Source organism: Chiloscyllium plagiosum, unplaced genomic scaffold (genome assembly GCF_037043375.1).
Source record: "Chiloscyllium plagiosum isolate Xiang-an unplaced genomic scaffold, Cpla_swu_hap1 HiC_scaffold_22, whole genome shotgun sequence".
NCBI lineage: Eukaryota > Metazoa > Chordata > Chondrichthyes > Orectolobiformes > Hemiscylliidae > Chiloscyllium > Chiloscyllium plagiosum.
The window spans coordinates 16,527,420-16,599,508 of record NW_028270160.1 but is presented as its reverse complement, the minus strand read 5'-3'; the positions used below and the strand labels follow the sequence as shown (position 1 = coordinate 16,599,508).

Below are 72,089 nucleotides of genomic sequence, written 5' to 3'. Positions count from 1 at the left end.
CGTGAGTATCAGGTACGAATCACACTCAGTGTAACACACTCTCCAATGAAGCAGCAAGTTCTGGGGTGAAGTACTCAGTGCAGATAATTGAATTTAAAATCTGTACCTGCACTCCCAGTACACTACTGAATGAGTACTACAGTGCCAGCAATATTGTGTCTCATAGGAAATGTTAAAACAAGATCCTGTCTGCTCCCTCAGGTGGGTGTAAAGTATCCCATTGTCCTTATTTGGATGAGGAGCAGTAAGAATTCTCACCAATGTTCTGGCCAATGCCCATTTCTCAGCCACCATCACCAATGCTCATGGTTTGTGGATGTTAGCTCTGTATGAATGGACTGCAATGTTTCCTCCTTTACACCAATTACTACACTTTCAGCCTACTACTTTGGTTATAAAGCACTTTGGGAAGTTCTGAGGTGGTGAAAGAAGCTGTAGAAATTAAGTCTTTTAGTTGTTTTAATACACTTAGAGTTCTGTTCCCTGCTGAGGACAGAATGTTAGATATTGTGGTGTAGAACAGAACAGAATCCTTCACAGGTATCCTACCAGAACTCTCTACTCTAATCACATTCCCCTTCATTCTTCAATATATTTTGTCTATTTTAAGCCCATGAAAATTTATGTAATATTGCTCTGACATCATCCAATGGACCAACAGTATTTGGTGTCCTTATGTAAGGAAGAATGTAATTGCATTGGAAGCAGTTCAGCGTTTACCTGGAATAGCGAGTTGTCTTATGAGGAACGGATGGACAGGCTAGACTTGTAGTCAAGATTAGAGTGGTGCTGGAAAAGCACAGCAGGTCAGACAGCATCCGAGGAGCAGGAAAATCAATGATTCAGGCAAAAGCCCTTCATTAGGTTTCATTCCTGATGAAGGGCTTTTGCCCGAAATGTCGATTTTCCTGCACCCTGGATGCTGCCTGACCTGCTGTGCTTTTCCAGCACCATTCTAATCTTGACTCTGATCTCCAGCATTGGCAGCACTCACTTTCGCCAGGCTAGACTTGTATCCACTTGAATTTAGTAGAATAACAGATGACTTCATTAAAACATATAAGATCTTGAAGGTGTTGATGGGATGGATGTGGCCAGAATGCATCCTTTTGTGATAGAGTGTCCCAGTTTAAAAATCAGCCTTCTGAACTGTTTTCCTCAAAAGATAGTGGAGGCAGTCTCTGAACATTTTAATTCAGATGTAGGTAGATTCTTGATTATGGTTATCGAGGATAGGCAGGAATGTGCAGTAATCAGATCAGCCATAATTTTATTGAATGGTGGAGTAGGCTCAAGGGGGCAAATGGGCCTATTCCTGTTCCTCATTCATGTCTGCATATAATCTATTTTGGGGAATTAGGAAAATGCATGTGGCTTACTAGAATGTAACAGTTATCAAGTTTAAGATCTGAGGAAATGCATTCAGATGTTGGTGTCTTTGGAGTTCATAAGGGTATCCCTGCATGAAGGAGGCCAATCAACTCACCAAGACCTCCTAACTCCTTAAACTGCACCAACCTACTCATTAAAGAGTCAGCCAGCTCTAAGTCAATGGAATACTTGCTGTTCTTCATGCGCTCTCCCAATCAATGTTCCAGAGTAAGAAACGTTAAATCATAATCCATTTTTCTAATGACCCCCCCAATGTTCCACCCACTTCTTTCAAAATGAGCATAACTTGGTTCAATAAATCAGAAAGAGTGGAAATGATGACTCCGTTAGTGATCAATGAATGTAACTGGAATAGTCATGGTTGAAGCAATGTCATACTATAAGTCAATATGAGTCCAAAAGATACCAGTGACATTGTGAAACGAAAATCTGAAGATTTTCTTTAACTGAAGATAAAAAATCATCCAAATTCTTCCAGAATATGAACCTAGCTCTCTCTCAATGTTACACTTTTAAATAAAACTAAACCATTCTCCTTCTCCTAACCTTTCCCAGTAACTTGTTTCATCTTTTGGGGTCTGCCCTAAACCCTACCTTCAAGACCATGACTCTCACGTCCTTATTTCTGGAAGTTTCAGGCTACATTCATGAATCTCATTAATCTCATCAGGTTCCCTTAAGACTTTCCCTTCTGAGGCTGACAACTCCACAGGGAGAAGGGCAGAGAAATGAATGATGACAAGAGGCTACTCTCATTGTGACTTAAAAGATAAAATAGTTGATTGGAGTTCTCCAGATAACGAAAAGATTTCGGTCCATTTTGTACTGAACTGGAACAGAGATTGATATGTTTCTGCACTGAGTTATGGGGTAAACTTGACACCAGCAGAGGGACTGGGGTTTCATCAGGAACACGTTGACACCCAATGCTGTAAACATCAATTTACATTTTCACAAAGGATATAGATAGATTCCTTAAGAAGAGTTATACTGGACCTGAAATATTAACTCTGTTTCTCTCTCCACAGATGCTGTTATACCTCCTGTGTTTCTTCAGCATACTTTGTGTTTGCTGTAAGTAGATTCCGCTTTGCAGAAGAGTAGATTCCAACAGTCTACATACAATAGTTGAAGATCGGCAGGACAAATTCTGTAGATGCAACTATTACACCGGAGGAGAGGAGGAATATATTGAAACTGATTGTGGAAGTGCTGGTCTGAGTATTCTCATTCATCGACAAGTTGAAGAACAACGCTGTGAAGTGATAGCCAGAGCAACTAGACTGTTGGGAAATCTTTGGACGGAAATTGATGCTAATTTGGCCAGGGTCTACATTACAATCTTGTGTCCAGATTTATTTCCTTGCTCAAAGTGTGGTATTAAGTTTGTGGAAAGGGTGCAGCAAAGGATGACCAGGCTAATTCCTAATTTAGTCACTAGGATATGTTCAATGGCATCAGACTGTACAGTTTAGGCAAGTGCATTTATAGGGGTTATCTGACTGAAGTGAAGGGAATAGATTATGTTTATATAGACAATTTGTTCCTGTTGTGAATGGTTAGGGTCTGGAATGCATTTCCTGGAGTGTGGTGGAGTCAGGTTCAATTGACGCTTTCTGAAGGGAATTCAATGGTTCTCAGAAAAGGAACAATTTGCAGGATTAGGGGAGAAGGCATGAGAATGTCACTGGGTGAATACTCATTCAGAGAGTTGGCATAGACATGATGGACCAAATGGCCTCCTTCTGTGCTGCACCAATTTGGTGAAATAGGTTCAAAAAGAACTGAGGTCACAATCTTTTACATCATGTCATAATTGGGTTTGATATCAGCAGGTGATTCTTCTCTCATTGAATCATAAATCTGGGGAACAGGCTGCTGACTCTTGATTCACTGAATCCCGTGAAGCAGACTAGGACCTTGTCTACATTTTTAACTTCATGGTTGAATTCTTGCTCCCAGTCATCATAATACTCTCACTCTCAATTCTGTAGTGACTTTGAAATACTGAGTGAAGCTAAGAGAATGCTAGGAAATCAAGACATTGGACAAATGAAATAATTTGACTGTAGCTGAAGCTTTCTGGAATTTACAATTCAAATTGTGTTTCCCTGTCCCCACCCAATATCAGACCATAAGAGATAGGAGCAGAAGTAGGCCCGTTGAGTCCACTTTCAATGAGATCATAGCTGATCTGATAATCCTCAACTCCACTTTCCTGCCTTTTCTCCATGTGCCTTAATTCCCTTAATGATTAAAAATCTGTCTGCCTCAATCCAGAAGATCCTTAACAACCCAAACTCTACGGGCCCCTGCAGTAAACATTCACTGCTTTCTGAGAGACATTCCTCCCCTTGTCTTAAATGGACAACTCCTTATTCTGGAATTACATCCTCTGATCCTAAACTACTTTTGTTCACTCATGGGACATGGGGCATCGCTAACTGGCAAGGAGTTATTATCTATCCATAGCTGCCCTTGAGAAGGTGGTGGTGAGGTGCCCTCTTGAACAGCTGCAGTCCATGTGCAGTAGTTAGATCCACGATGCCATAAAGGAGGGAGTTCCAGGACTTTGATCCAGCTGTGAAGGAATGGTGATACATTTCTGAGCCAAGATGGTGAGTGACTTGGAGACTCCCTCACAAGGGGAAATGAGCTTTCTGCATCTACCTTGTCAAGTCACCTAAGAATCTCATATTTTTCAATAAGGTCATCTCTGAGTCTTCTAAACTCCAATGAGTACAAACCCAACCTACTCAATCTCTCTTTGTAAGGCAGTCCCTCCGTACTTGGAATCAACCTAGTCAACTTTTTCTGGCCTCCTTCCAATGCCAGTACATCTTCCTTTAGGTATGGAGACCCAAACTATTTACAGTATTCAACTTTGGTTTAACTAATGCTTTATGTAGTTTTAGCAAAATCTTCATATTTTATGCTTCATTCACTTTGAGATCAAGGCCAATAGTCCATTTACCTTTCCAATTACCTGCTGGACTTGTGTAGTAGCTTTTTTTCTTTGTGATTCATGCATGAGGACCCCTGAATCCCTCCAGGCTGTAGCTTTCTGCAGTCTTTCTCCATTTGGATAATAGTCAGCTCCTCTCTTCTTCCTGCCGGAGTGCATTACCTCATATTGTCCCACATTAGATTCCATCTGTGAAGTTTTTACCCATTCACTTACCCTGTCTATATCCCTCTGTAGGGTCTTTGCGTGATCCTTGCCACTTGCATCTCTCTCATTCCTTACACCTGGAGTTTGGAATTCTTGTCTCCCTCTATAACCTGTCTCTATTTGTGCGTGTGTCTGTCTCTCTCTCAGTATGGCACTCTGTACATGTGCATTTCACTCCCCATCTCCCTCTGTGTCCTTCTCCTTATCTTTGTGTGAGTCACTTGTCCGCCTCCCCGTTCCTTGACTCCCTCCGAAAGACGGAGATGGGACACACTCAGATATGTTTGATGAGGGCTTCGTATGAAAACACTGGGTTGAGTAAAATGCGGATGTCCCTTTGTGCGGTTTCCGCTCTCCCACATTTTTAACACAGCCGGTTCCAGCGGTTTAGTTTGTTCCATTTTAATATAGGAACAGTTTTTAAAAAAATCCCGCGCTCACAAACAACTAACCAGATCTGAAGAGAGACGGCGCTGTTGAAAATGGAACAAACCTGGCTTTTATAATATACTCTTTTTTTTTTGCAAAGCGCGCTACATAATCCCCGAAATTTAAACTCCGTCTGAATTATCAACGAGGATTTGATTAATATGCAAATTTAAGGCAAACAGCGCCATATAATTCTTTCAGTAGAAGGTAATTAATCACTCGTTAAGGCAAATTAATACATACATCAATTCTGTCAGAAACATGCTCGGTTCAATCGCCCGTAAAATTGAAGTTTGAAGAATTAAAGGCTGTTCAGGAACATTATGAGTAAAACTTTCAAATTGATCCTATTTAGTAATCAATCTCCGGCTTCCCCTAGGTTAATATAGACTAATTTTTTATATCAAATCACACACTTTAATGACACGCAGTCGATAAAAAGTTAACAAAAATGATAACGAAGGCTAGGCCCAACTGATCTCCTCCCGTGATCGTAAAGAGTTCGCCGTCTCTGAGCAGAGAGTCCGGGGGGGGGGGGGGGGGGGTTTGGGGAGAGGCAGACCCCAACTCCGGGATCCAGTTCATGGTCGATCCTAATCCGGGTGTAGATTTCAGGGACGTTGGGAATTGGCACATGGGAGGTGCATTCTGGAATATCTCCTTGACTTGGTTTTTCGGTTGAGCAGGTAGACCAGCTGCAGGTAGACCAGATAAGGAAGCACTAATCTGAATTCCACTGGACTCTGCTCCTGGACTGATCCGGTTCAAATCGGATTGCTAGGCAATTTGCTAATTTCAATAGTATTCATCTGAAAACGTACTTCTAGTCTCTAACACCAATCTAAAATCACTCCGGGATCCTGTCTAAACCAGAGATGGGAAAGGAACTAACTTTCACCCTTAAGAAATTGGATAGTATTTTTTGTTTAAATTTTAAACAAAGCAATGCTCAAAGTATTCGACATCGCCACATTTACAAAATAAATATTGTGCAATTTAGTCACTCCAGGATTACTCCAACATACCTCCTCTCTAAACCAGTGTCGAGTCACTCTGGGATCACTTCAACATGCCTCGTCTCTAAACCAGTGTAGAGTCACTACGGGATTACACCAACATGCCTCCTATCTAAACCAGTGTAGAGTCACTCCAGGATTACTCCAACATGCCTCCTCTCTAAACCAGTGTAGAGTCACTCCGGGATTACTCCAACATGCCTCCTGTCTAAACTAGTGTAGAGTCACTCCAGGATTACTCCAACATGCCTCCTCTCTAAACCAGTGTAGAGTCACTCCAGGATTACTCCAACATGCCTCCTCTCTAAACCAGTGTAGAGTCACTCCGGGAGTACACCAACATGCCTCCTGTCTAAACCAGTGTAGAGTCACTCCAGGATTACTCCAACATGCCTCCTCTCTAAACCAGTGTACAGTCACTCCAGGATTACACCAACATGCCTCCTGTCTAAACCAGTGTAGAGTCACTCCAGGATTACACCAACATGCCTCCTGTCTAAACCAGTGTAGAGTCACTCCAGGATTATACCAACATGCCTCCTGTCTAAACCAGTGTAGAGTCACTCCGGGATCACTCCAACATACCTCCTGTCTAAACCAGTGTAGAGTCACTCCAGGATTACACCAACATGCCTCCTGTCTAAACCAGTGTAGAGTCACTCCAGGATTACACAACATGCCTCCTGTCTAAAACAGTGCAGAGACACTCCGGGAGCACTCCAAGAGCTCCTCCTCTTGCTGTCTCCATTCTGGCTGGTGCAGAGATCCCTGGCTCTCATGAACTCTCACCTGGCTGTCCTGATCCCGATCCTGACTCCAGCTCTCTGCACGGAGTCCTCCAGGTAGGTATCCGAGCTCTCTAAGCCGCTTCCTCCACAATCGACAAGTTGTGGTGAGTGAGCGGATCCAGGCTCCGGATTGACCTCCTTCCAGTATCATGTGTCCCTGGTGTTATGTGGGTTTGGGATCTGCATTTACATGGCGCCGTGAGGGATGGGGAGGTGGATTGGGGTATGTGAGTGGCTGGGCTATGTGGGTGGGTTGGGGTATGTGGGTGGGCTGGGGTCTGTGGGTGGGTTGGGGTATGTGGGTGGGCTAGGATCTGTGGGTGGGTTGGGGTCTGTGGATGGATCGGGGTCTCTGGGTGGGTTGGGATGTGTGGGTGGATTAGGGTATGCGAGTGGGTTGGGATGTGTGGGTGGGTTGGGGTATATGGGTGAGTTTGGATGTGTGGATGGCTTGGAGTATGTGAGTGAGTGGGGTCTGTTGATGGGCTGAGATGTGTGGATGGGTTGGAATGTTTGGATGGGTTAGGGTGTGTGGGTGGGTTGGGATGTGTGGGTGGGTTGGGATGTGTGGGTGGGTTAGGGTGTGTGGGTGGGTTGGAATGTGTGGATGGGTTGGGATGTGTGGGTGGGTTAGTGTGTGTGGGTGGGTTGCAATGTGTGGATGGGTTGGAATGTGTGGATGGGTTGGAATGTGTGGATGAGTTGGAATGTGTGGATGGGTTAGGGTGTGTGGGTGGGTTAGGGTGTGTGGGTGGGTTGGGATGTGTGGGTGGGTTGGGATGTGTGGATGGGTTGGGATGTGTGGGTGGGTTAGGGTGTGTGGGTGGGTTGGGATGCGTGGGTGGGTTAGTGTGTGTGGGTGGGTTGTAATGTGTGGATGGGTGGGATGTGTGGGTGTTGGGATGTGTGGGTGGGTTAGGGTGTGTGGGTGGGTTGGGATGTGTGGGTGGGTTGGGATGTGTGGGTGGGTTAGGGTGTGTGGGTAGGTTGGGATGTGTGGATGGGTTAGGGTGTGTGGGTGGATTAGGGTGTGTGGGTGAGTTGGGATGTGTGGATGAGTTGGGATGTGTGGATGGGTTGGGAGGTGTGGGTGGTTGGGATGTGTGGGTGGGTTAGGATGTGTGGGTGGATTAGGGTGTGTGGGTGAGTTGGGATGTGTGGATGAGTTGGGATGTGTGGGTGGGTTGGGATGTGTGGGTGAGATGGGGTGTGTGGGTGGGTTGGGATGTGTGGATGGTTTGGGATGTGTGGATGGGTGGGGGTATGTGAGTGGGTCGGGGTCTGTGGGTGGGTTGAAGGTTGCTGATGGTGAGGAAGGCTCGCTCAGGTACAGACTGACAATGGATACAATTGATTAAAGCTTGGTGTATTGAATGGCACCAGTACAGTAGGAGAGAGTAAAGGAGCACAAGGAGCCAGAGATGGGACCATCACTCCTGGGAGGGGTCAGGAAAAGGCCATGGTTTCTCCTCATGTACAGTGGAGCGGACCGGTGAATGAAGCCAGTCACCCAGTAAAGGGTGTGCAGGTGTCTCTGCCCTCCTCCCAATGGGGATACGGTCTCCACGTTTACTCTGTTCCTTTCAGTAATGTACCACGTTTTGTCAGCAAGAAATAGTCCAGACACAGAGAAGATACACAGTGAGGATAGAGTGAAACAGTTATGATTGAGCATACCAGGAAGAGGGTACACAGTGAGGATAGAGTATAGCAGACAAAGGATACACGGTGAGGATAGACTATAGCAGACAGAGGATACACGGTGAGGATAGAGTACAGCAGACAGAGAGTACACGGTGAGGATAAAGTATAGCAGGCAGAGGGTACACGGTGAGGCTGGAGTACAGCAGACAGAGAATACACGGTGAGGATAGAGTAGAGCAGACAGAATACGCGGTGAGGATAGAGTATAGCAGACAGGGGGTACACAGTGAGGATAGAGTATAGCAGACAGGCGTACAACGATGAGGATAGAGTATAGCAGACAGAGGGTACACGGTGAAGATAGAGTACAGCAGACAGAGAGTACATGGTGAGGATAGAGTATAACAGACAGAGGGTACACGGTGAGGATAGAGTACAGCAGACAGAGAGTACATGGTGAGGATAGAGTATAACAGACAGAGGGTACACGGTGAGGATAGCATATAGCAGACAGGGTACACAGTGAGGATAGCGTATAGCACACAGAGGGTACACGGTGAGGATAGAGTATAGTAGAAAGGGAGTACACGGTGAGGACAGAGTATAGCAGACAGAGGGTACATGGTGAGTATAGAGTATAGCAGACAGAGGATACACGGTGAGGATAGAGTATAGCAGACAGAGGATACACGTTGAGGATAGAGCAGAGCAGATAGAGGATACACAGTGAGTATAGAGTATAGCAGGCAGAGGGTACACGGTGAGGGTAGGGTATAGCAGACAGATTGTACATGGTGAGGATAGAGTATTGCAGACAGAGGATACAAGGTGAGGATAGAGTATAACAGACAGAGGGTACACACGGTGAGGATAGAGTATAGCAGGCAGAGGGTACACGGTGAGGATAGAGTATAGCAGACAGAGTGTACACGGTGAGGATAGAGTATTGCAGACAGAGTGTACACGGTGAGGATAGAGTATTGCAGACAGAGGATACACGGTGAGGATAGAGTATAACAGACAGAGGGTACACTCGGTGAGGATAGAGTATAGCAGGCAGAGGGTACAAGGTGAGGATAGAGTATAGCAGACAGAGGGTACACGGTAAGCGGTTACAGTATAGCAGACAGGGGGTTCATGGTGAGGATACAGTATAACAGACAGAGGGTACACACGGTGAGGATAGCAGGCAGAGCGTACACGGTGAAGATAGAATATAGCAGGCATAGGGTACACAATGAGGATAGAGTATAGCAGACAGGGGGTGCACGGTGAGGATAGAGTATAGCAGACAGAAGGTACACAGTGAGGATAGAGTATAGCAGACAGAGGGTATACGGTGAGGGTAGAGTATAGCAGGCAGAGGGTATACGGTGAGGATAGAATATAGCAGACAGGGGGTACACAGTGAGGATTGAGTATAGCAGACAGAGGGTATACGGTGAGGGTAGAGTATAGCAGACAGGGGGTACGTGGTGAGGATAGAATGCACCAGAGAGAGGGTACACGGTGAGGATAGAGTATAGCAGACAGAGGGTACACGGTGAGGATAGAGAATAGTAGGCAAGGGGTACACAGTGAGGATAGAGTATAGCAGACAGAGGGTATGCGGTATGGATAGCGTATAGCAGAAAGAGGGTGCACAGTGAAGATAGAGTATAGCAGACAGAGGGTATGCGGTGTGGATAGCGTATAGCAGAAAGAGGGTACACAGTGAGGATAGAGTATAGCAGACAGAGGATACACGGTGAGGGTAGAGTATAGCAGGTGGGGGTACACAGTGAGGATTGAGTATAGCAGACAGGGGGTACGTGGTGAGGATAGAGTGCACCAGAGAAAGGGTACATAGTGAGGATAGAGTATAGCAGGCAGAGGGTACTGGATGAGGATAGAGTATAGCAGACAGAGGGTGCACGGTGAGGATAGAGTATAGCAGGCAGAGGGTACAGGGTGAGGATGGAGTATAGCAGACAGAGGGTACACAGTGAGGATAGAGTATAGCAGACAGTGGGTACACAGTGAAGATAGAGTATAGCAGACAGAGGGTACGCGGTGAGGATTGAGTATAGCAGACAGAGGGTACGCGGTGAGGATAGAGTGCACCAGAGAGTGGGTACACGGTGAGGATAGAGTATAGCAGGCAGAGGGTACTGGATGAGGATAGAGTATAGCAGGCAGAGGGTACGAGGTGAGGATGGAGTATAGTAGACAGAGGGTACACGGTGAGGATAGAGTATAGCAGACAGAGGGTACTCGGTGAGGATAGAGTATAGCAGACAGAGGGTATAAGGTGAGGATAGAGTATAGTAGACGGGATACACGGTGAGGGAAGAGTATAGCAGATAGAGGGTACACAGTGAGGATAGAGTATAGCAGGCAGAGGGTTCACGGTGATGATAGAGTATAGTAGGCAGGGGGTACACAGTGAGGATAGAGTATAGCAGACAGAGGGTATGCGGTGTGGATAGCGTATAGCGGAAAGAGGGTGCACAGTGAAGATAGAGTATAGCAGACAGAGGGTATGCGGTGTGGATAGCGTATAGCAGAAAGAGGGTACACAGTGAGGATAGAGTATAGCAGACAGAGGGTATGCGGTGTGGATTGAGTATAGCAGACAGGGGGTACGTGGTGAGGATTGAGTATAGCAGACAGGGGGTACGTGGTGAGGATAGAATGCACCAGAGAGTGGGTACACGGTAAGGATAGAGTATAGCAGACAGAGGGTACACGGTGAGGATAGAGAATAATAGGCAAGGGCTACACAGTGAGGATAGAGTATAGCAGACAGAGGGTATGCGGTATGGATAGCGTATAGCAGAAAGAGGGTGCACAGTGAAGATAGAGTATAGCAGACAGAGGGTATGCGGTGTGGATAGCGTATAGCAGAAAGAGGGTACACAGTGAGGATAGAGTATAGCAGACAGAGAGTATGCGGTGTGGATAGCGTATAGCAGAAAGAGGGTACACAGTGAGGATAGAGTATAGCAGAGAGAGGGTACTGGATGAGGATAGAGTATAGCAAACAGAGGGTACATGGTGAGGATAGAGTATAGCTGAGAGGGGTTACACGGTGAGGATAGAGTGAAGCAGGCAGAGGGTACTGGATGAGGATAGACTATAGCAGACAGAGGGTACACAGTGAGGATAGAGTATAGCAGACAGAGGGTACGCAGTGAGGATAGAGTATAGCAGGCAGAGGGTACTGGATGAGGATAGAGTATAGCAGACAAAGGGTACACAGTGAGGATCGCGTATAGCAGACAGAGGGTACACAGTGAGGATAGATTATAGCAGACAGAGGGTACATGGGGAGGATAGAGTATAGTAGACATGGGGTACACAGTGAGGATAGAGTATAGTAGACATGGGGTACACAGTGAGGATAGTGTATAGCAGGCAGAGGGTACACAGTGAGGACAGAGTATAGTAGACAGAGGGTACACGGTGAGGATAGAGTATAGCGGACAGAGGGTACACGGTGAGGATAGAGTGTAGTAGACAGGGGTTACACAGTGAGGATAGAGTATAGCAGACAGAGGGTACACAGTGAGGATAGTGTATAGCAGACAGCGGGTACACAGTGAGGATAGAGTATAGTAGACAGAGGGTACACAGTGAGGATAGAGTATAGTAGTCAGAGGGTACACGGTGAGGATAGACTATAGTAGACTGGGGTACACAGTGAAGATTGAGTATAGTAGACAGAGGGTACTCAGTGAGGATAGAGTATAGTAGACAGAGGGTACATGGTGAGGATAGAGTATAGTAGACAGGGGGTACACAGTGAGGATAGAGTATAGTAGACGGGGGGTACACGGTGAGGATAGAGTATAGCAGACAGGGGGTACACTGTGAGGATAGAGTATAGCAGACAGAGGGTACACAGTGAAGATAGAGTATAGCAGACGGGGGTACACAGTGAGGATTGAGTATAGCAGACAGAGGGTACACAGTGAGGATAGAGTATAGTAGACAGGGGGTACACAGTGAGGATAGAGTATCGTAGACAGGGGGTACACAGTGCGGATAGAGTATAGTAGACAGGGGGTAAACAGTGAGGATAGAGTATAGCAGACAGAGGGTCCACAGTGATGATAGAGTATAGTAGACAGAGGGTACACAGTGAGGATAGAGTATAGTAGACAGGGGGTACACAGTGAGGATAGATTATAGTAGACGGGGTACACAGTGAGGATAGAGTATAGTAGACAGGGGGTATATAGTGAGGATAGAGTATAGTAGACAGGGGGTACACAGTGAGGATAGATTATAGCAGACAGAGGGTACACAGTGAGGATAGAGTATAGCAGACGGGGTACATGATGAGGATAAAGTATAGTAGACAGAGGATACACAGTGAGGATAGAGTATAGTAGACAGGGGTACACAGTGAGGATAGAGTATAGTAGATGGGGTACACAGTGAGGATAGAGTATAGTAGACAGGGGGTACACAGTGAGGATAGATTATAGTAGACGGGGGTAACAGTGAGGATAGAGTACAGTAGACAGGGGGTACACAGTGAGGACAGATTATAGTAGACAGGGGGTACACAGTGAGGATAGAGTATAGTAGACAGGGGGTACACAGTGAGGATAGAGTACAGTAGACAGGGGGTAACAGTAAGGACAGAGTATAGTAGACAGGGGGTACACGGTGAGGATAGAGTATAGTAGACAGAGCATACACAGTGAGGATAGAGTATAGTAGACGGGGGCACAGAGTGATGATAGAGTATAGTAGACGGGGTACACAGTGAGGATAGAGTGTAGTAGACAGGGGGTAACAGTGAGGATAGAGTATAGTAGACAGGGGGTACACAGTGAGGATAGAGTGTAGGAGACAGGGGGTAACAGTGAGGATAGAGTATAGTAGACAGAGGGTACACAGTGAGCATAGACTATAGTAGACGGGGGTACACAGTGAGGATAGAGTATAGTAGACAGAGGATACACAGTGAGGATAGAGTATAGTAGACAGGGGGTACACAGTGAGGATAGAGTATAGTAGATGGGGTACACAGTGAGGATAGATTATAGTAGACAGGGGGTACACAGTGAGGATAGAGTATAGTAGATGGGGTACACAGTGAGGATAGATTATAGTAGACAGGGGGTAACAGTGAGGATAGAGTATAGTAGACGGGGTACACAGTGAGGATTGAGTGTAGTAGACGGGGGGTACACAGTGAGGATAGATTATAGTAGACAGGGGGTAACAGTGAGGATAGAGTATAGTAGAGAGGGGGTACACGGTGAGGATAGAGTGAAGCAGGCAGAGGGTACTGGATGAGGATAGACTATAGCAGACAGAGGGTACACAGTGAGGATAGAGTATAGCAGACAGAGGGTACACAGTGAGGATAGAGTATAGCAGGCAGAGGGTACTGGATGAGGATAGAGTATAGCAGACAAAGGGTACACAGTGAGGATCGCGTATAGCAGACAGAGGGTACACAGTGAGGATAGATTATAGCAGACAGAGGGTACATGGGGAAGATAGAGTATAGTAGACATGGGGTACACAGTGAGGATAGAGTATAGTAGACATGGGGTACACAGTGAGGATAGTGTATATCAGACAGAGGGTACACAGTGAGGACAGAGTATAGTAGACAGAGGGTACACGGTGAGGATAGAGTATAGCGGACAGAGGGTACACGGTGAGGATAGAGTGTAGTAGACAGGGGTTACACAGTGAGGATAGAGTATAGCAGACAGAGGGAACACAGTGAGGATAGTGTTTAGCAGACAGAGGGTACACAATGAGGATAGAGTATAGTAGTCAGGGGGTACACAGTGAGGATAGAGTATAGTAGACAGAGGGTACACAGTGAGCATAGACTATAGTAGACGGGGGTACACAGTGAGGATAGAGTATAGTAGACAGAGGGTACACAGTGAGGATAGAGTATAGTAGTCAGAGGGTACACGGTGAGGATAGACTATAGTAGACTGGGGTACACAGTGAAGATTGAGTATAGTAGACAGAGGGTACTCAGTGAGGATAGAGTATAGTAGACAGAGGGTACACGGTGAGGATAGAGTATAGTAGACAGGGGGTACACAGTGAGGATAGAGTATAGTAGACGGGGGGTACACGGTGAGGATAGAGTATAGCAGACAGGGGGTACACGGTGAGGATAGAGTATAGCAGACAGAGGGTACACAGTGAAGATAGAGTACAGCAGACGGGGGTACACAGTGAGGATTGAGTATAGCAGACAGAGGGTACACAGTGAGGATAGAGTATAGTAGACAGAGGGTACACAGTGAGGATAGAGTATCGTAGACAGGGGGTACACAGTGCGGATAGAGTATAGTAGACAGGGGGTAAACAGTGAGGATAGAGTATAGCAGACAGAGGGTCCACAGTGATGATAGAGTATAGTAGACAGAGGGTACACAGTGAGGATAGAGTATAGTAGACAGGGGGTACACAGTGAGGATAGATTATAGTAGACGGGGTACACAGTGAGGATAGAGTATAGTAGACAGGGGGTATATAGTGAGGATAGAGTATAGTAGACAGGGGGTACACTGTGAGGATACATTATAGCAGACAGAGGGTACACAGTGAGGATAGAGTATAGCAGACGGGGTACATGATGAGGATAAAGTATAGTAGACAGAGGATACACAGTGAGGATAGAGTATAGTAGACAGGGGGTACACAGTGAGGATAGAGTATAGTAGATGGGGTACACAGTGAGGATAGAGTATAGTAGACAGGGGGTACACAGTGAGGATAGATTATAGTAGACGGGGGTAACAGTGAGGATAGTGTACAGTAGACAGGGGGTACACAGTGAGGACAGATTATAGTAGACAGGGGGTACACAGTGAGGATAGAGTATAGTAGACAGGGGATACACAGTGAGGATAGAGTACAGTAGACAGGGAGTAACAGTAAGGATAGAGTATAGTAGACAGGGGGTGCGCAGTGAGGATAGAGTATCGTAGACAGAGGGTACACAATGAGGATAGAGTATAGCAGACAGAGGGTACACAGTGAGGATAGAGTATAGTAGACAGAGCATACACATGAGGATAGAGTATAGTAGACAGGGGGCACACAGTGATGATAGAGTATAGTAGACGGGGTACACAGTGAGGATAGAGTGTAGTAGACAGGGGGTAACAGTGAGGATAGAGTATAGTAGACAGGGGGTACACAGTGAGGATAGAGTATCGTAGACAGAGGGTACACAATGAGGATAGAGTATAGCAGACAGAGGGTACACAGTGAGGATAGAGTATAGTAGACAGAGGATACACAGTGAGGATAGAGTATAGTAGACAGAGGGTACACGGTGAGGATAGAGTATAGTAGACAGAGCGTACACATGAGGATAGAGTATAGTAGACAGGGGGCACACAGTGATGATAGAGTATAGTAGACGGGGTACACAGTGAGGATAGAGTGTAGTAGACGGGGGTAACAGTGAGGATAGAATATAGTAGACAGGGGGTACACAGTGAGGATAGAGTATAGTAGACAGAGGGTTCACAATGAGGATAGAGTATAGCCGACAGAGGGTTCACAGTGAGGATAGATTATAGTAGTCAGAGGATACACAGTGAGGATAGAGTATAGTAGACAGGGGGTACACAGTGATGATAGAGTATAGTAGACGGGGTACACAGTGAGGATAGAGTGTAGTAGACAGGGGGTAACAGTGAGGATAGAGTATAGTAGACAGGGGGTACACAGTGAGGATAGAGTATAGTAGACAGAGGGTACACAATGAGGATAGAGTATAGCAGACAGAGGGTACACAGTGAGGATAGAGTATAGTAGACAGAGGATACACAGTGAGGATAGAGTATAGTAGACAGGGGGTACACAGTGAGGATAGAGTATAGTAGATGGAGTACACAGTGAGGATAGATTATAGTAGACAGGGGGTAACAGTGAGGATAGAGTATAGTAGACAGGGGGTACACAGTGAGGATAGAGTATAGTAGACGGGGTACACAGTGAGGATAGAGTATAGTAGACAGGGGGTACACAGTGAGGATAGAGTATAGTAGATGGGGTACACAGTGCGGATTGAGTGTAGTAGACGGGGGGTACACAGTGAGGATATAGTTATAGCAGACAGCGGGTACACAGTGAGGATAGAGTGTACCACAGAGATGATACGCTGAGTGGATAATGTAGAGTGGAGAGAGGGTATACAATGACGATGGAGTCTAGGAGTGAAATGATGCACAGAGAGGATAAAATTTAATAGGGAGAGGTTATTCAGTGAGGGCAGTGGTAGATCAGAGAATGGATACTCAGTGAAGATGGAGTATATCAGAGAAAGAACACATTGAGGATTGAGTGTTGCAGAGAGAGGAGTGTAGGAAACAAAGTATTCCAGAGGGAAGTTGCACAGTGAGGACAAAATGTTTCAGCAAGAGGATACACAGAGGATAGAATTTCTCTAAACAAAGGTACATGGTGAAGTCAGAATATATCAGAGAGAGGGTAAACCATGGGGATAAAGGGAGTCAATGAGGAGTTCAGATGTTGGAGATCACAGCCGAGAGTGTGGTGCTGAAAAAATACAGCGGGTCAGGCAGCTTCCGAGGAGCAGGAGAATAGAGTCCTCATTCCTGATGAAGGGCTTATGACCGAAACGTCGATTCGCCTGCTCCCCGGATGCTGCCTGACTTGCTGTGCTTTTCCAGCACCACACCCTCGACCATGAGGATAACGTAAAGCGGAGGGTACGCCGTGAGGAGATATCTACAAAATACCGCTAAGGTAGTGGCACAGGCGAGGTGTATGTTATGTCAAAATGTGTTTGCTGTTCAAGTGAGCCCCAAGGATCTTCCCTACCTTAAAGTAGAAACCGATAGTAGAGTGGGGAGACAGTGAAAACACACTGTATTAGTGTATGTTATAGAGTATACCCCAGAACGAGGTCTACGAATACACCGTATTATCTGGAGGTATTTAAGACAGACCCCTGTCCTAGTTCACTGTGCTACCTTTCTGTATTATTCACATCCGTTTTATGCAAATTTTCTGATTTGTACAAATCTCTTGTTTCAGTGTTGCTTCCCGCAATGACTGACCCTGCAGTGAGCATTGTTGTTTCTTGTGTTCATTGGGATATCAGTCGGAGTAAAGGGCAACGCTTCTGTTCCTGTATACCTTCGATAGCGACTTTCAGTCATGACTGTAAATGTGATGTACCTGCCCAGAAAGGCTGAGACAATCTAATAGTCAGATAGAAGCGGGGAGCTGCCATCGAGTATTAATTAGGACCCTGGTGTTAATGATTAAGAATGGAAGTGTTGAAGGATTTTTTTTTGCAACTTCCAAGAGCTCTGTGAACATCAGCGATGGTTAATTAGGTTGTGGCGTGCACTCCATTTCCCCAATTCAGCAGGCGAACAGTATACAATTTATCGTGTTTCTCACCCAATGAGAATTGTGGGGTTTGAAATATGATCATTGGCCGTCAATTTTTAGAAAATGTAGGATACAATCAGGGAAGTGTAGACAAGCGCAGAGAACGGCTCGATTCGGTTTGTAATAAGAGCAGCCTTTACTTTCACAGGGAATAATGCATCAAACTTCAATTTTCCGGTCGATTGAATTAGTGATTTTTCTCCAGAAGTAAAATACACTTAAGTCTTCTGGATTAATTACCACGTTCTGGTCCCAAAGACTGTAGTATTAGTTATCGGTGCCGCGCCTGACACCAGCCTGACATGGAATGAAATAAGGAACTGGATTCGGAGAGGCAGTGCTGTCAGATTATATGCAGCTTTCTTCATCACTGCCTCTCCCATATCACTACAGCGCGTCGGCTTCCTGCTCCGGCCCGCTAGCATAACGGCGGCTGTGAATTACTTACAAATAATTACGCGAGCTGCTGAATTAAACCGCTAATATTTCTCTATCTGCACCGCCACAAATTGGGAGTTTCTCTATAGACCCCTTCATCCTTTTAGTCCCTGACCTGTAAAATTATGTTTATGTGCAGAGTATCCATCTAACTGGAATGTGTAGAGTTTAGATGAAACGTAGCAATTTTCACCGAATCTGGCAAGCCAGTTTATAAAGCAAGCATTGCACGGTTTCCGAATTTCTCTGTGTAACGAAGTTACTTATTTTGTAACGAAAATGCTTACGAAGAATGTGCTTCGATCCGAACATACGTACTAGCTTCCGTAAAAGGTTAAGGATAGCTTAGATACTAATGTAGGATATTGTGTATACAAAATCCATTTGTGTTAGTAAAATATACTGAAACTAAACTGAATGAAGATTTGTATGTGTCATAATTCTATAGTTTAAGTGTGAGGTTAACCCAGTAAATAACCTTTTACATACCATTGATGTAAAGTTTAAAAAGAAAACATTGTGAAACGTGCTACTGTATGTATTTGAAGTTTAGAAGTAAATATGTTAAGTGGGAGAGGTTGATCTGCTGGTTACAAGGCGGGGGAGTGAACGGACTGGGCGGGTTACCCTTCTAAACTGGTGTCCAGTTGACTGTTTCAGACATGCGTCGATTACCAACTGTTTACAAACGATGGTACCTCAGAATAAAGCTGCGATAACTATGCCATACTGACAGAAAGGGGCAGATTCAGCCCTCCCTCTTATTACATCTAAAACATGGATGTTACATTTTACAAACAGATATCAAATTTATCTTCATGTGGTTTTGATATTTAATTTGGGATATTTTTAAGTGATTTTAAAAAAACTTTTATCACATGGTGCTTTTAGATGGAAGTTGCTGGTCTGCCTGGAAACCTTATGTTTCCTGGAATACAGCGGAAATCTCTCTCCCATTTCAACAAACATTCAGAAATGATTGCTGTCTTCACATGACATTGACAGTCCTGATCTGGTCAATTTTGAAAATTGATTCCTTGCTGCCTCCTGTCCCTAGCGCTTTTCTCCCTCACACTCGCACACAGCCACCACGGAATCAAGCCATCCGCTTACCTTTCCTTGTGATCCTTTATTCCCCACTACAGCAAACTGCTCCCTTACTGTTACATCTCTATAGTTCGTAGGGAGAAAACGACCAGTGTTCGTTTTCTGTGCCCTACCTGAGATTATCAGTCACCTGCCCCGTCCTCAGTTCAGGTCGATAGGGGCTGGGGGTTATAATCTGTTGGGGTTCAGGTGTTAAAAGTGTGTAGTTAAGTGAGGAAAAAATGTTTCATTCTATGATCAAGGAGAAGTGTGCGGGTGAGGATTTGGGGGTCAGTAGAAGTACCGCACGAAGTTGCCGCTCAATCTACACATTCGTCAGTAATTTTAGGTAAAATATCTGAACCTGTAGGATAAATCCGGGACGATTGTGTTCATTCCATTCTGCTGAAATATTTTCTTTGCATAACGAAAAGATTGTGCGTTTTAGTCTCCGCTCTGATGGGAAAATAAAATATCCAGGTTTATAAAGACTACCCACATTTCTGTTAAATCTCACCAATACCATGGGAGGAATAGACCAATTTAGGGACGTTATGTTTTGCCTGGCAATATCCGACTGTGTTCATCATTTAAAACAAAATCAGTTTTAAATCAGTAAGCAAAATATAGACTGTGAATAAAGAGGAGATTTTGAAAAACAAAACGATAGAAATGGCAGTAGAAAGGGAGCCGGGAAATAAACATAATATTAACAAAGTTAACGAGTCACAAGTGTAGAAACGGATTGAATAAATGTGCAATTAAAAGAGATTGCGTTCAGAGGGTTTCTAATAAGGCGGGGTATTTAAAGAATATATCCCGGATTCGAGATGTTTGGGCTTTTTTTATTTAATTCACGTGCTTCCTAATTCCTCCCCGGTCTGACTCCAAACCTGAACAAAAGTTGTGTTTTGTAGGAAGTGAGAGTCGGCTAAGCCTAGCGTTAGCATATCCACCCGGACTGCTTACTGTGCCAGAACACCGCGCCTTTATTTTATTTTGTGTATAGCACTCTGTTTAAATTCTATTGAAAACGCCTTGTCTTTAAACCCATTAAAATGTGTTGGAGAGGGGGTAGAGAAAAAAAAACTCTACAGAGAATATTTAAAAACCTTTAAAACGACCCAATCGAGCGCAGACAAAAGAGACGAGTGTCGGCTTAAACAGACCTCGTAAATGTCTCAACTCCTTCAATAAGCCCTCACTGATTATTTACACCCTCCGTGTTGCTAATTCAGTAGAAAGGCAAAACCAACTTAATTTTGGCCTCTAAAATAAAGGCAGAGTGGCCTTTTTAAAAAGTGTCCCCTCCCCTTCCTTTCGAGATAAATAAAACAGGGCAGGTTCATTCTGATTCATCGCCCACAAAATGCCAGCAAGAAGCAACATTAACACTGCAGATGCCCCCTGGAAGCGCCATGTATATATTAGTGCTTTTGTAAATGGCGATAAACATTGAAGGGGTGGAATTGGCCAATCCATCAAATTGTCTCGAAATTGTTTAGAAAATTCATAAACCATATGGTGTCCAAGCGGTTTCGCTGCTTTTAGCCGAGGAGGCAACACTTGGTGCGGCTCTAGTCTGCTTAGACCGGAGCAGCAGGGGACTTTGTATAGGCCATTGTCAACTGACACATCAACACTGTGAAATCATTTGTCCCAAGTTGCTATGCGTTCCGCTAACATTAACCGAGCCATACACTCTCAAAGACTCACTGCCCGCAAAAAATGGCCCAAAAACGGGAAAAAATTGGCATCTTTTTTTCTCTCGCTCTCAGAGAAAAAAAAACAGATTTTGAGTTCTCACATAAATTTCACTTTTGTTCGGTGTTTGAACAGCCAGGATATCTCTGTTTACAAGTCTCTCATCCCTCGCCCCCACCCCCCCTCCCACCCCTCCTTAGTATTTATTGGATTGGCCTGTGTGCATCTGTGTGCAATATTACCGACCCTTGTACCATACGGAAACCACATTTGTCACACATTACACTCACACATTGGTCCTTAACACGTATTTTTTAAAGTCAACCCGTTAATCTTCGTTTAGAACACAACACTGGGCGAATAATCGTAACGGTTTCCAAAACCTTATGATCACATTTTAACGTTTTGCTGCTTAAAAAAATTAATTAATTTCTCCCTCTTCCCTTTTGCTCCACTCTTCACTTCGTGATTAGAGTCGGTTTAAATCTGATCAGAATCCAGACTTCAAACGGTTTGATATCCTTGTACAATTTCTTTTTTAAAAAAAATACAACTACAATTGTTAACATATCAGACAGATCCGAATCACTTCTAAGAGCTGGGTAATCTAAGGTCGGAGTTAAGTCTGATACATTATCATTGTGTTTCAAATCTGCAAACACGCGTTTCTCAGTCAATGTGTTACAAAGGCGGGTCTATTGGGATGTAAATGATTTGAGTTTTTGAAAAGGTTTAACATGACTGAGGGGGTCCATTAGATCTCACACGCGTAGCTTTAGTAAATTAGCGAGCGCTAGGCTGGTATCTCTCGGCTGGAGATCGAAATTTCCACTCTTAGTGCCGGCAACCAGTAGTCCTAATCTCCCCGGCTTGTTTGTTAATAAACAAAATAGTATTTACACCATATTTTTTAAAAATCAAATCCCGCCAGCATCTCTAAAAGAAAGCACACGCACAACAAAATCAAACTGCGGATATTTAAAAATATCCAAAGCCCCGTCCATTTAAAAATTAACCTTCAAGAGAAACGCGACGGAATTTCATCGTTTGTTAAAAAAAAGTTCCTTCCCCCCCAAAAAAAATAAATTCACAAACCACTGTGAGGAATCTCAAAAATAGGTTTTAATAGGATATATTGAGGAGGCAGAATTTCTCAGAGCACTGTATAATAAATCGTCTGGAGAATGTATAGACAAAAAAAGGAAATATCTAGAAAGTTACAAGGAAGTCCAGTCTTTTTGATCTCTTAAAAAATAATAGCGTCGTGCAGATTTGCGACATGCAGTTCCAAGGGGGGGGGGGGGGGAGAGGTGATGGGGAAACCGGCCTATACCCTTTCACTAAAACCAAGGAGAAAAGATTAAAAGGAAGAAAAGGCATTCTTATAAATCCCATCTTGAAACTGCTGCACAGCAACAGTGGCGTGGTGGGGGTGGGGGGGTGGGGGGGGGGGGGGAACTCAAGGACCACATTTTCAAAAACCAGCAAAAAAAAACACCCAGTCCATTCTCACTCCAGAACGAATTGAGCTGAATTTATCATTTCTACAAATTCTGGACTAGCTGAGGTGGGGAGCCCAATTGGTGAATTTCTGTATCCGTCTCTTAGCGTGGAGGGTTAATTATTGCTTTTGTTAAAAAAAACAATTCTGGGATTATTCTACCTCGCATCGAGCCCGTATCTAAGTAGAGAATGAGAGAGGGCATTTACTGGTTCAATCCCCGAACATGCTTTGATTTGAATGATGGAGAAAGTCTTTTTTTATAATAAATTTTGTGCGTTTTTTTTAGAAAAGGAACAAATGGGGAGAAGAGTGTGTGTGTGTGAGAGAGAGAGAGAGAGATGCTAAATAAAAACCAAGGGGGGAAATCAGTCATCGACATCAATCTCCTCTTCCTCTTCCTCCGAATAGTCCTTTCTGGGTGGGTGTCCCACTGCGAGTGAGGAAGGGGTGATGTGGGCATCTGGTGTTTTGGCGGGGGCACTTTTCCGTTCGATAGGGGACTGCGATCTGGACTGACTGCCGATCTCCGCCGCACTTTGCTCCATTTCGCCCAGTTTGGTAATTTTGTCCAGCTCGCTGGGACCGAGATTCTTGGCTGACTCCACGTCCGCTTTCATCTCCTCCAGGTCTCTTTTGAGTTTGGCCCGGCGATTCTGGAACCAAGTGATGACCTGAGCATTGGTCAGGCCGAGCTGCTGAGCGATCTGATCCCGGTCAGCCGGTGAAAGATATTTCTGATAGAGGAAACGTTTCTCCAGCTCGTAAATCTGGTGATTGGTGAACGCGGTCCGGGACTTTCTGCGCTTCTTTGGAGTCGACCTTTGGCCAAAGATAGAGAGACCATCTCTCCCTGTTAAAACAGACCCTTTTTAGAACAGAGAAACAGAGGGATTTCAAGATCATTTCAACTCGAAGCAAACCTGTTACAGAGTTTATTTAAAACCAACCCGCCAGCGAGAAATATTCAGCAACACAGACTTCCCTCTGACACTCGGCTCCAGGGTCCCACTAGAATCTACTCGTGTGTTTTCAACACTCCGAGGCGTAAAATACGTTCAAAATTGCAACAATTAGGTTAAATTTAATTCCCCGTCATTCTCCCTCCGCCAAAATCGCGCTCAAATTACAAATAACCAACCCAGGGGAATTAAAAACAAACTATTATCTGCAAAGTTGCACTGGAAGATTTGACTACAGAACATAAACAAGACACAGGTTTCTCTATCTCACCCATTTTCACCCGCTATCATTCTGCCCACTTCCTGTCCCGCATAATTATACAAACGAGGACAATTTCTCTTACTCCATCTACTTGACAAGATAGTAAAATATTTCAACGAAACAACTACTGTGGCCTTTCCAAGGTTGTCCTCCGAGCAGCTTCGTACAATAATTACTATTTGTGAAACGCATCTGTCATTTTTTTTAAAGTTTCAGAAAACAAAATCAAGCTCACCTTCAGCCGCTTGCAAGACACTGACTTCTAAACCTTTAAAAGTTTTACTCGCTAATTCCTCCAAGGCACAGAGCGGGGAGGTCTGGGTCAGAACGCCGGCGCGGTTATTCAAGGGGATACCCGAAGGTGTGTGCTTGTCTGCCGCAGACAGGAGGTGGTTGCTTCCGCACAAAGTGTAGCCTCTACGCACCGACGGTTTGTTGAGGATATCTTCAATACTGAAGGGAGTTAGCGGCTTGTTGGAATTAGCCGGAGGCGGTAAGTGGTCAAGAGGACTCCTTCTCCGTTCTTCAACTGAAGAATGTAAGGTGCCAGAGGAGGATTTGGCCTCTTCTTTCGAACTCATTCTTGGCATCAAGAGTTCAGTTCCTCCCCCCCCCCCCCCACCCCCACCCTTCACACACACACACACACACACACCCCAACGACAACACAACGACAACAGGGAACCCGTAAAAGTTCAAGTTAACTTCGCAGCCGCTGTCTCCAAGGAGTCTGCTTCCCTCTGAATCCGGTGGAGGGCCGGTTGTCCAGGAGAAGCGGGAGTATGAATAATAAAATTCACCCAAGATACAGGCGCAGTCCCCAGTCCAGTCTCTCCTCCTCCTCCTCCTCTCTCCCCCCTCTCTCTGTCTGTGTGTGTGTCTCTCTCTCTTTCTCTCTCGCACGCTCCGGCCTGTTCTGTCACATCAAGTATGCAGACAAGCGAATAATATTCTCTTTAGAGTGAGAAAGGAGGGAGAGACGGGGCAATTGACGATTGCTAACAAGTTATTGTTGATTGGGTGGTAATCAATTATATGCAATGCCACTTTCTCTCCCTCTGCTATCTCGCGTTTCTATCCAATGCGGACGAAGCTTAGCTGAAAACACCATTAATTACTCGTCCGAGGGAGTAGGAGGGGCTCCTCTGAATTATAACGTTTTAGACACTTGTCATCCTTATTCCAGTTTGTTTGTTTGTTCATATATATTTATAAATTAATTATGTGTTATGTTAGTACCTGAGATTCTAACTAAATCGCCTTTGATTTGTTATAAACCCGCCAACTAGCAACATTTAGCATTGAAAATGTCCAAAGTTCGTTTTATTTTAAACAACTATTTTAATAATGTTACATCTCTATGGGAGTGGAGCTATGCTCGAAGAGGTAAGATCCAATTTCATTTCTGATCCTTTCGCTAAATGTTGTGATATTTCCGCCGCCTTTCAAACCATATCGTTTCTTTGAACATTTCGAGAGTCTTTGAAGGAGAGAGAGAGGGGAATTAAACGACGAAATAATATCGGGAGATTAAAATGTAAATACAGCTCGGATCGTGGAAATCTGATCTCAGTGCAGTCAGTTCTGTCTGATGGAGGGGGGCGGGAGTTGGGGGAGTAACAGAATGATAATCAGAAAATATTTGATGAAATGTTTAAAAGGACTTGATTATCCCCCGGTTAATGATCAGGATTACGCCACGCTTTCGCCGGTTCTCACTTCTGATGCAACTGCATAGGGTCCCATTACACATTCAATTCGATTCCCAGACCCATCAATGAGAATGTAACTGCATTGTAACTAACAAAAATAGGAAAACATTTTTGCAAAGGTCGCTCGAGTTGGAAGGCGGCCTTCCTGAGTAATTTTAGGAGAAGTCACAGAACTGAAGGTTGCAGGCTGTTCCCTGGGCATTGTGTTTGATCCGGAGCCCACTACGGTATGATAGCGAGGAAGGGGCAGCAACTAATTCGGAGCCGCCAGAACCGAATCCGTTTACCCCGATACAGACTCCGGATCACTGTTTTTGTTATTGCCAGTTAATTTATACAGGCAGAAATGCAAAAATTATTTCTCCTTGATAGGATTTCAAATTAGTCCGCATAAATCATTTTAATTAAAAAAAACACTCAGATATCGAGAGTTGGGAGGCGGAGCTTAAAGCTGCAATATTCACGGCCGTCTCTCTCTCTCTCTCTCTCTCTGAACCTCTCTTTAATCTTTTGTCGAAGTTTAATTCGGTACTTTGCGGTTTACTGGGGTGCCCATAGTGAGCCCTCCCTCTGGTTTCTGAAATCACCAGCTCTCTGAGTTCCCCCAAACCTTCTGAAATTCTGCAAATGTTTCCTTTCTCTGTTCTGAGGTTGGAGCAGTTCTACAGAAGGTTTGCTGGGGGAAATTAATGAAATTCCGAGAAGGGTTTAACATAATCCGACTAAACCTGATAGTAACCCATCTTTGAATATTAACCCTTAATGTTCTCTGGGTTCCTTCACTGATTCCCGTTTAAAACACCATCTATTCGTCAGACAGTTTTTCAGAGAGACAGCCAGCAGCCTCTCCAACATGACCAGTGCAGAATTCTGTTTAATGGATCAGCCTCCATTATTCAGGAACCAATCCATCGTCCCGCTCTGATATATTTGGAACTACAACGAAATATTTTCCGCTCTTGCAGATAGCACGCCGCCATTCATTTTATCGCAATCTCCCGTTAAACCTCCTAATAATGAATTATTAGTGTAGTTGTGAATGTGTCCGTGTCTGAGTGAGCGTGAGTGAAGGAAAGGGGTGTGCTTCTGTGAGTGAGTGTGACTTAGAGAGAGGAGTGAATGTGTCTGTGAGTGTGAATGTATGTTCCTGAGTTTGAGTTAGAGAATGGAGTGTGTGACTTCGAATGTGTGAGAGGGTGAGTGCCTGTGAATGAGTGAGTGAGAAAAACGAGTGATTCTGAGTGATTGTGAGTTGGAGAAATGAGTGAGTCCTGTCTCTTTGAGTTTGAGTTAGAGAAAGGAGCATATGTTTCTGTGAGTGTGTGACTTAGAGAAAGAAGTGAGTGACTTTGAATGTGCGTGAGAGAGGGGTGTCTGTGAGCGAGAGAGCGCGAGAAAGGTGAATGTGTGTCTCAGAGTGTGTCTGAGACAGAGGTGAGTTTATCACGTGGGGAGCCTGTGTCTGTGAGTGTGAAAGAGAGAGATTAGTATGTGTCTGTGAGTGTAAGCGAGATAGAAAGGGGTAAGTATGTGTCCATGAGTGTGTCAACGAGGGAGAGGGATAGGTGAGTGTGCCTGTGAGTGTATGAGTGAGAGAGAGGGATATACGTCTGTGAGAGAAGGGTGGGTGTGTGAGTCAGAAAAAGAGGTGACTGTGTCTCAGAGTGTGGCAGAGAGTGAGATACGTGTGTGTCTCTGAGAGAATTTATAGAGAGGGTGAATATAGTTCTCTGAGTGTTAGAGAGGACTGAGTGGGCCTGAGTGAGTGTGAGTGAGAGGGTGAGTGTGCTTATGAGTGAGTATAAGAGTGGATATCTGTCTGTGTGACTGAGTGTGAGAGACACGCAAGGGCGAATGTAGGTCTATCTATGAGTCTGTGAAAAAGGTGAATGAGTGACTCTGAATGTGCGTGCTTTTTAATTTCATTCACTCGTCGCTGGCTCGGTCAGAATTTATTGCCCATCCCTAATTACCCAGAGGGCAGTTAAGAGTCAATCACATTGCTGTGGGTCTGGAGTCACATGTAGACCAGAACAGGTAAGGATGGCAGTTCCCTTCCCTAAAGGAACCAGATGGGTTTTTCCTGACAATCGACAATGGATTCATGGTCATCATGAGACTTCTAATTCCAGATTTTTATTGAATTCAAATTCCACCAACTGCCATGAACATTAGTTGAGTTTATCGATTAATAGTCTAGTGATAATATCACGAGGACATTGCCTACCGCCCCCATCCCCCCCCCCCCAACCCCATGAGAGAGAAGGTGTGAGTGTCTCTGAGCGTGAGAGAGAGGGTGAGTGTGTGTGAGAGAGAGAGAGGGTGAGTGTGTGTGAGAGAGAGAGGGTGAGTGTGTCGTTGAGTGTGTGAGAGAGGGGGTGAGTGTGTCTGAGTGCGTGTGTGTCTGTGTGTGTGGGCAAGAGGGTGAGTGAGTACCTCTGAGTGAGTGTGTATGAGGTTGAGTGTGTGTGTGTCTCTGAATGAGTGTTTGAGCGTGTGTCTGGATGAGTGTATTTCCGTATAGGGCGCTGCACTGAGGAACAGAGAGATATTAACGCCCAATGGGAGGGGGTTATGGTGATGACATTTTGAATTGACCGCATGCACGAAGCGGCTTATTTGAAACAATTGACTCCATTACTATCGAATATCAGCGGAACCAGGGCGAATTTTAGCCCTTTCCATATTTCAGGAAGTCTTTCCTTGTTGACAATTGCATCCCTGAATTTCCTGCCACAAATTTCTGTGAATAAAACGGTTGCGTTCACACAACCCGCTCGACTCTCAATGAAAATTTGAAACCCTGACAGAGAATGGGAGAAGGAATGATTCCAAAGCCCCCCCGCTAACGATTGACTGGCACTGGACTAGATTTTTAAAAAAAACTTCGAATGAGGTGGGGCCCAAGGCTGGAAAAAGTTTGTTGCAAACTGCAACTATCGGCCCCAAACCAACCAATCCCCTGCGTGCGTTTAACATGCACTAATCTTTGTTGACAAATGATCTGTCAGTGTACAGAATGTGAGAATATCGAGCGGGAACGCCACGTCTCTCAGTGCTTTACGTTAAAGCTGCTCTGAGCTTGTCTGTCCGATTATCGGTCACGGTCAAACCTGTCTCTGAATCCAGTCTTTACTCTGGGACCATTAGATTTCCTCAGACCATTGTCGAAAATAACGATGAACCGGACCCACGTCTTTTCCATTTCTCCTGAACCACTTACACTGCTCACTAATTCATACATTGCACACAAACCCCTTCTCCTTGTTTTACAAACGCTTGACTCCGGGCCCCATGAAGTCTGGTGGCTTCAGAATAAACATGGGTAAGGATGACCACATACCGCCCTCCCTCGTCTGATGAATGGATGCTCCTCCGTGTTGAACAACACTTAGAGGAAGCGTGGCAAGGCCACAAAATGCGCTCTGGGTGGGGGATTTCAATGATCACCACCAGGACTGGCCTAGTGCTACTGATCAAACTAGTCGGGTCCTAAAGGATATTGCTGCTAGATTGGGACTGTGGCAAGTGGCGGGGAATCCAAGAGGGAAAAACGGACGACCTCATGCTTACCAATCTGCCAGCTGCAGATGCATCTGTCCATGACAGTATCAGTAAGAGCGACAGTCTTTGTAGACATGAGGTTCTGACTTCACATTGAGAATAACTCCCATTGTGTCGTGTGGCACTATCACTGTGTTCAATGAGACTGACTTCAAATAGGTCTAGCATCTAAGACTGGGCATCCATGAGGCGCTGTGGGCCATCAACAGCAGCAGAATTGTACTCCAGCACAATCTATGACCTCATGGCCCGGCATATCCCCCACTCAGCCATTGCCATCAAGTCAAGAATCAACCCTGGTTCAACGGCAAGTGCAGGAGGGCATGCCAGAAGCAGCACTAAACACATCTAAAAGTAATGTGTCAACTTAGTGATACTACCAAACAGGGCTACCTACATGTCAAGCGGCACAAGCAGCAAGTGATAGACAGGTCTAAGCAATCCCATAGCCAACATATCAGGTCTAAGCTCTGCAGTCAGGCTACATCCAGTCATGAACAGTGGTAGACAATTAAATAGCTCACTGGAGATGGAGGGTCCACAAATATCCTGATCCCCAATGATGGAAGAGCCCAATAAATCAGTGCAAAATATAAGGCTGAAGCATTTGCAGCAATCTTCAGCCAGAACTGCCAAGTGAATTACAGCCATCTTGGACTCCTCCAGCATTACAGTTACCAGTCTTCAGCTAATTTGATTCACTCCAATGGTCTCAAAGAAACGAACGTAGGCACTGGATACTACAAAGTCTATGGGCCATGACAACATTCTGGAAATAGTACAGAAGATTTGTGCTCCAGAATTTATCTCTCCCCTAGCCAAATTCTTCCAGTACAATGCTGGTATCTATCTGACAATGTAGAAACTTGCCCTGGTATATCCTGTACACAAAAAGCAGTTCAAATCCAACATGGCTAATTACCACCCATCAGTTGACTCTAAATCATCAGTAAAATGATGGAAGGAGTAATAGAGAGGGCTATCAAGTAGAAGCTGCTCAGCAATAATCAGTGATGCCCAATTGGGTTCGTTAGGGATACTCAGCTCCTGAACTCATTACAGTTTTGATTCTAACATGGACAAAAGAGCTGAGTTCTGGAGGTGAGGTGAAAGTGACAACCTTTAACATCAAGGTTGTATTTGACCAAGTGTGGCAAAACTGGAATTAATGGGTATCATGGGACAACCTGTCCACTGTCTGGGGTCATATCTGGCAAATAAGAAGATGGTTGTGGTGTTGGAGGGTCAGCCATCTCAGCTCCAGGACATCCCTGCAGGATTTCCTCAGGATAGTGTCCTAAGCCCAACCATTTTCAACTGCTTCATTAATGACCTTCCCTTAATTATAAGGTCAGAAGTGGAGATGTCCACTGATGATTGCACAATGTTCAGTACCATTTGCAACTCCTCAGGTGCTGAAGCAATCCATGTTCAAAAGTGCGAACATCTGGACAATATCCAGGCTTGGATTGTCAAGTGGCAAGTAACATGCATTAAAAAACTGCCAGGCAACGGCCATCTCCAATGAAAGAGAATCTAACCACTGCCCCTTGACATTCAAGGGTGTTACCACATTGAATCCTCCACTATCAACATCCTGGGGTTATCATTGACCAGTATATAAACCTCATCATATAAACACAATGTCTACAAGAGCAGGTCAGAGGCTGGGGACACTGTGGGGAATAGTTCACCTCCTGATTCCCTAAGGCCTGTCCACCATTTACAAGGCACAAGTCAGGAGTGTGATGGAATACTCCTCACTTGCCTGGGTGAGTGAGTGGCGTGGCACTGGGACCCGCAGCGCCAGAAACCCGGGTTCGAATCCACCTTGGGCGACTGCGTGGAGTTTGCACATTCTCCGGTTTCCTCACACAGTCCAAAGATGTGCAGGTCAGGTGAATTGACCATGCTAAATTACCCATAGTGATAGATGCATGAGTAAAGGAATGGGTCTGGGTGGGTTACTCTTCACAGGGTGTGGACCTGTTGGGCCGAAGGGCCTGTTTCTGCACTGTAAGGAATCTTAAAAAAACACTCAAGAAGCTGGACACCAACCAGGACAAGGCAGCCCACTTGATTTGCGCCACATCCACAAACACTCACTCCTTACACCATTCAGTAGCTGCAGAGTGTACTATCTATAAGATACACCACAACATTTCACCAAAGATCCTCAGATAGCACTTTTCAGACCCATGACCATTTCCATTGAGAAGGAGATAAGAACACCACCTGCTGCAAGTTCCCCTCCAAGGCACTCACCATCCTGACTTAAAATGTATTGCCACTATAGTTGGGTCAAAACCCTGAGATTCTCTTCTAATGGCATTGTGGGTTAACCTACAGTATAGGGTCTGCAGCGATTGAAGATGACAGCTCATCATTACCTTCTCAAGGGCAGTAGATGCTGGCTGATCAGTAATACCCAGGTCCCAATAGGGAATTTAAAAAAACCTTCACTCCAGAGCCTCAATATCCCTGAGAGACCAAATTTGTTCTTTCTACTCCTTTTGATTACGCCTCTCGTTCCCTCTCTTTTCATTCTCACTCTCAATCTCAATCCCTTTTATCATTCCCCTTTCTCTCACTCCAATCTTTCACTCTCACTCCCCCACTTCAATCTCTTACTCTCACGACCCCTCTCACACTCCTCATTCCCCTTTCTCACTCCCCTCTCTCCTCCCTCACTCTCACCCTCTTTCTCATTCCTCTTTCTCACTCTCACTTCTCCTCCGTCACTTCCACTTATTCTTTCCAATATCTCCTCCCCAGTCCTCTCGCATCACATCAAAATTTCAAGACGGGTGGAGGGAGATAGGGACATGGCATACATATGGGAAGGTCTAAATCCCAGCGTTTGGTTTAATTTTTATTCAACTTCTATTCATTTCTCACCCACTGCCTTCTTCCCCACTCTGTTATATCATCTGCTCCATCACATTCTTCCTCTCTCGTCCGCCTTTGCTCGTCCTATCTCTACCCTTGCCCGGTCAAAGAGACGGGTCTAAATTCATTCAGAACTCTGAGAAAAGCCACACTAAATTCTGAAACAATTTGCAACATGTACAGAAGGAAAGGGTGGTTGCAGAAAGAGCAGAGTGCCGGAAACCTCGAGCTTAGACACAAATAAAATCTATTTGAAACAGCCAGATAACGAGAGGACAACTTCACACCAAAGATCATCAAATCCAGCCCAGTTTTCAATTCTCGTCTTTCCAAACATAAAATCCAGAACATTTGTTTCTTTCTTTTACACCAGGAAATTGGTTCTAGACCTGAATTTGACAATACAACTGCCCAAACCCCTGGGCTCATCGTCAGAGTCACAGTTTAATTCCCTCCAAGCCACCTGCAAAGGTTTGCTGTAATTTCTGAGCATGCGCGAGGCGATGAGTGGAGTTGGAGGAATCCTGGGTGTGGCCGATTCCAGCTCAGACACCATCTCTACAGCGAGTTAAATTTGCAAAGTTTCAATTGTTAATGTTTTAAAACAAATCGTGTATGAGTGGGCTGCAGAGGCCAGCATTTATTGCTCTTGATCTAATTGGTTTACAACGAGCAATTAAGAGTCAACCACATTGTTGTAGATTCATAGACACATGTAGGTCAGACCAGGCAAATACAGCAGATTCCCTTACCTGAAGCATATTAGTGAACCAGATGGGTATGTATCCAATTTACGTTAAAACTGATAACTGATTGCATATCTTTTCTGGAAACATGCTGTAGATTAACATTTAAAAGTATAATCATTTGCCCTTCAACATTCTGTATTTTATGCTGACTGACTCTGCTGCCAGTCATGATAGTTATTTCCTCATTTACGCATCAATCATAATTTTGAACATCTCCATGATTAACCCACTTCGTCATCCACATCAGCAAACTACTGCAGATGGTGGAAATTCGAAATAAAAATAGAAAGTCCTGGAGAAACTCAGCAGTTCTAGCAACATCTCGAGAGGAAGATAGAGTTAATATTTCAAGGCTGATATGATTCGTTTTCAGAGCTTAAACTTCCCTGCTCTAAGGAGAATAATCCTGGGTTTCTCCAGTCTCTCCACTGAAGCCCCTCATCCAAGTAAATATCCAGCATTCCCCTCCAAGGTATTAACATCCTTCTGATTGTGTGTTGGGCAGAATTATACCCCTAAACTCGTGTTTTTAAAGACTTAAGGTAATTTCTGGAAAGTTGGTAGCTGTACAGTTGCATTGTCATCTCTGTCATGTATATCTGAAAAATGAAGTTCGGTCGAAGATCTCACTGAATGGTGGTGTATTAGGCTCTGGAGGTTAAATGGCCCCCTGCTGTTCTGATATTAAACTTGTAGTGGGTAAACCTATGTGTAATTTAGAAACTCAGAGAACCACAGGCAATTATTTCTATTTTAGCAGCCTTAGTGCCAAATGTTGCTCTACTTTCTGTAGTATATGCCTCATAACCCCTTTTCCCTTTGTGTTCCATTTTGCTCGATTTATATGTAATAATGGATAGCTAGAGCATAATCGAGGGAATTGGTGGTTTATATTTAGGATAAATGATCCCTAAGAGTTACACACTGGTTCTAATAGAAAGGTTTGGCAGGGGGAATTATGTATAGAATAACATATTTCCGTGAGTGAGCTACATCCTGGAATCTAATCGAGGAGTTCAGGGTGGTTTATATATAGAATAACAGATACATAGGAGTGAGTTACAGGCTGGAATCTAATCGAGGGGTTTGGGGTTTATATATGTATATATATATAAAATAACAGACACCTGGTTTAGGGTTACAGACTGGAATATAACTGAAGGGTTCAGATGATCGATACATAGGCTATTAGATACATGGGGGTGAATTACAAACTGAAATTTAACCAAGGGGTTGGGGATTTATAATATAAAATAATAATAACCCAGAATTGGATTACAGGTGGAATCTAATTGAGAAGTTCAGAGGCCATTAAAATGGCTGGGAGTGAGTTGTAGGCTGAATTCTAATTGAGCAACTGGGGGCTTTTATGCTTAAACTAACAGATTGGAGTGAGTAACAGACTGGACTCTGATTGAGGGGTTTGAGTTGTTCATGTACAGAACAACAAATACTTGGGATTGGAAGCTAATTGAGGGGTTCAAGCTGGTTTCAACAAAGTGTAGCAGATACACAGGAATAAGTTGTAAGCTGAAATTTAATCAATGGATTGGGAGATAACAATTACCCAGGAGTGAGTTAGAGACTAATCAAGGGATTTAGGTGCTTTCTATATAGAATAACAGACACACTGGTGTGAGTTGCAGAGTGGGATATAATCGAGGAGTTCAGCTTGTTGTGGGCAGCCGCAATCCACTATTGTGCTAGGAGTGTATAAAGAGCAAGTAATACTATGAACTGAGTGATGGGGTTCCATCCAGTCAAAGAGCTTGAAGCTTGTCCGGGCTGGATAGTCAGATGTCAGATTCCTTGTACTTCCTGCATAATTTACATTTCATACTGGGATATCCTTGGACTTCATGGGAATATTGGGTCAAACTCAGGTTAAGCAGACTGTGCGTTGTGTACCCTTTCCTGTGGGGGAACAAAACAGTGCCCACTGCTGACCGTTAAATGTTGGCACTGTTAGAGTGGTCAATTTACACATTTACTTCCAAAGCTGAAGGTAAATTCTCATTGTAATATGAATTGGCTGTGTCAGCTCTTCAGATGGTCTTTTCAGGAGGTTGAGATGCAGATGTCCATGAGACTACAGCTTGAAAATTATCCGAACTCCAAATAAATTAACATGCGTTGATACTAATGAAGTTTATTCTATATCTGTAACCGTCCTGAGAGTGTTTGATGGGAACAGTGTAGCTTTACTTTATATCTAACCCCCTGCTTCATTTGTTCTGGAGTGTTTGATGGGGATAGTGTAGATGGAGCTTTACTCTGTAGTTAACCCTATGCTGTACCAGTCCTGGAGGTGTTTGATAGAGAGAGTATAGAGGGTACTTTACTGTATATGTGCTTCATCTGTCCCAGGAATGTTTGATGGGGACAGAGTAGAGACAGCTTTACTCTGTATCTAACCCTGTGCTATATCTGCCCTAGAAACGTTTGATAGAGATGGTGTAGAGAGAGTTTAAAAATCATTTCCTGTTTTGATTTCCCTTGCAGTTTGTAACTGATCGTGTTCTCGAAGAACAGGAAGGAGTTGGTGTTTAGATAGATCCCCTGGGACTCTGCAGAAGGGAAGTTGTTTGAGGGTAAGACTGAACCTGTATTCATAACACTTTTCACGTCCTATAGCGCGTTATAGCAGGTTGAAACCACGAGAAGAAAATCATTGAGCAACTTGGAGGTGACTGTTCACTGGAGATGGGAAATAGATGGCAAAAGATAATCTTGCAGCAAAACAGAAAGTGTCATAATGCAAGTCTGGTTCCAGACCTGAGAAGGATGCGGGCAGGTTCAGCTGTGAGGACATCAGGTTCTGAAATCGATAACTGTAGACAGAAAGGCTGCTGGAGGGAGCGGTTGAGAATTAGCAGATGTATAGAAAGAGAGAATGGAAGGGGAAAAGTAGGGTAAGGACGTCATCCAAATGGGTAATGGCAGAGTGAGTTTGAGAAGAGTAAATTCTACTAATGAGCCTGAGACTGCGCGAACTGTACCCTGTTTTTTCCTTGAACGGTGAGGAGTATCTCTCTGCCCTGGGACGATCGTGAGGTGTTGCGGGGCGGGGGGAGGGGTATGAGGGAGGGTGGTGTTGGGGTGTGCCCTGGTCGGTTTTTAGAATTTACGGAAGGTGATAGTCAGAAAATAAGCATCTGAAAGCCGCGAGCTTTTAATCCCCATCGAGGCGGTGCATGAAGTCCTTCAGAAAACACATTGTTTAAAGCCTCAGTGAAAACGGAGGGGTGAGGATTAAACACAGGGGCAACACTGGGACCCGGACCAATGGAGGGAGGGAGGATTAAACACAGGGGCAACACTGGGACCCGGACCAATGGAGGGAGGGAGGATTAAACACAGGGGCAACACTGGGACCCGGACACTTGGCGCCTGGCAGCTTCCCCAGTAACAACATCGTGATCCCAGAAAGTGTTCGGCATTTTTTAAAAATGAGAATTATCCCCAAAACAACTCGAGTTCATATTGATTGCGATCCGTTCAAGCTTCAGTGAGGTTTGGACAAAAGTCAGAAGGAAATTCAGCCCAGGTCCCACTCCCCCGAATTGTCAAACAGCGCCGATACTTGCAGTGTTTTCACGGTCCGAAGTGCACAAATACTAAGTATCTTCACAGTCAACACTAGTTTATTAAGAAACTAACTGGTGCAAACGGAAGAAATTGTTAAACAAGTCCGAGACTGTTTTGACAGTAATTTTGACTGATGAGGAGAGAAATTTTAAAAAGATGTAACAGGCTTTTTTTTGTATCCAGAGGATGGTTCGAGTGTAGAATGAACTTGCTGAGTAAATGTGGGTACACTTATAATGTTTAAAAGACACTGGGGTGGAGACATGAATAGGAAAGCGCAGCAGGTCAGGCAGCATCCAGGGAACAGGAGAATCGACGTTTCGGGCATGGGCTTATGCCCGAAACGTCGATTCTCCTGTTCCCTGGATGCCTGACCTGCTGCGCTTTTCCAGCAACACATTTCCAGCTCTGATCTCCAGCATCTGCAGATCTCACTTTCTCCACATGAATAGGAAAGGTTTAGAGGGATGTGGGTCAGGAGCAGGCAAGGTTTCGTTTGGGATTATGGTCGGCATGGACTAGTTAGACCGAAGGCTCTGTTTCTGTGCTGTATAACTCTATGACTATGGCTCGCAGGACCCCCTGGTTAAAATCCCCATTTTTGACGATAAAAGTATTTTCTGTATGGTCACGGTCACCATTCTTAAACAATCAACAGCAATTAATGGACAGAATAGAGCGGAATCGATTCAGCTTCATTCCATTACTGCTGAAGAATTTTACAAATTATTATTATGCAAATGAAAATTCGCGGGAAATCGAAGCGATCCCGAAACAAGAAATTGCAACTGATCCCAAAGTAACAGCCCTAGCAGAACCTCCACTTAGCAATTTCACACTTAGCAATTTCTTGCTAATGCTATCTGCAAATAAACAAACATTGCGAATATCAATGCATTTAACCTGCAATTGCCTCTAATAAATTAATATTTATGCACTTTAGATAAAACGTACCGTTCTAAATTCACAAAAACTCCATCCTAGCCCTACACTACTAAACCTACGAGACGTCGAAAGTATTTTATTCGCAGGAAAATACTGCGGTCCTGCGAAGCGGTATAGAAATGTAAATGTATTTTCCTTTCTCCCACTCCCCCATAAATAAAATTCGCATAAACAACAAATGCATAAATATACCCGTTACAGACATGCCTCAAAACACATGTATAAACAGGGACAGCGTTATCAGGACATTTTAGGAGTATAGTTACAGTTTAAGTGAGATAGGTGGAACCCGCAGTGATGTCTACAGCAGAATCCCGTAAATAAAGATGCGCACATTTCAGTGGTCTGTTTAATTACTCAATGATGCAGCATACATTAATCTAAACTGCAGAGCAGTATCTAAATAATACAGAAATATCCAGACAGAAGGTACAATAAGCTGTAATTACCCAGATACAGTAAAGAAATGCGGATAGAAACGGCAGGACTTAATTTTAGATAAATGCATGTTCACTAATTACCCTGTGTATTCTACACTGGTCCTACATCGAATTCACAGCTCAACGACAAGTCTCCAGACCACGCCAGAGTTTATTTTCGGTTTCTTTTTAAAAAATGTTCATGGGACCTGGGTATCGCTGGCGAGGCAAATAATTTGTTTTACAAATTTGTTTTAATTTGCTTTTACCATTGGCCAGAGGGTAGCTAAGAGGACAACATGGTGGCCCAGTGGTTAGCACTGCTGCCTCACCGCGCCAGGGAACCGGGGTCAATCGCACCCTCGGGTGACTGTGTGGAGTTTGCGCGTTCTTCCCGTGTCTAGGTGGATCCCCCCCCCCCCCCACAGTCCAAAGATGGGGCTGAATTGGCCATGCTAAATTGCCCACAGCGCCCGGGGATGTGCAGGCTAGCTGGGTTAGCCATGGGAAATGCGGGGTTACAGGGGTAGGGGAATGGGTCTGAGTGAAATGCTCTTCGGAGGGTCGGCGTGGACTCGATGGGCCGAATGGCCTCCTTTCACACTGTAGGGATTCTATGAAGAGTCAGGCACCTTGCTGTGGGCCTGGAATCACATATGGATCAGACTGGCTAAGGAGGGCAGATTTTCTTCTCTAAAGGGCATTGCTAAACCAGATGGGTTTTAACCCGCAATCTACTCTTTATTACACGTTTTCTTATTTAGGTGATGGAGGAGCAGCACTCCGAAAGCTTGTGCTTCCAAATAAACCTGTTGGATTATAACCTGGCGTTGTGTGATTTTTAACTAAATGAGAGACTCAGACTTTTCCCATTTTTGCTGTTGTAAGAAATCTTGAAAAAGAACAATCAGTCCATAAATCAAATGAATCGTTTGCAGCAGATCTTCAGCGGGTCTGGTGTTAGATACTCCCAGTCCCAGACAGGGCCAAATCCTCAATGCAGCTTTCCTCCTGGAAGGTGTAAGTTCATGCTGGGGCTGACTTTAGCTCAGGGATGAATTCTCAGTCGTGTCATTGTGAGACACAGCGTTCGGGGGTGGTGGGGGAAGGAGCTATCTGCTAGATGCCACACCGCAGTGTCGTGTACAGAAGGCGGCAACTCACCACCACCTCCCCCCCCCCCCCCACCGTGCTCCCCTCTCACTCTCTCTGCCCGAAAAGTACAGGATTAGTGACCGGTTTGAGCGACAGCAAGCATTTCAGATGTCACGGGGGCAGGTGTGTCCCAGGAGCTAGCTTAGAGGCAGGCTCCGAGGGAAGTGCCAGGTGATAAATATTCTGTGGGAGCAGGGTATGGTCTGGAAATGCTCCAAGTGCGTTTCGGTATCGCCCCTTTGGCTGTTAAGATGCTGCGAGAATGGGAGTTGAAAACCTTTCCGGCTGAGCTCCGCGTTAGGAAGTTGTGTTTGAATATCTGAGTCCGTGAAAGCGGTGGCAGACTCAGCAGAGCTGCTAAAGGTCACACGGCACCAAGTGTTAGTCTAACGGCTTTATTTGAAGTCACAAGCTTTCGGAGCGCTGCCCCTTTGTCAGGTTCACCTTGAGATTGGGCTATAAGCTGGTGTCGTGTGACCTTTGACCTTGCCCATTCCAGTCCAACACCGGCACCTTCGCGCCACAGCAACTCCCTGGCCAGACTCCAATGCTTTCCAAAGCCCGCTGTCCTGTGCGAACATTTGGTTTGGAAAGAATGAAAAGATTTCATTGCATAATCTGAGGGGCCAAAACTGAGGAAACTCGAAAGAAAGGTCTAAACATTCGGGAATATGACTAAGGGAGAGAAACTTCTGCAACACTGGAAGCTTTGTGATCCTGGAGCTTGTTGACCTGGGGAGCAAGTACGATCCTCGCATTGCAATGTATGGTTTGGATTTCCAAGTGGTCATCATAGGATCCCTACAGTGGGGAAGCAGGCCATTCGGCCCGTTGAGTCCACACCAGCTCTCCGAAGAGCATCCCACCCAGACCCACCCCCTACCTATCCATGTAACCCTGCACTTCCCATGGTCAGTCTACCGTAATCTACACATCCCTGAACACAATGGGCAATTTAGCATGGCCAATCCACCCTAACCTGCACATCTTTGGACTGTGGGAGGAAACTGGAGCACCCGGAGGAAATCCACGCAGACACCGGGAGTGTGTGCAAATTCCACACACAGTCGGCCGAGGCTGGAATCGAACCCGGGTCCCTGGCGCTGTTCATGAGACCCCCTGGTTTGAAGCATTTCTGATCAATCGATGAAAAAGGGGGCATTTGGGTTCATGATTTCCAAAGTAGAATCGATGAAGTGGTTTCAGCAAAAATATGATGACATCCTCCTGCCTGGAAAATAATTTGAAGACCACGCAAAAAAAGCAAGAAAACAAAACTCCAGCGTTCCTGCTTGAGTCGGCCACTGAAATTTCATCGAAATTCTCGCCCAGTCTAAAACCTCTTCTCTTGCGATCCATTGTCCCGGACACTGGGCAGCGGAAGGTGTGGCTCTCAGCTTTGAGAACAGGGAGAGAGCAGGGAGGATGGGTCCAGACACTTGAGGAATTCTCATAGCGCCTGATTTACAAACACTTCATCTGAGCTCAGATTACACTGGCTCAGACCAATTGCAGGACCCAGCTCGGCCCTCCAGGCAGAGCAGACCTGAACCCCGGGCAGAAAATCACATCTAACCTTCACTGAAGTTATGATTTGGAGATGCCCGTGTTGTACTGGGGTGTACAAAGTTAAAAATCACACAACATCAGATGAAGGAACGTCGCTCCGAAAGCTGGTGTGCTTCCAATTAATCCTGTTGGACTATAACCTGGTGTTGTGTGATTTTTAACTTCATCACATCAGATTCTTCAGAAACATTCCATCCTATTTGCGGGAAAATGAGAAGGTAGCCATGTATTCTCACCTGAACGGGAAAAAAGCTGCCAATCGCACAAGCAACCATGACCAGACCACAACTGCTGGTTCCCTGAAGGATGGATATGAGCCCAGGAGAGAGGAGCTGTCCTCCTCTTCCTCAAAGTAATGTTATGGGAATACTTCGATTGCCTGGCAGTCTCGCAATATCTGAACTAAAAGCAGTACCTCATTCCCGACTCTCTGACAGTGCAGCACTCCCTCAGTACTGACACTCTGACAGTGCTGCATTCCCTCAGTACTGACCCTCTGACAGTGCAGCACTCCCTCAGTACTGGCCCTCTAACAGTGCAGCACTCCCTCAGTACTGACCCTCTGACAGTGCAGCACTCCCTCAGTACTGACCCTCTGACAGTGCGGCACTCCCTCAGTACTGACCCTCTGACAGTGCAGCACTCCCTCAGTGCTGACCCTCTGACAGTGCGGCATTCCCTCATTACTGACCCTCTGACAGTGTGGCACTCCCTCTGAAATGACCCTCCAACAGTGTAGCACTCACTCAGTACTGACCCTCCAACAGTGCAGCACTCCATCAGAACTGACCCTCCCACAGTGCAGCACTCCCTCAAAAATGACCCTCCGACAGTGCAGCATTCCCTCATTACTGACCCTCTGACAGTGTGGCACTCTCTCAGTACTGACGCTCTGACAGTGCAGCACTCCCTCAGTGCTGACCCTCTGACAGTGCAGCGCTCCCTCAGAACTGACCCTCCGACAGTATGGCATTCCCTCATTACTGACCCTCTGACAGTGGGGCACTCTCTCAGTACTGACGCTCTGACAGTGCAGCACTCCCTCAGTATTGACCCTCTGACAGTGCAGCGCTCCCTCAGAACTGACCCTCCGACAATACGGCATTCCCTCATTACTGACTCTCTGACAGTGGGGCACTCCTTCCTTCCCGACCCTCTGTGGAACTGTCTCAGTACTGACTCTCTGACAGTGGGGCACTCCCTCAGTACTGACTCTCTGACAGTGCAACACTCCCTCAGTGCTGATCGTCTGACAGTTCAGTGTTCCCTCAGTACTGACTCTCCGACCATGCAGCACTCCCTCAGTGCTGACCCTCTGACAGTGCAGCACTCCCTCAGTACTGACTCTCTGACAGTGCAACACTCCCTCAGTGCTGATCGTCTGACAGTTCAGTGCTCCCTCAGTACTGACCCTCCGACCATGCAGCACTCCCTCAGTACTGACTCTCTGACAATGCAGCACTCCCTCAGTACTGACCCTCTGACAGTGCAGTACGCCCTCAATACTGACGCTCTGACAGTGCAATACTACACTGGATTATTGTTTCAAGGTCTTCAGATTGGACTTGACTGCGTGACCATTAGTTTTGGAACTAAGAGTGACATTTACTGAGACAGACAGACATTTTCCTTCAAAAATATCCTGATTTATCCAGTTTTTCAAGATGATTCCCATCAGGAGCCTGACTGAGGAATGTAAAATTGACCGAGATCTGGATTGACAGGATCTCCCTTGAAGGTCCAAATTTCCATTTCACCCTTGAACACCCTTTTTTGAAACTAAAATTAGGAATTGGAGACTGTGGATACAGGAACCCCACCCCTCCAACTGCAACAAGGACAGAATTCCCCTGGTCCTCACCTTCCACCCCACCAACCTCTGTATAGATCGCATCATCCGCCAACATTTCCGCCATCTACAAATAAACCCCACCAGCAGGCATATATTTCCCTTCCCACCTCTATCCACTTTCCGCAAAAACTGTTCCCTCCGTGACTACCTGGTCAAGTCCACGCCACCTTCCCCTCCTGGCACCTTCCCCTGTCACCACAGGAATTGCAAAACCTGTGCCCACACTTCCCCGTCACCTCCATCCAAAGCCCCAAAGGGTCCTTCCACATCCATCAAAGTTTCACTTGCACATCTACCCATGTCATTTATTGTATCCATTGCTCCCAATGTGGTTTCCTCTACACTGAGGAGACTGGATGCCTTCTCACAGTGTGCTTTAGAGAAATCTCCTGGACTCCCGCACCAATCAACCCCACCGCCATGTGACCCAAAATTTCAACTCCCCCTCCCACTCTGCCGATAACATGCAGGTCCTGGGCCTTCTCCGTCACCACTCCCTCAGCACCTGACGACTGGAGGAAGAGCACCTTATCTTCCGCCTCAGGACCCTTCAACCTCAGGGCATCAATGTGGACTTCACCAGTTTCCTCATTTCCCCTCACTCCACCTTATCCCAGTTCCAACCTTCCAGCTCAGCACTGTCCTCCTGACCTGCCCTACCTGTCAATCTTACTTCCCACCTATCCGCTCCACTCTCCTCTCCGACCTATTACCATTAACCCCACCTCCATCCACCTATTGCACTCTTTGCTACCTTCTCCCCAGCCCCACCCCCCTCCCATTCATCTCTCCACCCCTGAGACTCTCAGCCTCATTCCTGATGAAGGGCTCTGGCCCGAAATGTCAATTCTCCTGCTCCTCAGATGCTGCCTGACCTGCTGTGCTTTTCCAGCAACAACCCTTGACTCTGATCTCCATCATCTGCAGACCTCACTTTCTCCGTGCAGAAAATATCAGTCTATCAGCCTAAATAAGCGGTGATTTCTGAAGAAGTAATATGACCAGTGAACTGAGGAGTGCCAGTCTCTAGACAAGGCAAGTGGTCTTCAGTGAGGGCCAGGTATGAATGGCAGCATAGTGTGTACCCTGTAATGCTGTCACCTTGGCACAGGTAACAACTAGTCCATTCTAGTGAGGTGAGCCCTTCTACAGACCAGGGAGAGAGTTGCAGTGATCCTGGATCTGTAATGGTAGCTAAGCTCACAAAGCCTTGAGACCGTGACTTAGTAGGTTTAGGGTTTTGTTCAAACTAACGTTCATCGGGATCTATCCCAAAAAGATTTATTAGGTGTTACAAAGCCACCATTGCCATTTTTCTCTGCTGAATTAAATTCTTTAACATTAATACTTCAATAACATTGCTTGGCATTACAGAATGTAAACATTGCTGAAAGGAGACTCGAAGTTGAAGCTTCTCATCAGGATAGGACAGAAGAAACCAGACTTGGAAAGGGAACACCAATTTACACAGATTGAGAAAAGCATGCTTATTGGTTGGATCACGGTTGGCATGGAGATGAAGTAGGAACTGTTAAGTGTTAACCTTAAGTAGCTGAAAATTAACTCAGACCAGGTAGGTAGATTCTGATTGGTCTGTGTGTTGCCATGAGAAATAGCAGGGATTTGCAGTCTCCATGCCCTTTTTCTCAATGACAAAGGTGCAATGCATGGAGAAATTTCTTTTGACACATGGAATAGGCTTTTGTGTTAATTGCAAACTTGAACAATTATCTTAAATTGGTTTTTGGTGTAATTGTTAGCACAGTATTTAGTAAATATTTTCCAAAAACAGAATCACATCTAACGTTGGATCCAGATTTGCAAGTATAGGTTGGATGAATGTGATCAGCATGTTGACCACTGTGACTGTTCAAAGGATCATGTTATTTGATATGCCATCCAATGCAGTGTATAGTCTACACACCTGGCATCACACTGGCACTCAAACTATTATACCTCACTACTCATTTGTGTAGCAGACAAAACTTTCACACTGACCAATCAGATACTACATGCATGGTCTGCGTTTTTTCAGTTAAGTTTGACATTTAACAGCGTCTTCTACATTGCCCATACCAACCATCATCCTACCAATCAGTACTTTCTTCTTGTGCCATATTGGCTGGTGTTCCCTTTTGACGTTTAGATTCTTTTGTGTCAGTCTTACAAGTCCAAGATGAAAAACTTTGACGTCATGCCTTTTTTTAGCAAAGTTTAATACTTCACAAGTTGTGCAAATGCTTTTCTAAGTCTTGTCATTTGTTTAATTGTTATTAGCAAAGCATTGTAGATTTATTTGCCATCTGGGTGGCATAGTGGCTCAGTGGTTAGCACTGCTGCTTCTCAATGCCAGGGTCCCAGGTATGATTTCAGGTTTGATTCTTCAGGCAACAGTCTGTGTGGAGTTTGCACATTCCCCCTGTGTCTGCATGGGTTTCTGCTGGGTGCTTCAGTTTTCTCCCACCATCCAAAGATATGCTGGTTAGCAACCATCCCAACACACACAAACAAAGCTGTATCAGAACACTATTCCAACGAGCCACCACACACTGCAGCACAGCCGAACTTTGGAAAACAGAGGAGAACCACCTATACAATGTATTCAAGAAGAATGGATACTCAAAAAATACAGTGCACAGATTCCTCAAGAACAAACCACGACAAGCAGACCAAACACAGCCAGAAACCCTAACCACCTTACCATACATCAAAGAAGTTTCAGAAATGACAGCCAGACTACTAAGACCCCTCAGAATCCTAGTAGCACACAAACCCACCAACACTCTCAAACAAAAACTAACAAACTTAAAAGACCCAGTACAACCCATGGACAAAACCAATGTCATCTACAAAATTCCATGCAAGGACTGCCACAAACACTACGTAGGACAAACAGGAAGAAGGTTAGCCACCAGGATACACGACACCAGCTAGCCACAAAAAGACACAACCATCTCTCCCTTGTAGCCCTACACACGGATGAAAAAAACCCACCATTTTGACTGGGACAACACATCTATCCTGGGACAGGCTAAGCAAAGACATGCCAGAGAATTCCTAGAGGCCTGGCACTCCAACCACAACGCCATAAACAAACACATAGATCTAGATGCCATCTATCAACCCCTCAGAAAATGAACAGGAAATTACATCACCACAAACCCCAGGAACCCCATCCAGGAGAAAGATATAAATAGAAAGCAGGAGACAACAACTTCGCTTCACTTGGAGGTCGCCACTGATGATGTTACCTAACCAGGTAATGAAACGTCTGGATATCAAACCTACAGCTCAGCGAGCAAACCTACACCCTAAACCTCAACCTGAGCTACAAACCTTGCAAAAAATATGCTGGGTAGGTGGACTGGCCCTGCTGAATTGCCCAGAATGTCCAAACATATGAAGGCTAGGTAGATTGGCCATGGGAAATGCAGGGTTACAGGAATGGCAAGGGTCTGGGTGTGATGTTGTTCAGAGCGTTGATGTGGTCTTGATGGCTCAAATGGCCTGCTTGCATACTGTGGGGATTCTATGTTTCTTATGATAGAATACAGTAATGTATTGGTTCACCTTCTTGAACTGTCGCAAACCATGTCCCACAGTTAGGAGTTAGTTACAAAATTTTGGCTAGTTTGTGTCTCTTTCATCTCTTTGCACTCAATTTTCACTCAATTTCTCCCATTGTTCATTTTAGATTTTCTTTGATGTTGATGATTTTATTTATTGTCACGTGTACCTAAGTACAATGAAAAGCTTTGCCTGTGAGCAGTACATGCTGATCATAGTAAGCAAGGACATACTGATCATAGGGTGCTTAGACAGAATGAGGTATCTAGTTACACTGCACAGGAGGTGCGCGAACCAAGAGCAACATTAACAATATCAACGTTATTTGAAGTTAGAGTCCATTCATCAGTCCAATAATGGCAGGGAAGAAGCTTTTCTTGTGTGTGTGTGTGTGTGTGTGTGTGTGTGTGTGTGTGTGTGTGTGTGTGTGTGTGTGTGTGTGTGTGTGTGTGTGTGTGTGTGTGTGTGTGTGTGTGTGTGTGTGTGTGTGTGTGTGTGTGTGTGTGTGTTCAAGCTTCTGTATCTCCTGCCTCAAATATGACATATTCTCTTTTTATCTCTTTATTAGTCACCCTTTCTTTTGTTCCTATTTCTCTCTCTTTCTCACTCCCTCTCTTTCCCAGAAATAATAATTCACATCCAGAGACCTTCAGTGCAGACCCCTGGACTTATTCAATTATTTCCTACTTACTTAAATGTGTAGAAGTGAAAAGATGTGTGAAGGTTAGGGGAGTTCAAAGAGAAGCTCTAAACCTTTACAGCAATGCATAGCATTTGGAAGAATACTTCCTACATTGTGATACTGACTGCATTCCACAGATATTGTACATTTCTTTGTCCCATGGAGAACTGGGACATTTAAAAAATGATACATACCTGCTGAGATCCGATTTCTCACAGAAATATAAAATGCAATTTCATGAGATTCCCAGAATGGTCTGGTCTAATATCCATTCACATCCCAATGCGTCATTGTGCACTTCATATTAGAGAGAGATGATCTGATGTTCAACAGAAGATTAATCAAGTTACTGAAGTGTCACTAACCCAGGCGCATGCTGGTATCTTTCAGCTAACCTTTACGTTTTAAAAGCAACTTCCCTGATTCTCATTATAAATGATGTTTACGCATGTAAGATATTCTGTATATTAAATATACAATCTTACAATTATTAGATTTGGCATACAGTGTTACACTGAGTAATATGGTGTGTCATTATATCATATATACATTGTTGCATCCAGTAACTGTGTTATTATGTAATATATACAGTATTATTCTAGGCAACGTGGTGTGTTATCACATAATATATAAAGTCATACCCACTAAAACTTATGTAATACCGAATTGTTTAATTCAGGTTTATTCATGATTTATACCAGGTCGTTCATCCTTAACAGAAAAATAACTACTCATTTTAATCAAACTGTTTTAGCCAATAGCAAGAAAGAAACACCAATTGTTAACTCATTACACAATAGCTTCAACACTGTACAGTTCTCAAAAATTCCCTTACACATACAAACTGCCACACAAAATGACAAGACGCAAGTGTTGTGTTTCGGGGAAGGGAATAAGAGAAGTCAGAGCAGCACAGTTCTGGTAGCTGTCTCAATCACAGACATCAATGCATTGTTTTCTTTCAATTCTTTTCTATTCTTTGTGAATGACATGAAGTTGTATTTGCAGAGAGTGAACAGTTCACAGGGAAATGGTTAAAAAATCAACCTGGGCATTTTCTGTTATTTCTCCACAAAGGAGGAAAAGAGACAGATTCAGGTGTTTTCTCTTTGTCGGCCAGACACTTATGTTTTATTGTCGAAGCACAAGATGATTGACAGCTGCCCAGGGACCAATCAATAAGGTGTCACTGTGCTGAGTTCTCCTGAACCCACAGAAAACTGATTGAAAAACCAACCTACCCCCACAACTTGAGTGAGGCAACATTGTAATACAATGCACAATGTACCCCAGTAACTCATTTTTTCAAAACCTTAGGCATATCTTTACACGAGTCTCCTTGGTTTACAATCCAAAACTAACACCCAATAACAGGGTGTCATTATATAATACATAGTTTCACACCAAGTAAAATTGTGTGTTATATGCTATATGCAGTGTAACACCCACTAAGTGTTGTTATGTTATGCATGCAAACTTATTTCCAATACCATACAATGATTAATAATATGTATGCGCTTTACCAGAAACACTGTGTGTTATTATTTTATAGATGCAAAGCTCGAGGGCTACACGGCCTGAGGCTACATGGTAGAGCTCTGGAATAGGAAGGGTGCAATTGCTTTGATAGGGTTGTACTACAGGCCTCCCAACAGCCAGTGGGAGATAAAGGAATAGATAGACAGATAATGGAAAAACGTGAAAACAACAGGGTTGACACGGTGGGTGATTTTAACTTCCTATAAAGGGACTGAGACTCCCTTAGCGACAGGAGCTTGGACAAGAAAAATTTGTTAGGTGCATCCAAAAGGGTTTCTTGATCAATATGCAAACAGTCCAAGTAGGGAAAGGACCATACTAGACTTGGTATTGGGAATTAGGTTGGACAGGTGATTGAAGTTTCAGTGGAGGACCATTTTGGGAACAGTGACCATAATTCTGCAAGCTTGAAGTTATTTATTGATAAGGACAAGAGCAGTTCGTGGGTGAAAGGACTAAGCTGGGGGGTAGGCTAACTAAAACAATATTAGGCAGGAACTGGGGAATGTAGACTGGGGGCGGCTGTTTGAGGGTAAATCCACAGCTGTCATGTGGAAATCTTTTAAAGGCCAGTCGATTAGAATTCATGACCAACATGTTGTTATGAATATGAAGGATAAAGATGGAAAGATTCAGAAACCTTGGATGACAAGAGAAATTGTGAACTTAGTCAAAGCTATAATGAAAACATACATCAGACTTAGGAAATTGAAGATAAAAAGAGCCCTTAAGGAATATAAAGAAAGCAGGAAAATTGAAACAAGGAATTAGGAGGGCTAAAACGAGCCATGAAATGAGCTTGGCAAAATTAGAAAATCCCAAGCCTTTTCATTTGAATATGAGGAGCAAGGTGGTAGCTATGGAAAGAGTGGATTCACTCAAGGACAAAGGTGGAAATTTACGTGTGGAGCTGAAAGATGTGAGTGAAGTCCTTAAAGAATACTTCGCATTAGTATTCACGAAGGAGTAGGTTGATGTGACTTTAGAGTGTGATATTCTATGGCATGCCAGTATAAAAAAAGAGGTGTTGGGTGTTGTAAAAAGCTTTAAGGTAGACAAGTCCCAGGACTTGATGGGACCTGTCCTAAAATGTTGAGGGCGGTGAAGGAGGAAATCATTGTGGCCTTGTATGGATTTTTTGTATTCTCTTTAGTCATAGGCAAGATCCCAAAGGACTGGAGAATAGCCAATGCTGTTTCTTTGTTTAAGAAGAAACTGAGATAATCCAAATTTAGAGATGCTGGTGTTGGACTGGGGTGTACAAAGTTAAAAATCGTACCACACCAGGTTATAGTCCAACAGGTTTAATGATGAGTTGAAACTTTATTGCTGGAACAGCACAGCAGGTCAGCACTTTCTCCTCGAAGGTTTAATGATGAACCTCCTGATGAAGGAGCAGCGCTCCAAAAATTAATGCTTCCAATTAAACCTTTGGACTATAACCTGGTGTTGTGAAATAATCCAGGATATTATAGTTTGGTGAGCCTTATGCCAGTGATAGGGAAATTGTTGGATTAGACTCTTAGGGACAGAATTTATGCACATTTGGAAACATATGGACCTACTAGTGACAGGTAGAGTGGTAGATATTGTAGCTGTTGAACTTTAGTGAGGCTTTTTACTTGGTCCCTCATGGGTGGCTGATACTGAAGGTGAACTCCCAGAGGATCTGCGGTGAGCTGGGAAGATGGATACTGGATTGGCTTGAAGACAGAGAGTAGCTGTGGAAGCATATATGTTCTGACTGGAGATTTGTGACCAGTGGTGTTCTGCAGGGATCAGTGCTGTTGTTTGCAATATATACAGATGATTTGGAGAAGAATGCAGGTGGTCTGCTTAGTAAGTTTGTGGATGACACAAAAATTGAGGGGGCTGCAGATATTGAAAAAATATTGCCAGAGAATACAGCAGAATATAGATAGGCTGGAGACTTGGGCAGAGAAATAGCAGATGGAATTTAATCAGGTCAAATGAGAGATGGTGCATTTTGGAAGGTCTGAATGTTGGAATGCAGAATGGAAGTATACCGTAAAAGACAGAATTCTTAGGAGCATTAATATACAGAGGGATTTAGATATATGGGTCCACAGTTCCCTGAAAGTGACACTGCTAGTGGATAAGGTGGTCAAGTATCAGCTAGCATGCTTGTCTTCATGGGTTGGGAATAGCATGTAAAATTTGGCAAGTCATGTTGCAGTTGTACAGAACGGCAGAGTTCGGACCCGAACAGGACAAACAGTACAGACTACAGCAACACCAGCAACAGTTCTCCTTCAAGATCCTCCGCTCCACGCTTGCAGCAATGCGCCGGCAGCTAACCTCTCTACAGTCAGCCCTGCCTCAGCTGAGGGCCACACTCTCTCAGAATTGCAAAGGACCCACTCTGTACTACATCCTCAGGAGAATCCATACTCTCAACAAACAGTATTTCAATTCCATCTCAAACATCAAAAACTGTAAGTACAACAAACTTTTATCCACCCACCTCCATAACCAGCGCTCCTCAAACATTCCAGAAGATTCCCCTGGCCTCGGAAACGCCATTAGCCACGTGGCTGATGCAGCTGCCACCCCCACGCTGATTGATGATGTCACTTCTGGCCCCATCATGGCCACTCCCACAGCCACTTCCGGCCCTCACATCATCGCCGATGCCACACGCTCAGTGACTTCCGCCACCCCTACTGCAGTGTCTGCCACCACTTCCGCCCCCACCAGCGCCACTCACCTGCATTCTGCTGACACGCCCCCCACAGACCCCACTGTCACAATCCCCACCCCCCAGAACCCCGAGGGGAGCACTACCCCTGCTCATGCCTCCACCCCCATTCCCCCCACCATCACACCCACTCCAGGTACTGGCTCTGACCCCACTCCCAGCTCCACACCCACACCAGATTCCAGCTCCCAGCCCTGCCGAGTTTTCACCATCCCCCCGGACCTCCCACTCACTGAGGACGAACGATCAGTCCTCAGCAAAGGACTCACATTCATCCCCCTCCGTCCACGCATCAATGAATTTAATACACGCCGTGACATCGAACACTTCTTCCGTCGCCTCTGCCTCCGAGCTTACCTTCACAATCAGGACCCCCGCCCACCTTCCGAGGACCCCTTCGCCCACCTCCAACACACTGCATCCACCTGGACACCCCGCGCTGGCCTATTACCTGTCCTCGACCTCTTCATTTCCAACTGCCGCCGGGACATTAACCACCTCAACCTGTCTACCCCCCTCCCCCACTCCAACCTCTCACCCTCACAACGCGCAGCCCTCCAATCCCTTTGCTCTAATCCCAACCTCACCATCAAGCCAGCAGATAAAGGGGGCGCAGTGGTAGTCTGGCGCACTGACCTCTACACCGCTGAAACCAAACGCCAACTCGAGGACACCTCTTCCTACTGCCCACTCGACCATGACCCCACCCCCCATCACCAAACCATCATCTCCCAGACCATACAGAACCTCATCACCTCAGGAGATCTCCCACCCACAGCTTCCTCCTCATAGTCCGGGAACCCCGCACTGCCCGGTTCTACCTCCTTCCCAAGATCCACAAGCCTGACCACCCTGGCCGACCCATTGTCTCAGCATGTTCCTGCCCCACTGAACTTATCTCTACCTACCTCGACACTGTCCTATCCCCCCTAGTCCAGGAACTCCCCACATACGTTCGAGACACCACCCACGCCCTCCACCTCCTCCAAGACTTCCATTTCCCCAGCCCCCAACGCCTCATCTTCACCATGGATATCCAATCCCTCCACACCTCCATCCGCCATGACCAGGGCCTCCAAGCCCTCCGTTTTTTCCTCTCTAGACGTCCCCAACAGTACCCTTCCACCGACACTCTCATTCGTTTGACCGAACTGGTCCTCACCCTTAACAATTTCTCCTTTGAATCCTCCCACTTCCTCCAGACCAAAGGGGTAGCCATGTGCACACGTATGGGCCCCAGCTATGCCTGTCTCTTTGTTGGCTACGTAGAGCAGTTGATCTTCCGTAATTACACCGGCACCACACCCCACCTCTTCCTCCGCTCCATTGATGACTGCATTGGCGCCACCTCGTGCTCCCGCGAGGAGGTTGAGCAATTCATCAACTTCACCAACACATTCCACCCTGACCTTAAATTTACCTGGACCATCTCTGACACTTCCCTCCCCTTCCTGGACCTCTCCATCTCCATTATTGAAGACCGACTTGACACTGACATTTTTTACAAACCCACCGACTCCCACAGCTACCTGGATTACACCTCTTCCCATCCTATCTCTTGCAAAAATGCCATCCCGTATTCCCAATTCCTCCGCCTCCGCCGTATCTGCTCCCAGGAGGACCAGTTCCACCACAGAACACACCAGATGGCCTCCTTCTTTAGAGACCGCAATTTCCCTTCCCACGTGGTTAAAGGTGCCCTCCAACGCATCTCGTCCACATCCCGCACCTCCGCCCTCAGACCCCACCCCTCCAACCGTAACAAGGACAGAACGCCTCTGGTGCTCACCTTCCACCCTACAAACCTCTGCATAAACCAAATCATCCGCCGACATTTCCGCCACCTCCAAAAAGACCCCACCACCAGGGATATATTTCCCTCCCCACCCCTTTCCGCCTTCCGCAAAGACCGTTCCCTCGTGACTACCTGGTCAGGTCCACGCCCCCCTACGACCCACCCTCACATTCTGGCACTTTCCCCTGCCACCGCAGGAACTGTAAAACCTGTGCCCACACCTCCTCCCTCACCTCTATCCAAGGCCCTAAAGGAGCCTTCCATATCCATCAAAATTTTACCTGCACATCGACTAATATCATTTATTGTATCCGTTGCTCCTGATGCAGTCTCCTCTACACTGGGGAGACTAGGCGCCTCCTAGCAGAGCGCTTTAGGGAACATCTCCAAGACACCCGCACCAATCAACCAAACCGCCCCATGGCCCAACATTTCAACTCCCCCTCCCACTCTGCCGAGGACATGGAGGTCCTGGGCCTCCTTCACCGCCGCTCCCTCACCAGCAGACGCCTGGAGGAAGAACGCCTCATCTTCCGCCTCGGAACACTTCAACCCCAGGGCATCAATGTGGACTTCAACAGCTCCCTCATTTCCCCTTCCCCCACCTCATCCTAGTTTCAAACTTCCAGTCCCCTTGACTTGTTCGGACTTGTCCGACCTGCCTAGTTCCTTTTCCACCTATCCACTCCACCCTCTCCTCCCTGACCTATCACCTTCATCACCTCCCCCACTCACCCATTGTACTCTATGCTACTCTCTCCCCACCCCCACCCTCCCCTCGCTTATCTCTCCACGCTTCAGGCTCTCTGCCTTTATTCCTGATGAAGGGCTTTTTGCCCGAAACGTCGATTTTGCTGAAGCTCCTCGATGCTGCCTGAATTGCTGTGCTCTTCCAGCACCATTGATCCAGAACTTTAGTTAGACCACATTTGGAATGTTGTGTACAGGTCTGGTCACCACACTACCAGAAGATGGAGGATTTGGAGAGGGTGCACAAAAGGTTTACTTGGATGTTGCCTGGTTCAGAGGGTATGGGTTCTGAGGAGAGATTGGACAAGGTTGGTTTGTTTTCACTTGAATATCGGAGGCTGAATGGTTTATAAAATTATGAGAGGCATGAATAGTCAGAATCCTTTTCACAGCATAGAAGGGACATAGGTTGAAAGTAAAAGGGGGCATGTTTAAAGGAGATGTGAGAGGCAAGCTTTTAATGCAGAGTGTGTTAAGTGCCTGGAATACACTGCCAGAGGAGGTGGTAGAAGCAGATACAGTAACAATGTTTAAGATGCACTTTGACAGATGTAAGAACTGGAGGCAAAAGGCTTTTAATTTAGAAAGATGTCATGTGTCAGTGCAGGCTTAGTGGGCTGAATGGCCTGTTCTTGTGCTGTACAGCTCTTTGTTCTTTGATTCTCCTACAGGGAATGTAGTTACTACCTTGAGTGACACATGACATCCTCATGGGACAATACCAAGCCAACCCTGAGAACAAACTAATAGTTTAAGTCAGTGTCCTCAGTACCTTGCCAATAGCTGTGAAAAATGGTGTGTTATAGCTGCCAAGAAAGAAGGCTCAATAATATCCTTCTTCATTATCTGGGATGCATTATGGGTATATCCTGGCGACACAAAATCATGAATGTGGCAATCCCTTCAAAGGTAGAGGTGATCTAACAGAGTCAGCTTCAGTGGATTGGGCACATTTGCAGAATGGAAGATGGTTGCATACCCAAGTCTCGACAAGGTAGCTGGAGCCTGATGACACACAGGAAGCCCAGGAATGCTTGCAAATGGGGCATTAAGTCCACAAATATTGACTATTGTTCTTACAGTCATAGAGATTTACGGCATGGAAACAAGCTCTTTGGCCTAACTTACCCAAGCTGCCCAGTTTTCACAATTAAACAAGTCACATTTGTCTGTATTTGGTCCATATCCCTTCATATCTATTCCATCCATGTACCTGTCTAAATGTTCCTTAAATGATGAAATTATATTCACTTCCACCACTACCTCTGGCAGCCCATTCCAGGCACTTACCACCCTCTGTGTGAAACAAATTGCCCCTCTGGACCTGTTTGTATCTCTCCCCTCCTGCCTCAAACCTATTCTCTCTAGTTTTAGACTCCCCTACAATGGGGAAAAGCTGTTGGCTACCTGCCTTATCTATGCCTCTCAGGATTTTATAGACTTCTATAAGGTCACCCCTTTGTCTCCTATGCTCCAGGGAAAAAAGTCCCAGTCTATCCAACCTCTCCTTATAACTTAAAACTTCCAGTCTAGGTAGCATCCTAGTAAATCTTTTCTGCACTCAGTTTAATAGTTTAATAATATCATTTCTATCATAGGGCAACCAGAGCTGCACTCAGTACTCCAAATGTGGCCTTACCAATGACTTGTACAGCTGCAGGAAGGCCTCTCAACTCCTATACTCAGTGCTCTGATCAATGAAAGCAAGCGTGCTAAAAGTCTTCTTCACCATCCTGTTTACCTGTGACTCCACTTTCAAGATGCTGTGAACCTGTACCTTTGTTTTATAACATTCCACAGGGCCCTACTATTGACTGTGCGACTTAGGAGTCATAAACTGCTGAAAGAGGAAAGTGGTGATTCCTTGTGTGGCTGGTCTGTACTAACCTGAGTGGCTACAATAGCTTGGCAAAAGGTGCTTACGGAGAAAAGCAACAACATCACTTGGCAGCTCCATCTGTGATGTTTTTGGCAGAAACTGCCTTACAAGGATTGCTCTTCATGGCCACCAGCAGAGGTGTACCAAATGAAGACTGACCTCCTCCATTTACCACATGTCCATCCTCTCTCTCAGGTGGAAATATGCCCAAACCATTAGAGTTATACCAGTAACATGCAGTGTGTTATATAATAATAGTTACAGTCTTATACACTTGATGTTTTGTTATATAACAGGTAAGAAGTATTGCTGAAAAATATACACATTTTGTCAAAGATTTTCATTTTGCATCATCAGGACAATTCAGAAGAATACCAACTCAAGGGGAAAACCTAGATTTAAATTGTATGAGAGGAGAGTGTTGATTGGTTGGCATGTGGCCTCTGATTGGTAGAGGGATTGTGGTCTCCCTCTTGTCGATCTTGCTCTTTTTTTTCAACAACACTCAAGGTCTGCACTACCAAATGACTCTTTAAGTCTAATGCCCTTACTCCCAATGATCTTATTCTGAATATACAAATTGGGAGAAACAGAAGGCTCTTTGGCCCCTCAGGCCTGCTCTATCATTCAATACAATCATAGCTGATCTGATTGCGGTCTCAACTCTTTCCATTCCAGCCTGCCCCTAAAATCTATTTACTCCCTTGTTAGTCAAGAAACCATCGAGCTTTACCTTAAGAGTATTCAATGACACCCACCTCCAAGGAACAGAGATTGACAAACCTCAAAGAATTCTCAATCTTAATCTCTTAGTTTTACACTGTGCTGCTTAGTTCTGGTTGTCATAGTGGAATTACAAGGCTATCTTATTATTGAGGAGTGTCTGATCGATTATATTATCTAAATCCCATTTTCGGGGGATGAGACCTTTCCCCCCAGTTTTGTTGAGGGTGGGTTTGGCAACTCCATATCTGAAAGGAGGGTGAGCCCAAGGAAGCAGGAGGGATTCTAACAGTCTGCTTTCTTCCTATAGTTCTATTCAATCCGTTGTACTTGAATGCCTAAGCAATTTTTGTTTTTGTTCCCATTGAGAAAACGCCTCTTCATTGTAATCACTGACAAAATGTATTTTAATGAGCTCCTGTGCTGCGAACAGCAGTTATTAATATGTGAAGCTGCTCTTTGTATTTGGAGGGCAGCATCAAGCAGTGACCTGGATTGATGATGGAAAGTTACTAACCGTATCTCTTCAAAGTAGCAAACAGCCACAGTCAGCAAGTGTTAAACATTTGCTCTGAAACTTACTTTGTTTCACTGAGTAAGTGAAAATAGAACTGCGAGTTTGCCTTGGGATGTGGATAATGTTGGAACAATAGCTTTTGAGCATTGAATATAAGCAGAGAATGCACTAGGGATTCCTCCTTTAATCAAATATTGTAATAAAAGTTAATGTCTCCAGTGGAGTACAAAGGTGTAAGGAGAGCCAGTGCTATACATTAATGGATACCTGTTAGGATTGATCCTTCCACTTTAGTCAATCTTATTACTGCTCAGAAATATAAAACATAAATATGTAAAATGAGGGAATAACCTGAAGTATCCCACTGTGTACTGCTGTCAGATCCTGAGTTTGGTAATTCAATCAAGTTCTCTAACAAAGTTCTAAACCCATAAAAGGAACTTGCACCTTTAGTCATTGATCAATCCTTACAGGATCTTAGGTACAGGAGGAGGCTATTCAGTCTACTATTTAAGGTCGTCATTGCTATTGCATAGTTTGGTTCTGTAATCCTTAATACCCTTGCCTAACAAAAATCTATTCATCTCAGGTTTTGAAATTTTACATTGAACCTCCCACCTCAACAATTTTTTTTTTGGTTTGTGGAAAGCTTTTGTGATTTCTACTCCACTTTGTGTAAAGAAATGCCTCCAAACCCCTAAATAGTCTGCTTGAATTTTAAGTTCTTCCCCTTGTTTACCCCTCCACCCCCGCCCCACACCAGCAACCCTCTCTGCATCACCACCACCAGCAGAAGAGATAGTTTCTCTGTATTGACACCATTAAATCTTTCAATCATCTGAAAACATCAACTAGGTCACTCCTTAATCTTTTAATTTCAAAGGAATACAAGACCAATTTGTCAAACCTATCTTCACAGTATAATCCTTTCAGCTCCAGTGTAATGGCAGCAAGTCAATCCTGTCCCCATTCTGAGGCCAGTGTACCTTTAATGCATTGGAGTATCAGAACAGTGTCTGAACAGATCTTTCTATAAACTGATACACGGTTTCTATTCTTTTTTTTCTCCAGGATCCTTGTGATATTGAGTCCACCTTTTTCATATTTTTGTACCTGTTTCAGTAGTTTCTGTACTCAAACTCCTCTATCTCTCTGTTCTTCCACAGTTCCATGTTTCTCTCCTTTTAAATTGATATTGATTTATATTCCTTAAGTTCAAAGTGAATAACCTCACACTTACCCAAATTGTCACTTCTTTGTGTCAGTAATATTGTGTATTGAAGAACTTCTGCACCAGCAAATAAAATGTTAGAATTTAAATTATGTACAAAATTGCATATGCTCATATTTTCTGCAATTTCATACAGAACTCCACAGTTGCTCAAATCTATTGTGCAAGTTTCCTACGATTTGGAAAAATCCTCAAAATTGTATTCCATTTCTCTGAGGTGCACAGGCACTAGTCAGTTCGCATTAAAAGCATTTTTATATTAAATGTTAATTTATTAAGAAGCCGGCTGGTGTACACCAATGAAATTATTAAATGATTCAGTTTTTAAAAAAGACATTTCCAGTGATTTAAAATCAGATTATTTGCAAATGGAGAACTGAAAACATTCATTAAATCATTTATTTTTGGTGATGAAGTTATTTTCAACAGTAATATTCACCACAGCAGATCAACACACTTGAATACATCAAGAAATAATTGTTATAGAAAAAATGCAAACAACTCCATTCCGATCTGATGTCCAATCCCATTGGTTCATGAAGAATTTGAATAGCTTGTGATTTGTAAATATATTAAATAGCAACCTAACTGGCATGATTTCAAGTATGTTTTGGTCTCAGTTTCTTAATGTTGTCAGAAGTGGAGAGTCTACACCACAATAATCACTAATGAATCCAGTGGTAAATTGAGGAGAAGCCTCTTTCTGCAGAGTGGCGAGAATGTGGAACTCATTCCCTCAGAGAGTAGTTGAGGTGAATAGGACAAAGACATAAAAGAGGAAACTGGGTAAACACATAATGGGGAAAGGAAGAGAAGGAAGTACAGTTCTGATTGAATTGGATAGAGTAGGATATGTGCTACAATGAATTCTATCTAATATGTATCCTTTGTTATAAAGTGCTTGCTTGTGTTTGGTTTGTGAATTTGTTGTAGAAGATAATGATTCTGAAAGTGTTAATGCTGTAGACTGCATTAAGCTCTTCTCAATCTGATATTCTCATTGAGATTCAAGTGGAGAAAGTAGCAGAGCTCTGGTTCTAGAAGGGGAACAGACCAAGCATCAAGAATTTCTCAAAGCCTCAGTAACAATGGGCTGGGCATTACATGGGATGTTTATGATGGTGGGAAGTGGCACGTATCAGAGGGAGGGTCAAGATTAGAGTGGTGCTGGAAAAGCACATCAGTTCAGGCAGCATCCGAGGAGCAGGAAAATTGACATGTCGGGCAAAAGCCCTTCATCAGGAAAGGGAGGGTGCCCAGTCCTCCACCATCAGATATATAGAGTGTGCCAAAATCAGCAGCTCACCCACCACATGTAAATAAACACCTAAGAGTGACTGACCTCAACATTACCCTGTCCAAGCGGTAATACAATGGGTAGGGGTTGGTGGGGGAGTTAGGAAGAACTGGGAAGCCCTGGGAAGCAGGGAACACAGTTCTATTTTTGGAAGGTGCCCTTTGCCCACTGGGGTTCGGGGGAATGCATGCTGTCAGAATACAGTACCCCCTTCCTTCCTACATGCACGTATTTTTAAAACCTACCCATGACTCACCTCACCCATCCCATCCCCAACAAACAAACCCTTCCCTGCCCAATATCCCTCTATTCATTCAGGCTGATCTTCCTGCAGTTTCAGCATGGAATCTCCATTATGGAGCTCGGAGACTATTGGAGCTTCTGTGGGCAAGCCTCCTACCCCAAGGGGTGGACCCTGCATTAATTTAGCCAACTGCAGTGCATTATGACAGTGACGCAGTCTTATCCTCTGTTAACTCACTGCCAACATGCCTTTTAGAGCCGGTGAGCTTCTCCCCCATTCCTCTATAATATTCTGCCCAATGTCTATCACATCAATGGAACTTAGTACTTTTGCTTAAGACAAAAGCCTCTTCTTGTTGGACTACCTGCCGGTTTTCATCCAAACACGCCTACAAAGCAGATTTTATAGGTCCCAACCAAAAAAGGAGGATGAATGGCCTAATCCACAGGTTGTATCTCATCATCAAGTTCACTGATGATATGTGGTGGGTGTCATCAGCAGGACGATGAGTCAGCATACATTAGAGGAGGTGCATCAGCTAACAGACTGGTGCAGAGCCAGCAACCTGTCTCTGTACGTAGACAAGACCGAAAGAGATGGTTGTTAACTTCAGGATGACATGGAGTGACATCCCATGGAGATCGTGAAGAGCACCAAATTTCTTGGCGTACACCTGGCGGAGAATTTCACCTGGACCCTCAACACCAGCTCCATAGCCATGAAAGACTAGCAGTGTCTCTACTTTCTGCGCAGCTAAGGAAAGCCCACTTCCCACCTCCCATCCCCTATCTCACCACATTCTACAGGGGGTTCATTGAGAGTACCCTGAGCTGCTGCACCACTGCCTGGTTCAGGAATTGCAGCGTCTCAGATCGTAAAGCCCTACAATAGATAGTGAGGACAACTGAGAAGATCATCGGGGTCTCTCTTCACTCCATTACAGACATTTACACCACATGCTGCACCCAAAAGGCTAAGAGCATTGTGGAAGACCTCACACACCCCTCACTCAAACCCTTCTCCCTCCTGCCACCTGGCAGGAGTTACCGGAGCATTTGGTCTCTCATGGCCAGACTGTGCAACAGTATCTTCACCCAAGCCATCAGGCTCCTTAACACAATATAACCAGACTCTTTCCCAGCTGCTAGAAAAATGTCTATTATTTATCATTCTTCTGTTACACTGTAACTTGTGTGTTTTGCACTTCTTCTGCACTTTATGCTGTGTGCGATTGTATAGTTTGTGCTGTGCATTTAATACCCTCAGTCCTGGAGGAACGCTGTCTTGTTTTTTAATGTATTAGTTGTATTTGGTAGAAATGACAAAAAAAGCTACTCTACAACTCATGCAAATGAGGAAGAAGAGTTTTTGTTGCTAATCTTAATCTTTAATCTTTTAATTTCTGCTCCTATGTCTTATGGTACAAGTTGATTTTATGGCGGCTGAGACTTTAGCAGCTTATACAATATGGTGTCAGTGGCACTTTCCTCAGGTTTTGACTTAACCACACCATTGCAATATGGTTGGGCTAACAGCACTTTGTCAAGAGGATAGCCTTCCACAGCCTCTTCATGGGCAACCAGGGGAGTGGGTAGGAACTGCAGCTCCTCTCACTGAGGCTTATATTTCAGAAACTAATTTTTAAAAGTTGTTCCAAATGTATCACGAGTCATTGTGGAGTGGCAAATAAACCAGGTCCCGTATGGTTTAAGTTCCTTTGTTTGGGATTGAATGCCTAGTTGAGTTTTGCAACAAATCAGCACACTTCATTATTTGCTGCTAGCTCATAGATTGCCACATTTTCTGAATCTAATTTTACAATTTGATGAGATTTAAACTCTGGTTTACCAGTCCAGAACTATAATGACTAATCCATTGAATTCTGCTTTTATATAAGTCACATTGCCTACCATTATTGTAAGGCTCTTCATTGTCACACTTCATGTGAGTACTTGTTTTGCTCTTGTTTCACTGTTCCTGAACTGAGTGTTCCTTGCAGCTGCCTGAAATAAAACAGGAATCATTAGGAGCAACAGGAAAACGTTTCGCTCCATGTAGCTATTCCAGCGATGAGTCAAGTCACAGTTGATCGGTATGCCACATCCATTGACCCACCTTTGCTCCATATCACTTAAGGTTCCTGATACCCTGAACAAAATCAAATCAATTTCAGTTTGAAAATCCATCCTCTTCATCCACTCACTATCACCACCATACCCTATACCTACCTGACCGGAGATTTACTTGGACTGTGGCCACATTCATAGGGTCTCCACTTCACGACTCCAACAGTAACAGTTCATGGAATCCCTACAGTGTGGGAGTAGGCCATTCGACCCACAGGGTCCCCCACCTTATTCCTGTAACCTTGCACATCCCATGGCGGATCTACCCAACCTACACATCCATGGACACTATGGGCAATTAGTATGGCAATACACCTAACCTACACATCTCTTGATGTGGGAGGAAACAGAGTACGGGGGGAAATCCATACAGTCACCCAAGGCTGGAATTGAACCTGGGTCTCTGGTGCTGTGAGGCAGCAATGCTAACCACTAAGCCACCATGCCACCCAAGTTGGATCTTTAGTATTATTAATAGTACTAGGAACCGAGAGTAACAGTAAGTTAAGCTCCTCAAGCTTACCACCTACCGGTTCATTATAAGACTCTCATTTACAATACTCATTCTTTTGCACTCTCCTTCATGTGGAGTATGGTCCCTACTATATTATTACAATCATTGAGAAATTGAGTACATTTCAGCATCCACATAAAGTTATTGTGTCACCAGAGACTTATCAAACCATTGGGCCTGCTCCCTCATTTGAGAGAAGCGACTGGTGGGTGATTTAACCTGAGGGCCATAAGACCTCAGGCGAGGGAAGAGGTTGAGAAGGAGTGTTCTTTATGGTAACCTCAAACCGGTGATGGGAATTACCGGTGATGGGAATTAAACCCACTCTGTTGGCATCACACTGCTCTGTAAACCAACAACCCAGCCAATTGAGCTAAACTGATTTCCCCACATAAAATGATTGCTTGTTAAAATGACTTCTGATATCTATATGCCAACCTAGTTCAAATATCACAATAAAATCAAATAGAATAGCCCTTTCTATTATGAGCCTATTCTATTGTAGCCAGTCCAGTCACAGGTAAAAGCAAAATGCTATATATACTGGTCTATAAAAACCTGGTCTGGCCGACATGTGACTCCAGATGCACAGGAGTGAGATTAAATTTTAAATGCCCTCTGAAATGGCATTGAGAGACATTCAGTTCAAAGGCAATTAGGGATGGGCAACAAATGCTGGCCTAGCAGGCAATGCCCATAACCTATTGCATAATTTAAAATGTACTGCACTGGAGTGAAAAGTACTACAAATGGGGGATGGGGGCACGGGTTTAACCACAGCTTTGTCAATGATGTATTTACTGTGTATGCTTCATTTGTGGTGCTGATCTATTTGTCCATGTATGTGGTGTCTCAGTGTGCTGTACGTGCATGTGTATCTGTATGTTTTTTGTGTGTGTTGCTTGCATGTCTGTATGTAGTACGTGTTTTGAGAATACTAGCCAGCCAACACCTGGTTCTAGTCTTGAACTACACTCAGACGTGACTTGAGACCCTGCCAGAAACATTTCACAACCAGTGCTTGCTACTTTTAGACTTACTTCGTGTTACTGATTAATCCTTTTTAAATGAGTATATCAACCAATGTTGGCTCCCAGCCCATAAAATGTCACTTTGCTCTCGCAACTTTGTGGAGCCCAGACTCCATTCGAAAGTTCCATTACACATCTTGCAGTGACCTCACATTGTATATCTTGTTGTTTCATGATCTGATGTTGATTACTGCCAAGATAAAACCTAAACTTTTCACCAAATGGCTCTTTCACCTGTTCTACACTATTCGTTAAGGCAATGACAATCTTGTGTCTAACAATCTTCCAAACACAACTTGCAATCCGAGTCATTATCTATCATTCCTTCTGTTCGCTGGCTTCTTCTTTCTGCCATTTTTGACATTTCTGCCCCTATTATTTCCTCTTCTACATCTCTTCCATTACAATGTTGTCTTTAGGATGCCCAGTGTCCTTCACTGTGCCAAGCAAACAGCTCTGCAAACTCTTCTTGATCCTGAAACTGCCAGTGAATCCCATCAAACAAGCACTTTCTCCATTCTTATTGAGTTGAAATCCCTGATTTAATTCCTGATCATAACTGAAGAACTTTTCACATCCTTCAGCCTTACACTCCTCCAGGGCCTAACCCTGGCATCAATTACTCACAATTTCTTGATGTGTCTAATGTCCTCTCCAAGTTTCAACCTTGTCACTTTCCTCAGTTGAAGCATTGTAACCTGAGTTTGTAAATAAAAGAAAAATAATATATGTCATCGAATATCATGGTCTTAAAATGTAAATGTCTTTTTTTTCTATTTGCATGGGATGAATTGAAGGTTTAACAGCAGACTAGTGTAGAATTTCAGGTATAAAGCATGAGAGCAGTATTTTTAATGACTGCAGAGATTGAGAAAGTATTTATTCTTCTGGATATGGAATATATTGCCAACTAAAGCTTTCAATTTTGTTGGACTGACCCTCCCTTTGCAAAAGTTGGATGATATATGGGATTAACTTGCGGAACAAAGATAGAAGGATAATACGAGAGATGGATGATTAGATGTGCCCTGTAATGTGTTGCTTGTATGTCACTAGTTATAATGGAGGTATTTGGAAAGATGGATAAAGGGTAGATTGGGAAATGGTGGTTTAACATCCCATAGCTTTGCACATTTACCATGAGGATTCGGAGGGAGATTTAAAATGTTTTGTCTTGTTCATGGCTTCTCATCAGAATGGACATAAAAAATTCAATGGCCTGCTTGTGTTCCATTGTTCGATTGCTAGATTATTAATTGTTCAGTCATTAGCATGGTGTCTCATATTTGTTGTATCTTGTTCCATTGCATTTTGATTATGCTTTGCTAGATATTATTGTGTTATGTATCGCTTTATGTGGAATTGTGTGATTCTATTGCTGTATCATTGTATTAATGGCTTATTGTTATCAAAGAATAAGTGTGATATGTCATTAACAATGTTTTATTGATAACAATCTTTTATTGTTATCTTACAATGAGTCACCATTTTGCTGTGATATTGTATCACAGAGGCTCTATTCTCCATGTTCGGTGTTGTATAATTTGTGGCTGTTGCTGTGCAATATTGTAGGTTGTTATAGTAGAATGATGTTATGCTGTCATTTTATTATTGCACTGCTGTGTGCCATTATTACATTCGTTTCTCATTCTCTGTATAATATGTATAATCTCAGTACTAGATTTATAAGTCTGTTCATGATTCTACAATGATATAGGATATTATAACTAAAGTTCTATTGCTGTGTAACTTTATTGACAGGCTATGACATTGCTGTTGGATTATTGTCATATATTGAAGAGTTATTGAATTATTCAATCGTTAGTGTATTAAATTCCATCACTAGTGGAATGTTATACAATTGTATTATTGTATGGATGGTTTACACTGATAAGACTATTGATTGGTCATTGAATGGGAACATTTTAATGCATTATTAATTGGTTATGAATGTTAATGTTGGATTATTGCAAATGATTGAATATTGTTTTGATTATAACCTGGCATTCTTGGATTATTAATGCCATGTTTTGAGCAATGTTTATATCGAATGATTGCGGTCTTAATATGTGGTCTTGATAGATTAAAGCTTTGTTGGAGTATTCTGTTGGTATCTGAAGACTGACAATCGCATTACTTTCCTCCAGTGCCTCTCAATTTCATTTCACAGCTAAAAATATAGCAAGACATTTCAAAAAGGCATCATAAAAAGGACTGAGCTAAAGGGAGAGAAATCAGAACCGGTGACCAAAACCTTGGCAAGGAGAATAGGTTTATGAAGGGTCTTGATCTGACCTCCATTTTTTGTCCTCACTCTCTGTAAAGTGCCTTGGAATGTTTCTCTTAATTAAGGTGCTCAGAAAATGTGTTAATGTGGTTCTTGCACAGATAATCATATTAATAACCTAATGGAGTGTTGACTTGGATTTATTCTGGATTACTGTATTGTTGGATTATCAAAGTTTGAATTATTCTGACAACTGTAATTTCTGATAAGATTCTTATAATACAGGAACATTGCTTTCATAGACAGTAGCTTGGCAGATTCTTTCTGATTCTTTTATGGATGGATGATTTGGGGTTGATTGCACTAGAATCGGATTAATATGATTCATTCTAGCATTTTACAGATTTATTCTGTATTGTTGGTTTATTGGTTTATGGGTTACCATTTGGTTCTCAAGTTGGTTCATCATTATCATGGATTATTATTGAGATGGATTGCTTGTTCGGTGGGTTATTGTATTGTTGGACTGTAATATTCCATTGAATTCTTTTATTAGTTTGGAGAAAGTTTGCCTCTGTTATTGGTGGCCTTTAGACACAGGCTGCATTCCATTTATCTCACAGATATGCTACCAAATTTACTAAATGAATTCTGTAAACACGCAAGCATATTTGCTCCACTTAAGTCACTGATTGTAAATAGGACTGTGAGGCTGAATAGGCTAGGTTGCCAATTTTTATACCCTCTCTGATCTTGCTTTCCAGGCAATCAAATCCTGGCCGCTGGTTAAATTATCATGATTTTTGTAACACATCCTCTCCCAATCTCACCATGCTATTGAGAGAGTAAAAGGCAGTCAAGCTATATGTTGTCATTAAAACTTGGTTCAGAGTCAGAGGTTTGTGTGTTCAAGCCATAACTGAGGACCAAGGCACATCTAGGATGGCTGTTCTGATCTATAATGAAAGGGTGTTGCATTACTGGAGCCTGTGACCCTTTAAAAAATTGACTCTTTCATGGGATGTTGCTGGCTAGGCCAGCATTCATGGTCCATCCCCAATTACTTTTGAGAGGAACCATTGTCCATTTGATGTAGAGATATGCACAGGGCTGTTAGCAAGAGAGTCCTGGGATCTTGACCTTGTGACTTTGAAGGAGACTTCTGGGTAACATCTTAAGTAGAGGCTCCAGGTGCCCAGATGGACAATGAAACCCTGCCACTAACTAAAGAACATTTCTACCTTAATCATAGTTAGCAAATAAACTGGCCATTTGTCTCATTTTAGTTTTCTGGTATCTTTCTGTACACCACAGTATTCAATGCCTTCATTGAGTGAATAACTACACAACAAAAACAATTCATCCTGAAGTATTTGGGGATAACCTGAAGATGTGAAAGGTGTTATGTTTGATCTTTCTTTATTACACATGGCATTGCTCATTCCCCCAGACTATCGGACAACGTTACCATTTCAAATCCATTCCCAGTTTCTATTGATATTAGCGAGAGGTGAAGTTACCAGAATGCGCTGTTTTGTTATTGAATCAGAGGAGCCTGGCCAGTGAGTAAATCAACCTTTTTTTAATCTGTTGGGATATGGTATCATTGAGATTCTACTGATGCCAGTTTGATCTCCAGGAGCTGTTACATTGTTTAATTCTATCTAGAGCTAGGAACTCAACAACAGTGCCACGGAATCTCTTACAACTAAGTGGTGATAGTACTCAGTATAACATTTAATCTGAAAAAGTACCTCTGACTGTGTAGCACTTTCTCAATACTGCACTGAGTCTCACCCTAGATATTGTGGAACTTTGGCCTGAAACCTTCTGAGATTGAGTCAGGGCTGATAGTCAGCACTCGTGATCCCAGCCCTGAAATCTCCCTGACCTCTGGCCAGTACCCTAACAGGTATTAGAATCTTCAGCCTTGAGGTGGTGATGAAGGAAGCTCTCCAATATTTACTCCATCCCCCTAAACCACCTCATTCTGCTACATTATCTAGCTTCAAGTAATATTCCATTCCTCCTGGAGTCAAATAATGTCAGTAATTCTTACAAAACCTGTTTCAAGCTTAGTTAACACTAAAGCGTACCTTCATTTGTCCTGACATTTAATGATTGCAAGAATAACCTATTTGCTCCCCAAAAGTATCAAGTGCTGAGCTCATTAATCATTCATGTTCTTTGCACTTTCAAAAGTTTGAAGCTGAAAAGATTGCAGCAAACTGCCTATTTGAAACTTTCATTGCCTGATCATTTTTCTCCCTCGCTTGCAATGATACTGTGCTTACTGCCTATGATCCCTAATTAAAGAAAGAGATTAATTTTACATCTTTAATAAATGCCTCTATTTATTGAGAGACTGCAAAGTTTCTGCTGCACAATAACCTGTTCTAATTACTTATGTTGCTCATTTGCTTTCTCTGCTCCTTTCCAACCTTGGGAAAATCCACTCATTCTTTTTAATTGTCTATGTGTATCGTAAGCAATTTCTGTATTTCAGATACCAGCCCACTCACCATCTTCACTGGGATTTAGTTTATCTATGAAGTCTTAAATGTGAAAATGAATCCCTCAATAGGTTGAGTGGGCTGAAACAATGAACAATTCGAAAGGAACAATTTTCACGCTCAATGCCCCCACACACTCATGTTCACACACATAAGCACATACACACATGTACACACACATACTTTCATATACAGGTACTCTGTAAAAGTGCAGACATATATATTCACACACACATACAAAATGGGTCTGATGAGCAGTTAAAAGTCACTCGAGCCACCTATCCAACTGAGTTCATTGAACAGGACATTCAAGCAGCATGGGAGTCAAATACAGCCGGTTGAATTTAATGTTTAATCTGAAAAATGTGGTGTGTGTGGTGAATTAATTATGTGGGAGTCAAAACTTCAAAATGTTGATGGTGGATTCAGATTGAAAAATGAAGACTATGTCATGGCAGTGCTGGATTCCCACTTTGAATACATAGAACAACATGGTGGCTCAGTGGTTAGCAACTGCTGCCTCACAGCGCCAGGGACCTGGGTTCAATTCCTGCCTTGGGCAACTGTCTAAGTGCAGCTTGCACATTCTCCCCGTCTCTGCGTGGGTTTCCTCTGGGTGCTCCGGTTTCCTCCCACAGTCCAAAGAAGTGCTGGTTAGGTGAATTGGTCATGCTAAAGATTGCCCGTAGTGTTAGGTGGATTAGTCAGGGGTAAATGTATGGGAATGGATCTGGGTGGGTTGCTCTTTGGAGAGTCGGCGTGGACTTGTTGGGCCAAAGGGCCTGTGTCCACATTGTAGGGAATCTAATCTAATCTAAAAACATGGGAGCAGTATTAGGCCCTTGAGCCATTTTAGATCATCTACCTCAACACCATTTTCTTGCACCATTCCCACATCCATTGATGTCATTAGTAACTAGAAAGCTATCATTCACTGTCTTGAATTTACGCTGTGTCTGAGCTTCCACAGCCCTCTGGGGTGCAAAATTCTTCCTCATCTTAGTCTTAAATAGTTGAGGTGCTATAAAGACCACATTTTTGAATATGGACTAAAGGGGAAAATGTACTGCTTTAACCCAAGCAAACAAATCAAGAAAATGTTTGCAACTTTGAAAACAAGTTAGTGAACTCATTGTGAATTGTATCCATAATGTTGATTTATTGGAGCAGTGAGGGAGCATTCTAGACAGAGCGGCTCCGCCAGTGTTTGTGAGCAGGGCCATTTTGCCCAGAGACAGTCTTTTGATTGATTTTCCATTCAGGACCAGTTGTTGTGGGCTCAGGAGGGCTTAGCATACTAACAACCACTTGGCTGGTTCCTGGGCAGGAGTCACAGCCTTGCATGTGGACAATATAGCAGGAACATCCAGATTGCGAAGACTGAGCAGCCATCTCTTTCTCATTCTCTCATCCTGTTGACTGCAGGAGTTAAAGAAAATCTCTAGCAATTACCTATTCTCCCCCTACCTTGTGTTCATGGAGGTGAAGGTGAGGTGCATTAGTTATAGGAAATGTAGAGTAATAGGGTAGGGGAATGAGTCTGGGTAGGATACTCTTTGGAGGGTCAGTGTGGACTTGTTGGGCTAAGTGGCCTGTTTCCACAGAGTAGGGATTCTATGATTTCTATGACCTTTCCATGTAGATTGATCTCCCATTGAAACTCTGAAAGGGTGAATCCTTAACCAGTGAATGAAAGATTAAGAATTGGTGTATCCACGATCTTGTATCATCAGCAAAGACTCAAGAGGAGTTGAAGGAAAGCCAAAAAAACAACTCAGCAACATCTGTGATCTGGACTGGTGCCAGAACTGTGCTTCTCTGACCTTTTAGGCCCTCCCAATCATGATATTTGTGACTTGTCGTTTCGTGTCTGCTCATAACTGAACGGGAATTTTAAGAAAGGGGTAGAGTCTAAGCTCTAAAGTTATAGATTTGCAATTCAACTTGCCTTCTTTTTTGCCATTAGTTAAAATAGTTTAACAACAATAAATAGCTATTTTATGATTTGCATATTTTTTAACCTGAATTAGACAGTTAGACAATTCAGTGGTTTAATCAAGTTTTCACATCTGTCATGACTCTAGAAATAGTGGCACTTGATGTCTAATGCATTATCCCAGAGGGCTGTGACAGTGTATCCCATTGCTCAAGGAAACATCCTTCCTCCATCTATTCAGCCTATCCATTTTAAACATTGGTCAGCTTCTATGACTTTACCTTTTATTCTTCTAAACTCAGGAGAATACAGGCCCAATCTCCTGAATCCCTCCTCGTATGGCATTCCAATCCTCCCAGGAATCAATCCGCTGAATCTCTGCTGCACTCCTTCTTATTGCAAGTATATCTTCCCTTAGGCAAGGCGACCAGAACTGTGCACAATACGCTATGCGTGAACTCAGCAGCATCATGTACAACTGAAGCAAGACTTCTTTGCTCCTGTACTCAAATCCTCTTCCGATAAACGGTAACATACTGCTTGACTTACAAAGTGTCTCCTGCATGTCAGCTTTCAGTGACATATGAACAAGGACACCTTTGGACATCAACACTTTCCAAACATTCATCATCCAAGAAGAACTCTGTACCTCTGTCAGCCTCAAAAATGGATTACCTCACACTTACATTATCTTACATCAACCAGACTCTTTCTCATTCAGTCAGCCTGCCCAAGTCCCCTTGACATTTGCATCTTTCGCATAATTCACATTCCCACCTTGTTTTTTTATCATCTGCTCATTTGGAAACATCACGACTATTTGTATTGACTTAACTTTCTGAGATTACCTTCAAGATTAAATCAGGATCTACAGGGATCTTGTGGCACTGAGTTCACTTTCAGTTAAAGATGATGTGCTCCAGTCAGCTCTGTGTCTGAGGTGAGTGTTTGTTGATCTCCACAGCAAGGGGAGGGGAGCAGGAGAACAGCAGCTAGGATGGAGGATCCGAACCATTGTGGGGTTTGGAGTGAAGTGGTTGGGGTTTCAGATGGTGCACGGAGAGCTGAAGGTGGGTGTCGAAGGAGAGCAATGGGTAGGGTCACGGTGTACAGTCTGTAGCTGTAATTCTGGACAGTTTTTGGTGTTCTTAAGGTGAGGGTGGGGGTGATGGTTCGGGTTAGGGAGAGGTTATAATTAGAGGGAGAGCAGCCTCGTTGTTGGAGGATTTGGAAGAGGTAGGGGTGGTGTAGCATCTGGCTAATTGGTATCATTATTCTCAGAGGTGAAGTGTTCAGTCACCTGCTACCTCCAGACTGTGGCTTGAGGTTTGGAATTCAGGGATCTGTAAAAGAGAACAAAAGGAAACACAGTAAGTGTGTACGGAGATTCTGTTCTTCAGGTTATGCTGAATGTCCAATGAAACACTGTCACGTTTGATGCTTAGTCACTCCAACCTCACCATTAGCCACAGTTGGGCCTCTCTCATACTCAATAATCAGGAGGAATTCTTCCTCAGCTGAGGTAAGGATAGGATGCATCCACTCATCTTCTCCCATTCCTTCGGGTCAATGATCCATTTGTCCTGTAGGGTAAAGTGAAGGTTTAGTCACTTCATGAATACCAATTGATCCCCTTGTCAGCTCACAATCCCAGTCCCTTGGATGTGTTAGGTTCTGCCTAATCACTCTCTCAAACCAAGCTGTCACACACTTTGACTTCCAGAGTTAAACAAGTGAATCACACTTTCACACCTGCAGCATTGCTGCACTTTCACACAAATGTATTTAACTTGATATCTGTACTACCAGTGTTTGAAGGAACAGTATAGAGGAACCTTTACACTGTATCCAACCCTGTTCTGTACCTGTCCTGGGAATGTTTGGGACAATATAGAGAGAGCTTTACTCTATATCTAAACCTGTGTTGTGTACATGCCGTGGCTGTATTTGATAAGGGTGGTGCAGAGGGAACATTACTCTGTATCTTACCTATGCTTCACTTTCCCTGGGACTATTTGATCGTGACAGTGTTGAAGGAAGTTTACTTCACCTTAAGTAAAGTAAGCCTGTGCTGTGCCTGTCTGGAGAATGTTAAAAATCACACAAAGCCAGGTTATAGTCAAGCAGGTTTATTTGGAAGTACTAGCTTTCAGAGCGCTGCTCCTTCATCAGGTAACTAGTGGGGCAGGATCATAAGACATAAAATTTACAGCAAAAGATCACAGTGTCATGCAGTTAAAATGATACCTGATTAATGATACCTGAAATCTAGTACTTCCAAATGAACCTGTTGGACTGTAACCTGGTGTTGCGTGATTTTTAAATTTGTCCACTCCAGTCCAACACCGGCACTTCCACATCCTGTCTGGAGAATGGTTGGTGAAGATTGTTCTATTCCTCAACACCAGCAACCGTCACCTTTGCAATTAGAAATTTTAGGTAAAACAAAATTATTAATAAAAGTGGTTTTGTCCTCGAACCTGTTGATCATGTGAAATTAAATAACTAGCACCTTTTATATTTTGACAGTCTATCTCCCTTGAGCTGAGAAGTGA

General features: G+C 44.1%; 1 protein-coding gene and 1 long non-coding RNA gene across 4 annotated transcripts; both read right to left on the bottom strand.

Annotated features, from left to right (window-relative positions):
• Positions 1 to 22,531: 22,531 nt before the first annotated feature.
• Positions 22,532 to 24,763, bottom strand: LOC122561271 (transcription factor LBX1-like). 2 transcript variants are annotated; one of them, XM_087999186.1, is made up of 2 exons: positions 24,038 to 24,763; positions 22,532 to 23,446 (listed from the first exon to the last, which is right to left on the bottom strand). In XM_087999186.1, exons 1-2 carry the CDS (start codon positions 24,390 to 24,392, stop codon positions 22,947 to 22,949), a joined length of 855 nt encoding a protein of 284 aa, XP_087855312.1. In that variant the 5' UTR covers positions 24,393 to 24,763; the 3' UTR covers positions 22,532 to 22,946. The 2 variants fall into 2 exon arrangements, with proteins under 2 accessions (XP_087855312.1, XP_043568843.1); XM_043712908.2 differs by having other exon boundaries at positions 22,532 to 23,431.
• A 34,660-nt stretch (positions 24,764 to 59,423) lies between these two features.
• Positions 59,424 to 71,653, bottom strand: LOC122561272 (uncharacterized). Of its 2 annotated transcripts, XR_015760994.1 has the most exons (4): positions 71,524 to 71,653; positions 70,995 to 71,117; positions 70,383 to 70,877; positions 59,424 to 61,190 (listed from the first exon to the last, which is right to left on the bottom strand). It is a non-coding gene; the product is annotated as an uncharacterized LOC122561272 (long non-coding RNA). The 2 variants fall into 2 exon arrangements; XR_015760993.1 differs by lacking the exon at positions 59,424 to 61,190 and having other exon boundaries at positions 68,640 to 70,877.
• Between the last annotated feature and the right edge of the window lie 436 nt (positions 71,654 to 72,089).

Excerpts from the sequence above, each read along its gene's own strand:
- LOC122561271 (XM_087999186.1), bottom strand. The coding sequence starts at position 24,392 with ATGCCAAGAATGAGTTCGAAAGAAGAGGCCAAATCCTCCTCTGGCACC. Across the intron at positions 23,447-24,037 it reads TGTCTTGCAAGCGGCTGAAG|GGTCTGTTTTAACAGGGAGA; the intron begins GTGAGCTTGATT and ends TGTTCTAAAAAG.